Source organism: Sciurus vulgaris (assembly GCF_902686455.1).
Source record: "Sciurus vulgaris genome assembly, chromosome: 8".
In the NCBI taxonomy this organism is placed as follows: Eukaryota; Metazoa; Chordata; class Mammalia; order Rodentia; family Sciuridae; genus Sciurus; species Sciurus vulgaris.
In genome coordinates this window covers 51,504,333-51,576,421 of record NC_136468.1, presented here as the reverse complement: position 1 = coordinate 51,576,421, position 72,089 = coordinate 51,504,333, and the positions used below count along the sequence as shown (strand labels likewise).

The 72,089-nt window shown below is 38.0% G+C and overlaps 1 pseudogene across 1 annotated transcript; it reads left to right on the top strand.

Annotated features, from left to right (window-relative positions):
• Positions 1 to 34,662: 34,662 nt before the first annotated feature.
• On the top strand, positions 34,663 to 42,668 carry LOC306667638 (ferritin light chain-like; annotated as a pseudogene). Its single transcript has 2 exons — positions 34,663 to 34,704; positions 42,022 to 42,668. The product of its transcript is annotated as a ferritin light chain-like (transcript).
• The last annotated feature ends 29,421 nt before the right edge of the window (positions 42,669 to 72,089 follow it).

Here is a 72,089-nt window from a genome sequence, read left to right as displayed (position 1 = left end):
TCCAACATAGAATAAGTTTACACAATCTCTTCAATAGCTTCAGGAAAATGTTGCACTTTTTTTTTATTTTATATAAAAAATAATATGGGCATCAAAGGATTCCAGGAGGATGGTAGAGTAGAAAGTACCAGGATTCTATTTCTTCACCTAGACAACAATTCAATGGCAGAATCTGTCTAATGTAATTCTTTTGGAACCATAGAGTCTATTGAAGACTTAAAATTTCCAAGAGAGGGTATGGAAAGTAAATTGCAGTTAATTTCAGTCAATTTTGCTGCCTACCCAGCTCCCATCAAGCTCCATAACAGTTACATGTGCTCCTATTAATGTAACGTCTTGCATGCAACTTGTGGTAGCCAGGGTGCCCAGAAAAGCAGAATATCCTTCAAATGTTGAGGATATCTGACCACTGATTGCTGCTGCTGATCACACAAACGCAGACAAAGAGACTGGAAGTCATTGTTGAACATTCTCACGTTACTGCAAGCCCCTCTTCTGACCCCACCCCCATGCCCCACAGCTTAAGTAACTGCTGTGGAGATTTGGAATGAGTGACCTTTTAGAGATGAAGCATTAAGACTAGGACATTAAAAAGCAATTGCTTGTATAGGGAAATTAGAAAGACCATACATACTCAGGGAAGGGCACAGGCCCACAAAAAAAAAAAAAAAAATTGATAAGACCTTAAGTTTATGGCTCAGAATGATTCTTGCCACAGAGACAGCCTACAACAAAAAATTAAAATAAAATAAAATAAAAGCAATAAGCTAAAATAATAACCAAAAAATAGCAAACTCTGGTGAAGAAGGAAAATCTAATTTTTGGAGTTGCCACATTATTAGATTCAAATGTCTAGCTTTCATCGAAAAACAAAATATTCAAAGAAAAATGAGAATATAAGCCATTTAAAGGGATAAAAATGAATCAACAGAAGCTAACCCTGAAAAAGACCTGAAGGCAAATCTACTAAACAAAAACTTTAAACAAACTGTCTTAAAAATGGTCAAAGAACTAAAAGAGGGTATAGAGAAAATTTAAAAAAAAACTATATATTAATACAATGGAAATATTAATAAAGAGAAAACCTAAAAAGAAGCTGAAACAAAATTTGGTTGATAACTTCACATATTGTTTTCTATGCAATTTAACAGAACAATGCATTTAAAATAATAATCAGTTTATATTTATGGGCAAAAATGTATAAAGATTTAATTTTGTGTTTTCAACAACTGAAAGGGTAAGGGTTCAGTTGTAAAGAAGTTTTGTATTTATCAAAGATAAGCTAGGATAAATTCAAATAAAAGTGTTATATTTAGGTTGTGTAATAGACCAGTTTTTGTCACTATAATAAAACACCTGACACAAACTACTTATGAAGAACAGAGTTTATGCAGCTAACAGTTTGGAGGTTCACGGACATGGCACTTACCTTGACTCAGTTGTAGTGAGAGCCCTCTTAGCAGCATCACATTGAATGACAATGGCAGAAACACATGTGAGAGTGAGCAATCACATCCCCAAACAGGACGTTAGAGAGCTAAATGGAATCAGCTCCGGTTTTTATAACAACCTCCTCATGAGAACACAGCTATCTTAATCTTTTAGAGGGCATGCCCCCAATTGACACAGGAACTCCCACTTGACCCCTCTTAAAAGTTCACATCTCTCCCGACACAGTCACCCTAAGAACCTTTGCAGGGACTTCCAACATGCAAACCTTTGCAGGATGTTAAATGTAATCTCCAAGATAACCACAAGGAAAATGGTTATAAGAATATGCACTAAAGAAACTTTCACTAAAAACAACAACAAAAAAAATCAACAAACACAAAAGAAGACAGGGATGCAGGAATGAGTGACAAAACATCTATAGGGCACATTGAAAATAAAAGGCAAAATGAAAGAAGTTCCTTTTTGTCAGAAACAACTTTAAATGTACATGGATTAAACTATTCAATCTAAAGGGATTGGTAGAATGGATCAAAACACATGATCCATGATGGAACTCTTTTGTACAAAGAGTAACCAAATGGAAACAGGGGTGGCAATACTAAAATCATGAAAATAGACTTATATTCCTAGAATCCAAAGAGCTAGAAGAGAGAATGGACATGATAAATGTTTAAAAGTTGAATAAAGCAAGAAGATAAAACAATCACAAACATTTATGTATCTAATAATGAGCCATCAAAATATATCAAGCAAAGATTGCGAGAATTGAAGGAAACTATAGACAGTTCTATAACAATAGGTGGACACTTCGATAACTTCCTCTCGATAATGGAGTTAACAACCCAAAAGAAGACAAGTCCAATGGTGTGAATGTATGTCCCCTCCAAAACTCATGGTGAAATTTAATTGCAATTTTAACAGTATTAAGAGGTGGGAGCTTTAAAAGATAATTAGGCCAAGGGGGCTCTGTGCTCCTGGGTCAGATTAATGCCATTAGAAAAGGGCAAATTCATCCTGTTTTTGTCTTTTTGACTTTTCATCTTGCACTGTGTGGTAACACAGCAATAAGACCCTCCTCAGTGCAGCACTTTGAATCTGAAATTCTAAGCTCCTAGAATTGTGAGAAAATAAGCCTCTGTTCTTTATAAATTTCCCATTCTTGGATATTCTGTTAGAGCAGCACAAACAAAGGTAGTAAGGAAATAAAAGATCTAAATCATATAATAAACCAACTAGATCTAAAAGACATATACAGAGCACTCTACCTTACATGCACATTCTCCTCAACTGTACTTGGGACATTTTCCAAGATAGATTATGTCATACCACAAACTAAGTCTTAATAGAGTTTAAAAGATAGAGATCTTACAATAGGATGAATTTAGAAATCAATAACAGAAGCCTGGAAAATTCACAAAATTATGAAAATTAAATGACACAGTCTTAAACAACCAATGGATCAGAGAAGAAATCACAATGTAAATTAGAAAACTATGAGAGATAAATGAAAAATAAAACAAAACAAAAGTTATGGGATGCAGTGAAAAAAGTGCTCAGGGAAAACTTTATAGTTATAAATGTTTCCATAAAAAGAATAAAACCACAAATTAAGCCTCTAGAACTGAAAGAAAATAAATTTCTGTTTTTTATAAATTAACTAGTCTTGGATATTCCATTATAGCAGCATGAACAAAGGCAGTAAGGAAATAAAAGACTTAAACTACATAATAAACCAAATATATATATATATAAAATGAAACCAAAAGTTGGTTCTCTGAAAATATCAACAAAATTGATAAGAATATAGCTAGATGAACTAGAGAAAAAATGGAAGAAAACTCGAATTAATAAAATCAGAAGTGGGTTGGAGAGAGGGCGTTTCAAGATGGCGGCCTAGAGGGTGGCTGCATTTCATGTTGCTCCAGGACTCAGGATTCAAAAGAGGAGATATTGAGAGACTTGGGACCAACTCAAAGCAGCCAGGTGAGTCTCTCCTGTTGGGGAGGCGTCCCGGATGGGGCGGTAGTCCCGGAATGCAGGGAACTTTGTGAAGTAGAGCTGCCGGCGAGACACCCCTCCCCCCGCTGGAGCAGTGAACTCAGACAACTGGGAGCGTCGTAGAGGAGGCCATTCAGCACAGTGCTGGGACTCGGAGCAACCACTGGGGTTCCGGTGGCTGCCCAGGGGAGGAGCGGCGAGGAGAGCTGTGTGGACTCAGAACACCGGGGCCTGCCCTGAGGAGGAGGAGGAGGAGCATGGCCGCTTGGATTCGGAGTGACTATACCAGAGCTACAGGCGGTTGCCAGAGGAGGAGCTGCGCGGCGAGCTGTTTGGACTTAGACCACTTCTGAACACCGGGGCCTGCCCTGAGGAGGAGGAGGAGGAGCGTGGCCACTTCGATTCGGAGTGGCTACACCAGAGCTACAGGCAGTTGCCAGAGGAGGAGCTGCATGGCGAGCTGTTTGGACTCAGACCACTTCTGAACACCGGGCCTGCCCGGAGGAGTAGGAGGAGGAGGAGGAGGAGCGCGGCGGGTCATTTGGACTCGCAGTGACCGCATTAGAGCTCCAGGCGGCTGCTCACAGGAGGAGGCGATTGGTGAGTTGTTTGGACTTAAAGTGACCGCTCCTGAACACAGGGGGGCTGCCTAAAGGAGAAGCGTGGTGGGTCGCTTGCTCTCGAGTGGCCGCATCAGAGCTCCAGGCGGTTGCCCAGAGGACGCATGCAGAGGGTCACTTGGATTCAGAGCTACTCAGAGCGACAGCTCCTGAACACCTGGGGGGTTACCTGGAGGAGGAGGAGAAACGGGGAGGGTGATTGATTGCCCAGGGCTAAGGGTGGTTGGTGGGAGGAGGAGGCACACAGTGAGTTTTTTGGGCTTCTAGTGACCACACCAGAATCCTGGGCGGCTGTCTGGAGGAAGAGGCATGTGGCGGGTCTCTGGGACTCAGAGCGATTGTACGGGGCCCCAGGTGGCTGCTCAGAGGAGGGGTCGCATAGCCAGGCGATTAGGTGCAGAGCAGGGTCCTAGGATCTAGGAGGCTTCTTGGTGGAAGAGCCACACAGAGACACGCATAGGGGCGGAGTGAAGGTTCCAGGACTGCGGGCAGATTCTCTGAGGAGGGGCAGCCTAGGGAGATTCATCTGCGAAGGGTGAGGCTCCCAGGCCCAGGAGGTAGGGCCAGGCCCCTGGGAACTTTGCAGAGGAAGGCAGCCCAGCCCAGGCGGTAGCTGTAAATTGAGGGGAAACTCTAGGAGGGAACTCACCAGTGAGACCTCCCCACCAAGTGAGTCTTCCCTGCCGGGTGAGGTTTCCCCACAAGGACGGTAAAACCAGAGACACAGGCCCAAACAGGCCTTGCCTCAGCCCGCAGCCTAGGTCCCCTTTGGATGACCATTGGTCAACAAGTGGAGACACCTCTGCCCACTAGCAGGGAATATACCCCACCTGAAGGCCACCACCCCTAGAGAGGCAGCTTCCTTGTGGAGCACCGCAGTATCAACTTCCTCCAAGACTTCAGCCTACTGAAGACTAAGAGGGGATATATATAGAAATCTTCAGGGACACTGTAAGTCAATAGAGGAAATCTGCAATATCTCAGCGGTCCACTGATACCTGAACAATATGAGAAAACAAGGAAAGAAAATGCTGCAAACAAATCTAGATATTACATCAATAAAACCCAATGACAGCATGGCAGAAGAAATGACAGAAAAGGAGTTCAGAATGTACATAATTAAAATGATCAGGGAAGCAAACAATGAGATGAAAGAGCAAATGCATGCACTGAATGATGAGATGAAAGAGCAAATGCAGGCATTGAATGATCGCACCAATCGACAGTTAAAAGAGCAAATACAGGAAGCAAAAGATCATTTCAATAAAGAGTTAGAGATATTGAAAAAAAAACCAAACAGAAATCCTTGACATGAAGTAAACAATAAACCAAATTAAGAACTCCATAGAAAGCATATCCAGTAGGACAGAACACCTGGAAGACAGAACCTCAGACATTGAAGACAAAATATTTAACCTTGAAAACAAAGTTGAACAAACAGAGAAGATGGTAAGAAATCATGAACAGATTCTACAAGAACTATGGGATATCATGAAAAGGCCAAATTTAAGAATTATTGGGATTGAGGAAGGCCTAGAGAAACAAACCAAAGGAATGAACAATCTATTCAATGAAATAATATCAGAAAATTTCCCAAATCTGAAGAATGAAATGGAAAATCAAGTTCAAAAGGCTTATAGGACTCCAAATACACAAAATTACAACAGACCCACACCAAGGCACATTATAATGAAAATACCTAACATACAAAATAAAGACAGAATTTTAAAGGCTGTGAGAGAAAAGAACCAAATTACATTCAGGGGGAAACCAATACGGATATCAGCAGATTTTTCAATCCAGACCCTAAAAGCTAGAAGGGACTGAAACAACATTTTTCAAGCCCTGAAAGAAAATGGATGCCAACCAAGAATCTTATACCCAGCAAAACTTACCTTCAAATTTGACGATGAAATAAAATGCTTCCATGATAAACAAAAGCTAAAAGAATTTACAAAAAGGAAGCCAGCATTACAGAACATTCTCAGCAAAATATTCCATGAGGAAGAGGTGAAAAACAAAGAAGCAAATCAGCAAAGGGAGGAATTATCCTAAAGGAATTGTCAAATAAAGGAGGAAACAAGTTGTGTCAAATAAATAAATAAATAAAATAAAAAGATGAACCAAATGACCGGGAAACCAAATCATATCTCAATAATAACCCTGAATGTTAATGGCCTGAATTCATCAATCAAAAGACATAGACTGGCAGATTGGATTAAAAAGAAAGATCCAACAATATGTTGCCTACAAGAGACTCACCTCATAGAAAATGATACCCATAGACTAAAGGTGAAAGGATGGGGAAAAACATACCATGCACATGGACTCAGCAAAAAAGCTGGAGTATCCATCCTCATTTCAGATAATGTGGACTTCAAGCCAAAGTTAGTCAGAAGGGATAAAGAAGGTCATTTCATACTGCTTAAGGGAAGCATAAATCAGCAAGATATAACAATCATAAACATCTATGCCCCAAACAGTGGCTCATCCATGTATGTCAAACGAATCCTTCTCAATTTCAGAAACCAAATAGACCACAACACAATAATACTAGGTGATTTTAACACGCCTCTCTCACCACTGGACAGATCTTCCAGACAAAAATTGAACAAAGAAACCATAGATCTCAATAACACAATCAATAATTTAGACTTAATGGACATTTATAGAATATACCATCCAACCAAGAGCGAATACACTTTCTTCTCAGCAGCACATAGATCCTTCTAAAATAGACCATATATTAGGCCACAAAGCTAATGTTAGCAAATACAAAAAGATAGAGACACTAACATGTATTCTATCAGATCATAATGGATTGAAGTTAGAAATAAATAAAAGAATAAAACACAGAAACTATTTCAACATCTGGAGATTAAACAATATGCTATTATATGATGAATGGATAACAGAAGATATTAGGAAGGAAATTAAAAAATTCTTAGAGGTAAATGAGAATAAAGAAACATCATATCAAAATCTCTGGGACACTATGAAAGCAGTACTTAGAGGGAAATTTATTTCATGGAGCGCATTTAATAAAAGAAGTAAAACTCAACAAATAAACGACCTAACACTACAGCTCAAAGCCCTAGAAAAAGAAGAACAGAACAGCACCAAAAGTAATAGAAGACAGGAAATAGTTAAATTCAGAGCTGAAATCAATGAAATTGAAACAAAAGAAACAATACAAAACATTGACAAAATAAATAGTTGGTTCTTCGAAAAAATAAACAAAATTGATAAACCTTTAGGCACACTAACAAAGAGAAGACGAGAGAAAACCCAAATCACTAAAATTCGGAATGAACAAGGAAATATCACAACAGACAGGATTGAAATACAAAACATAATTAGAAGCTATTTTGAAAATCTATACTCCAACAAAATAGAAAATTTCGAAGACATCAACAGGTTTCTAGAGACATATGAATTGCCTAAACTGAACGAGGAGGACATACACAATTTAAATAGGCCAATTTCAAGTACTGAAATAGAAGAAGTCATCAAAAGTCTACCAACAAAGAAAAGTCCGGGACCAGATGGGTTCTCAGCCGAGTTCTACAAAACCTTTAAAGAAGAGCTCATTCTAATACTTCTCAAAGTATTCCATAAAATAGAAGAGGAGGGAAGCCTCCCAAACTCATTCTATGAAGCCAATATCACACTGATACCTAAACCAGACAGAGACTCACCAAGGAAAGAAAATTTCAGACCAATATCCTTAATGAACATCGACGCAAAAATTCTCAACAAAATTTTAGCAAATCGCATACAAAAACATATCAAAAAGATAGTGCACCATGATCAAGTGGGTTTCATCCCAGGGATGCAAGGTTGGTTCAACATCAGGAAATCAATAAATGTCATTCACCATATCAATATACTTAAAGTCAAGAATCACATGATTATTTCAACAGATGCAGAAAAAGCATTTGATAAAATACAGCAACCCTTCATGCTCAAAACACTAGAAAAAATAGGGTAGTGGGAACATTCCTTAACATTGTAGAGGCCATCTATGCTAAGCCCATGGCTAATATCATTCTAAATGGTGAAGAACTGAAAGCATTCCCCCTAAAAACTGGAACAAGGCAGGGATGCCCTCTTTCACCACTTCTATTCAACATCGTTCTTGAGACTCTAGCCAGAGCATTAGACAAACCAAAGAAATTAAAGGGATAGAAATTGGAAAAGAAGAACTCAAACTATCCCTGTTCGCTGATGACATGATTATATATTTAGAGGAACCTGGAAATTCCACCAGAAAACTCTTAGAACTCATAAGTGAATTCAGTAAAGTAGCAGGTTACAAGATCAATGCTCATAAATCCAATGCATTTTTATACATAAGTGATGAATCTTCAGAAAGAGAAATTAGGAAAACTACCCCATTCACAATAGTCTCAAAAAAATAAAATACTTGGGAATCAATCTCACAAAAGAGGTGAAAGACCTCTACAATGAGAACTACAGTACACTAAAGAAAGAAATTAAAGAACACCTTGGAAGATTGAAAGATCTCCCATGTTGTTGGATAGGAAGAATTAATATTGTCAAAATGACCATACTACCTAAAGTGCTATACAAATTCAATGCAATTCCAATTAAAATCCCAATAACGTACGTTGCAGAAATAGAGCAAGCAATTATGAAATTCATCTGGAAGAATAAGAGACCCAGAATAGCTAAAGCAGTCCTTAGCAGGAAGAGTGAAACAGGGGGTATTGCAATACCAGATCTTCAACTCTACTACAAAGCAATAGTAACAAAAACGGCATGGTATTGGTACCAAAATAGAAAGGTAGATCAATGGTACAGAATAGAGGACACGGACACAAACCCAAATAAATACAATTTTCTCATACTAGACAAAGAGGCCAAAAATTTGCAATGGAGAAAAGATAGCCTCTTCAACAAATGGTGCTGGGAGAATTGGAAAACCATATGCAACAGAATGAAACTAAACCCATATCTCTCACCATACAGGAAACTAAACTCAAAATGGATTAAGGACCTCGGAATCAGACTAGAGACCCTGCAGATTATAGAAGAAAAAGTAGGTCCAGATCTTCAACATGTCGGCTTAGGACCAGACTTCCTTAACAGGACTCCCATAGCACAAGAAATAAAAGCAAGAATCAATAACTGGGATAGATTCAAACTAAAAAGCTTTCTCTCAGCAAAGGAAACAATCAGCAATGCGAAGAAAGAGCCTACAGAGTGGGAGAATATCTTTGCCAATCATACTTCAGATAGAGCACTAATCTCCAGAATCTATAAAGAACTCAAAAAACTCTACTCCAAAAATTCAAATAATCCAGTTGACAAATGGGCTAAGGAAATGAATAGACACTTCACAGAAGAAGATCTACAAGCAATCAACAAACATATGGAAAAATGTTCAACATCTCTAGTAATAAGAGAAATGCAAATCAAAACTACCCTAAGATTCCATCTCACCCCAATTAGAATGGCGATTATCAAAACACAAGCAACAACAGGTGTTGGCGAGGATGTGGGGAGAAAGGTACACTCATACATTGCTGGTGGGGCTGCAAATTAGTGCAGCCACTCTGGAAAGCAGTGTGGAGATTCCTTAGAAAACTTGGAATGGACCCTCCATTTGACCCAGCTATCCCACTCCTTGGCCTATACCCAAAGGACTTAAAATCAGCATACTACAGAGATACAGCCACATCAATGTTCATTGCTGCTCAATGCACAATAGCCAGACTGTGGAACCAACCTAGATGTCCTTCAATTGATGAGTGGATAAAGAAACTGTGGTATATATATATATATACAATGGAATATTTCTCAGCCATAAAGAATGATAAAATTATGGCATTTGCAGGCAAATGGATGAAACTGGAGAATATCATGCTAAGTGAGATAAGCCAATCTCAAAAAGCCAAAGGACGAATGATATCGCTAATAAGTGGAGGATGACACATAATGCGGGGGAGGGAAGGGTTAGTGTTAGGGTTAGAGTTAGGGTTAGGGAGGGGGGCAAGTATGGAGGAAGGAAGCACTGTATAGAGGGAAAAGAGGGGTGGCAGGGGTGGGAGGAAGGGAAAAATAACAGAATGAATCAAACAACATTACTCTATGTAAATTTATGATTACACAAATGGTATGCCTTTACGCCATGTACAAACTGAGAAACAACATGTATCCCATTTGTTTACAATAAAATAAAATAATAATAATAATAATAATAATAATAATAATAAAATAAAATAAAATAAAATCAGAAGTGGAAGTGCTGACATCTATCCCACTCCTTGGCCTATACCCAAAGGACTTAAAAGCATTTTACTATAGAGATGCAGCCACATCAATGTTCATAGCTGCTCAATTCACAATAGCCAGATTGTGGAACCAACCTAGATGCCCTTCAATTGGATAAAGAAACTGGTGTATATACACAATGGAATATCACTCAGCCATAAGGAAGAATAAAATTATGGTATTTGCAGGCAAATGGATAAAGTGAAAAATATCATGCTAAGTGAGATAAGCCAATCCCCAAAAACCAAAGGATGAATGATCTCTCTGATAAGTGGATGATGATACATAATGGGGGGTGGGAGGGAGGCCAGAATAGAGGAAGGATGGATTGTATAGAGGAAAAAGAGGGGTGGGAGGGGTGGGGGGAAGGAAAAATAACAGAATAAGACAAACATCATTACCCTATGTACATGTATGATTACACAAATGGTATGACTACTTCATGTACAACCAGAGAAACAAGTTGCACCCCATTTTTTTACAATGAATCAAAATAAATAATTTTTTAAAAAAGAAGTAAAAGAAAAAAAAGAAAAAAAATAAAAAGAATTAGAAGACAGCTACAAAGAATTACATGCTGAAAAATTAGATAAACTAGATGAAATCCACAAATTCCTAGAAATAAGACGAAACAAAATCCTACCACCATGAAATTCCAAAGAAATAGAAAATTCAAATGGATCCATAACTAGCAAGGAAATTGAGTTAGTAATAAAAAAAATTCCTAACAGCAGAGCACACCTGAAATCCAAGCTGCTCAGGAGGCTAAGGCAGGAAGTTCTCAAGTTCAAGGCCAGTCTCTGCAACTAAGTGAGGCCCTAAGCAACTTAGTGAGACCCTGTCTTAAAAGTTGAAAAGGGCTGGGGATGTAGCTTGGTGGTAAAGTGCCTCTGAGTTCAATCCCCAGGACAAAAAAAAAATATATATATATATATATTTATATACATATTTTTATATATGTATATATATTTTTTTCCCAAAACAAAAACTTGTAGACCTGATGGTTTCACTGGTGAACCCTACCAAATATTTAAAGAAATAATATCCACCCTTTTCTACATTCCAAAAAGTGAAGGAGGAAGTGCTATGATTTGAATATTTATGTTACCCCAAAATTGGTGTGGTGAAATCCTAATCCTCAAGGTGATAATACAGGTGGGGCCTTTGGAAGGCAATTGGATCACGAAGGCAAAACCTCATGATGGAAATCAGTGCCCTTATTAAAAGGACAAAAGAAAGCTTTTTAGTCCCTTCCACCATGTGAGGACAGGGTAAAAAGGTGCCCCTTTAAAACGCTGGAAATGGGCCCCCACCAAACACCTCCATCTTGGATTTCACAGACTTCAGAACTATCAGAAATCGATGACTGTTCTTTATAAGCCACCCAACTTGTAGTATTTTATTACAGAAGCCCAAATGGACCAGAAGAGGAAGAGGAAGAAACATTTTCTAACTCATTCTATGAAACCAGCATTACCCTGATACCCAAAGCCAAAGACACTAAAAAAATAAAATAAATAAAATCTACAGGTCAACATTCCTTAGGAATATCCTTAAAGAAGGATACTCAACAAAAAGTAAACAAACTGACCTCAAAAGTATATTTAAAGGATTACACACTAAGGAGTATGCATTCCTAGAATGCAAGGACAGTTCAACAAAAGAAAAATCAATCATTGTAATATATCACATTAACAGAATGGAGGTGGGGGACACAGAATCTCAACTAATGCAGAAAAATCATTGGACAAAATTTAGAACTCTTTCATTTCAATATCACTCAACAATCTAGGAATAGAAAGGAAACATACTATTTTAACATAATAAAAGCCATCCATAAAAATCCCAAATAAATGTCATACTCAATGGTAAAAGACTAAAAGTTTACTCATATCTAAGCTTAGCCTCTAATAGCCAGAGCAATTATGGAGGAAGGGAGAGAGAGACAAACAGAGAATGGAAAAATTTTTTAAGCAGGGATAGATATATAGAACAATGGATAGATCAAAAAAAACAGAAATAAACCTTTTGCATATATGATCAAATGATTTTTTTACAAGAAAGTCAAGACCATTCATACAGACAATCTTTTCATCAAGTGGAGAGGGAAAACTCAATTTTTGCTTGTAAAAGAATGAAGTTGGACCCTTAACTAACACCCTACACAAAAATCAACTCAAATGGATCAAAAACATAAATGTAAGATCTAATTACAGTAAAACTCTTAGGAGAGAACACAGAGCAAAAGCCTCATGACACTAGACTTGGCAAAGATTTCGGGGTATATACTGAAGATGCAGGCAACAAAAGAATGAATAAATTGAATATTGTGAAATGAAAGTCAAAGGCATGTTCATTAACAGACATTATCAACAAAGTAAAAAGGAAACTCACAGAATGAGAGAAAATATTTGCAAATCATACATCTGATAAAGGATTAATATCTGAACTCTTAAAACTCAATAGCAATCAAAAAAAAAAAAAAAACACTGATTCAAAAATGGGCAAAGGACTGGGGTTATGGCTTAGTGGTAGAGCACTTGCCTAGCATATGTGAGGTACTGGGTTTGTTTGATCCTCATCGCCACATATAAACAAATAAAATAAAGGTCCATCAACAACTAAAAAAAGTTTTTAAAATATGGGCAAACAACTTGAATAGCTACATTTCCTAGACGACATGGCCAGCAGTGCATGAAAAGATGATCAACATCACTAACCACTGGAGAAATACAAATCAAAACTACAAGATAACACCTTATACCTACTTGGATAGTTATAGTTTAAAAATATAAAAAAGAAAGGAAAGTAGTTTTGGCAAAGATGTGGGGAAATTGGAACTTTTATGTGCCTACTGATGGGCACATAAAATGAAACAGTGTCTTCAGAAAACTAAAAATAGAATTACTATGTGATTCAGGCATTTCACTTCTGGGTTTATACCCAAAAGGACTGAAAGCAGATTCTCAAAGAGATATTTGTATGCCCATGTTCACAGCAGCTTTATTCATAATATCTAAAATTAGAAGCAACTCAAGTGTGCATTGCTGCATAAATTTTGCCCCAAAATTTAAAAACTGGAAAGAAAATGTGCACACTGGAGAAAGTTTGGGAAATAAAGAAATACATCATCTATTGCCCCACCATTTAGACATGCTCACTATTAACAATTTAATGACTTTTCTATAGTCTTATTTTATACATATGTATTTTATATAATTTCTCTCATACTGTATGTTCAATGGTTTTGGTTTTTCTTAAATGAGCAATTTGAATATAATGAAAAATTCCCCCAAGTACATTTTAAATTACTACATAGTACTCTATCATTGTTTTCAACAACATCTTTAAGTCAATCATTTTCCTGTTGCTGGTCATTTAGGTTTATTCAATGAACAAATTGAAAACCTAGGATATATCAGAAATTGTATTAGGTACTAATACTATAAAAGTGAGAAAATCAAACATAGTCACTACCCTCATGTAACTTGTAATCTAACTTATCATTATTATAAATAATGATTTAAATCCTTAAAAATAAACCTATATTCTCATCTTACAATATTTCATTATGACAGAATCTTAGAATTAGTAGGTCAAAGAACATTAATATTTTTAAGGCTTAAGAAATATTGCTGAGGAAATTGGCAAGATAGCAAAATAGGAAGTCCCCTGCTTATATATTCCCACAACAACAATAATTTGACAGTGATCCAGAGATAAAAGTATTTTGATGGGAGCTTTGGGATCCAAGGAAATCCTGGAGCCCAAGACCAAGGGCCATTTTGAGAAGGCAGGGCTGTACCCAGGTGGTACACTCACCAAACATAATCCCAGCTGCAGCACTGGACCCCGCCTCATCCCTCAGTGACAACTCCATTTGACCTTTGTTCTGCTACCAGCATCAGCGTTCCAAGGGACCCAGTCGGAGCCATGCCTATCCATGCCTCTGATAACAGGCCCACCGACCTTGGTCCCTGCAAAGGACCTTGAAGTAACCCTGACTCAGCTCTAGTTCCTTCCAGCTGTGGTGTGGGAGAAGTTCAGCCCATCCATGCCTACTGATCCCAGTGTACTAGAGGATCCTGAAGCAGCCTGTGACTTGGTTCTAGCCCCTTCCAGCCACTGTCTGGGCATAGTTTTACCCACCCAGGGTACTGCCAGGACATACAGCCATCTTTGCCTCTGGAGATAAGCCCACTGATCTTATTCCAACCATGGATCCTAATGTGACCCTGTGATGTGGCTCCAGCTTGTCCATTTCAGCCCAGGGACACACTCAGTGACCCAATAATAGCACCTGACAGGAGCCACACCTATCTACTACTGAAAGTGGTTACTGAGGAAGCTTAAAAGTGTCAACCTGATATAGAACAGAGATTGGGAAGGAGATGGGGTAGGGATGTTGATATTTCCACATATGCATACAGCATGCACTGAGCCCTATTAATATGTAAAGTCAATACCTGTTAATAAATAAATATAAGTAATCAAAAATAAAGACAATAAAAAACTGAAGATGACACCAAAAAATGAAAAGGCATTATGGGTTCCTTGATTGAAAGAATTAAATTTTATTTTATTTTTACATGACAGTAGAATGTATTTTGACATATTAAACATACACGGAATACAACTTCCAATTTTGTGGTTGTACATGATGTGGAGTTACACTAGTTGTGTATTCACATATGAACATAGGAAAATTATATCTGATTCATGCTACTGTCTTTCCTATTCCCATTCCCCCCCTTCAAAAGAATTAAAATTGATAAGATATTCATACTAACCAAAGTGATCTAGAGATTCTATCCAAAGTCCAATACATTTTTCACAAAAGTAGAAAAAAATTCTAAAATTTTTTATGAAACTGAAAAAGATCCCAAATAGCCCAAGCAATCTTGAGTAAAAAGATAACAAAGCTGGGGGCATCACATTTCCTGATTTAAAACTAAATTACAAATCTATAGTAATCAAAACCGCATGATATTGGCATAAAAATAGACATACTATCTGATGTGTCTCTTCTATTAAACAGAATAGAGAGTCCAGAGATAAATCCACACATTATGGACAACTAAATTTGACAAGGTCACTAAATATACAAAGAGGAAAGATAATTCTCCAATAAATTATACCAGGAAAACTGACATGAAATGTAAGATGTTAATATTCTCATCATACACAAAAATGGTAACTTTGAGAGGTGATGGATGAGGTAATTAGCTTGATTGTGGTAACATTGTTAGGTAATATCTCTGACCACTCCCCCTCATTCTTAGAGAAAAGGAGGGTAGCAAAATACCATGTCCTTAGTGTGCCTTTTCCTGTTCCCAAAAATCTAGCCAAGTTAAGGGAACAATAAGAGCAAATCTGAGCCAGAATGTCCCCATACATATTATCTTGAAAGACGCTGGATTCCTCACATATGCTGAGAATTTGGGCAAGTTAGTGTTAAAAACTAACACTAACTTTTGTAGAAAGTTGCTTTCTTGCATGCATGCCAAGCTCCTTGGGATGCTGTTCACACAGGGGCAGGGAAGCTAAGCTAGTGATGTCACTGCTTCTGTTCCCTGTGGTCACTGGCATGGATCAGAGCACAGTGGAGAGGGAAGTGCTTTTCCAGTCAGCCACCACAGGACAAAATGTCACTGGAGAATGGAGGCCCTCTTTTCTGTTAAAAGCACTGGGGGCACCCTGGGAAACAGAGATGTACCAGTCCAGCCTGTCACTGCTGGATATTCCCTGTAAGCACTTCTCAATAAACCCTCTGTCTCACATCTCATGTCTGGTGTTTTCTTTGGTCTCCTGGCAATCTGTCCCACTGCTCTAGAACAACTGAGCTATACATTTTTTTCTCTCTTTCTCTCAGTATATGTTTACCAAATAATCATGTTGTATACCATAAAGATACACATTATTTTGTTGATGATGCCTCAATACAACTGGAGAAAAAAGAAATATTGCCAAATAGATTCTCAAAAAAGCCATACGAGTCTGCATTCCTCTTGGCAGCGTATGACAGTAGCCATCTCACCATTTCTTTATCAGTGCTGCATTTTTAAAAAAGTTTCCAGCTTCCAGCAACTTCAAAACCTTTTTGGAAATGGACAAGGATATTTCCATTTTAATAAAAATCAACTCTCCTATCTTCCATTTTCAAATTTCTATTTATTCTTTCAATGCAGTCATGTTCATACACTAAAGCTGATTTAGATTGGGGTGCGAAAGTTTTGAAGACTAACAAATCTTCTATCATCTTAAGTATTGTCCCAGATGCCAGTTTATGTAGCAATTTATTTTCTTAATAAAAATCTTTTCCCTTTGTTGATACCACTTATATTTGATACCTCTAGCATGCTAAATAATTTAATTTTCAAAATCTGTTGGTAGTTAGGATTGGAACATTTGGGGGATGCTTTCTTCTCTAGGATTGAATTCGAGAGGCAAGCTCTAGACAATTATCCATATAACTGGGAGAGCATTTTGAATGATTTTATAAGCTATCATATTGGTTCAGATATGACAATTTACAAAACAGCCTAAGGCAATTTTTGTCTTCAGCTACATAGGGGTTTCTCTAATACCCTGATTGAGCTTTCTTTCAATACATCAAAACTGTCTAGAGTTTCAATTCACAGCTCCACAGATGTCCAGAATGCTTTACAAAATAACAATCAATATACAGGGAGGAAGGAGACAAATTATTAGGTATCTCCTAAATCAAATTTAAATCAAATGGATTTGCAGGCCAAAGAAACAACTACAGGATAACATGACTCATCCTACATCAACATTTTTTCAAAAGAATAGTTTATTCTGTTAAATGGTTATGGAATCCCAGGTTCAAACTGAAAGAAAACTCACACATCTCTACCCCAATCCTTTGCAAATAAAATCCATCAAAAGGAAATGATATGACCTGTCTGTGTACCACGGCAATATGTGGAAGAGATTAAACTCCAACCAAGGATTCTTGCTCCAGAGTCAGCTCTACTCACAATGCATCAATTTTGACTTAACAAGCTCTTAAAATGATATCTTATCTATAAAGGTAATTTGTCAAAAAAAAACTAGCTATCATTTACTTTATATTCAATGGACCAGGCTTTTTGCATATATTTTCTCACTTAATGATTAAAGTCTCCCTGTGACGTGTAGCAACTGAGGAAAATGAACTACAGAGCAATTAATAAGTAACTATAAAGGGGACACAGGAAGTAACAAGCACAAGGACTGGGAAATAGATAAGATTTCTCACAGTGTGATTCAGATGAACTGATTAGAAAGGCATAATTTCAAGCCCCATCTCAGACCGACTGGTCACCATCTGTCCTTTAGAACACTCCCAGTGGAACCCATACACAATTAGAGGGTGAGCAGCTCTGGGAAAACACAGACTGTTTTCTTAGCTTTCTCACTATACTGTCTCAAACCTCTGGAAAAGTCAAGGAGATTATTTAAAATAATTCTGTAATACCACAAAACCAAGAATCAAATATAGCCCATTGTCTTAAGAACTTTAAAAGACCAGCATTTGAATCTTAGAGTAAAACTACAGATGGCCAATATCCCAAAACTGCAGAATAGATGATGCTCAGTGACTTTGAAGTATATTATTTCCATCAATTCCAACAAGAATACAACGTTCATCCTCAAGAACATTGAGATTCTGATATTGTTATTAGTGGGAATCTCACCAACATGTGAAAACCTGGTGCGTTTATGGGAGAAGTTTCCATTCTCAATTCTGTTTCCTCCTCCCAAATCAGAGGAAATAAAAGAGTACTCACATTTAGAAAAGAATTTGAAAACCACAGCATTGCTTCTGAGAAAAATTATCATAAATATGGTAAATTGAGATATTCTCATTAGGAAACAAAGACTAACACAAAAACATTTAAAAACTGACAGCAAATTAGATATAAAAGTGCCAACTATTGCCCACAGAAACATACCGTAGTCCATCTTCTCACCATAATTCCTCCAAAATACCACTTGACATTTTTGAATCCATGAACAAGACATGGGACCTATAAAATATAGCACAAATAATAAGTAAAAATTATTTACCAGAACATACAGTGAAGAAACTACTAAGAGGGGGGAAATGCACTTAACTGTGCAATTAATGTTACAAAGTAACATTAGCACATAAATAATTTCAGTGGCAGGTCATAGGATTCACATGCATATTTTATCACACTGTAAGAAATAATTTTTCAATCTGACCCTGATCCTTCTGTGTACTTTGATGTCTGCAAATCAGCAGTATAGCCTATAAGTTTAAAGAAATTTAGAAAGAATTGTGAAGTTAAAAGGTACTTTTGATGTTTGTTCTTTTTCTCCCATCACAAGGGCATTCGACACAACTGAAGAAAAGTGGGAAATGTTAATGCCCAAGAAATTTCCATAGCAGGCATATTCATTTAACCCTTTATGACCACCACCTACCACAGGTCGAAGGTTAACACAAGTTCTCAGCATTCTAATAAGTTCCCAGGCTCTGTAGCACTTCTCCCCTTTTAAATAACTCCATTATTGTCACGGAGCCTCCTTCCCATAGTCACCACCAGCCCCTAACTTCTGCCTTGTCTCCCTTCATTTTATGGGGTTTCAGTCGGAAACTTCTGCAGCTAACTCAGATCATAGTGCTCCCCTAGTCAAACACTGTCAATGGCTCCCCTTTATCTGCCAAAAGAAATTCATACTCATATTCTGACTCTCCGAGCCTTTTATTATTTGCACCCCCAGTTGCCTTTCCAATTTATTTCCCACAGTTTCTCCACACTGACTTTTATCTCAAGTTAAACTGAACTCCTTACTATTTGCCACCTCACTGCTTTTCCCTCTCTTGACTTTGTTTACAGACAGGTTGATATAGAGCATAGATTCAGGAGCTGAGCAGCCTAGGTTTTAATCCCAGATTGATCCCTTCCTAGCTGTGTGGCTTTAGGCAAGTCACTTCACCTCTCTGTGCTTCAATCTCCTCACATGTAAAGTGGCAACAGTATACCTCATACAGGAATGTTATTAAGAATACTTGAGTTGGGCTGGGTTAAGGCTCAGTGGTAGAACACTTGCTTAGCATGTGTGAGGCACTGGGTTCAATTCTCTGCACCACATAAAATATTATGTCCACCTACAGCTAAAAAAATTTAAAAGAAAAGAATATTTGATTTAATTTTTTTAAAACATGCTAAACATTTAGAAAAGTGCCTGGCACACAGTAAATATTATTTCATGATATTTATTTAATATTTATTGTTATTATTGTTTCCCTCCTAAAATCACCCTCCCCTCACTCTCAGGAGTCTATGCTCTTCTCTCCTCATCCTGTGTTGAAGCTTGCCCTTCAAAACCCAGCTCAAATGAGACCTTCCCTGTGAATTCATCTTAAAGGGTCTTAAGACATGCTTGGCATTTTAGTAGGCAGTGAAAACTATTTGTTGACAAATGTGATTTAGCACAGACCATTCTGCATATAAATAACTAAAGACAGGTTATACACTGAACTTCAAGCTCAGTGAGGGCCACCACATCTGTATCCTCAGCACTGGCCCAATGCCTAGTCCATAGCATCCCTGAACAAAGATCCATTACAAGAATAAAAAATTAAAGTTGAACTCCTCCAAATCACATATGGACCTATCTTATGTCCAATTTTCCTTATTACCATATTAATCAGAGCATAATCAGTGTTTTGGTCAGCTTTTTTGCTGCTGTGATTGAAGGATCCAACCAGAACAACTGTAGGGGAGGAAACATTTGTTTGAGGGCTCACAGTTTCAGAGGTCTCCATCCATAAAAGGCTGACTCCACTCCTCAGGGCTCAAGATGAGGCAGGACATCATGGTGGAAGAGTGTGGCAGAGGGAAGCAGCTCTATGATGATCAGGAAGCAGAGAGAGACTCCACTCTCCAGACACAGATACATACCCCATAGCTACACCCCTAGTAAACCACTTCCTTCAGTCATACCCCACCTGCCTCCAGTTATCACTCAGTTAATCCAATTAGGGATTAGTCCCCTGATTAGGTTAAGGCTGTACACAATTGTTTTTCCTCCAAACCTTCTTGCATTGTCTTGCACCTGAGCTTTTAGGGGACACCTCACATCCAAACCATAACAATCAGAGAGAGATTATTAACATATTGTGAGACCCCTATCTGACTTATCTGTATAAGCTGACTTAACAGAACAGACTCATATATCCTAGGTGCTTACTTTAAAAGAAAGGGGAAAGGGAGGAAGAAAGGAAAGAAAGGAGGAGAGGAGGGCATATGTGCTAATGCATTGCACGAAGAATTCCCCATTTGCAGATTTCCACTGTCAGAACGCTTCCATCCAGACCAAGAGCAAATTGACTAGGCTATAAAAATTAACTTTTGTTATGCAATATTTCTCCAGATTTCAAAGCATATGTCAATTACATTGCTAAGGATTTTTCATTTTTACAGAGCACCATCCCAATTTATACCTCCTGAAAAAAAAGGGAAATAAAGGTGGGGAGTAGGTCTCCACCCAGTGGGAGAACTGCCAAAGTGGTTTTTAATCTGTTGTTTTTCCTTATGGGCAATCTTTATGGTTTGTGTCAGTCCATGGCTCAAGGTTACAGAGGGATTTCTCCCTTTCCCCCGACCCTACTGTGAAATCTTAGCATCCTACTCACTTCCTCATTGGAATGCTCCAGGAGTTAGCAAAGCAAGATTGTTCTGGGGTCTTCAAAGATCAGAGAAGACATTGCCAGCCAGCAAGGGAAAAGGTATGAGACAGAAGGTTCCAGATCCTCTACACAGTATGGATGACCCTGTGATGTTGCCATGCCCTTCATCAGACACTAGCACTAAGTCAGAAGGCAGACATGAGAACACACCCCAGAGCTTCTCAGGTCCTGGCCTCCTCAGGACGCAGAGAACTAACAGATGGTCCTATCAGACACAGCAAAGAGAATGTTCAAGGAAGGAAAGTAGGAAAGGTGTTGCCTATTTCAACATTAGTACCTGACCTATAGCATTGTAATGAAAAGTAGTAGAAATTTTCAAGAAAATGTTTGCAATAAAAATTGATAGATGGAGAGTACTATGGTGATAATGAGTACAGAATATGGAGCCAGGTAGACTAGAGTCCTGGACACCACCCAGCTCTGCCTCATTACTACATACCCTCTGGCATTTTACCCAAATCCTGTGAACTTCTGTGAGTTACAGTGATTCTATAAAGGAATGTTTATAGTAAGCCTAGCACATAGTAAACACTCAATAAATGCTAGAAGATCAATGTAAAACAATGATTCTTGAAAGACAGCTGTCTACAAGCCTTACAATTCTATCCTTGTCAATGATAATTCGTTGTTCTTGTTCATTCTACCCAATCATTAAGTAGAATATTTTGATGCAATGATCAAGCACTTAATCAAACAAATTAATCAAATATAAAAGTTTTTAAACAAGAAAATATAGTACATGCATTCAAAATAAAATCTGACAAACGAGTTAATTTAACTAATTTCCCACTGTTGTCTATTATAAATGACAGGTGGTAAGCAAAATTATATGCCAGTCTGAAATTGTTTTGTCTAAGACCATTAAAAGGCTGGTTATTAAAATTAAAGAAGTGAACACCAACTGAAGATTATAATTCACAGTTCCATGTAGCAGCATCCAGAGCAATCTTTCTCTGCTATTAGCTACCTCATTTTCCTTCTATCCTTCCTGAACCATGGAATTTTCCATAGTCCCAAATTTTACACCCATCACTTCTATCTGTGTGACTGCCCTGTTCCACTGCTTAATAAGGCTGTACAATAATACCTTTAAGTTTAATTTTGAGGATGGAGAATACATAAAATGAGATATTTCTCTACTTTTAGAGGCTGAGATGATTATATACTGTGTTTAACAGAGGACTACCATATTATATATAATATCCAAAAATGTATGAAGGTCTTATTAAAACCATAAAGCTAGTCTTAATCAACCAAATCATCATAAAATGTATTTGTGAAGTACAAATGAAACAATATTCCCTATGTCTGATTGGTGGCATTAACTAATTTCAACCAGGCTTTAGAAAAATAATTTTCTGCTTTAAAAAAAAAAACCAAGAAGAATAAATCTTCCTCATTAGCCCATATTCTTTGTTCACCAGCAAGGAATGCTACCAAAATGACAAGTTAAGACTCCTGGATTTTTCAGTCTTTACATTTTGGAGAATGTGTCAATAGATAGCTATATTAGAGGGTTATTTCATTAGTTATTCTGAGTTCCAAAAAATTAAGAAAAGAATGATGAAGATTCAATTGCTTTTATATACTTGCCAAAACAGAAGGAAAGAACCATGCTAAAGTTTCTCCCTTAAGGGAAGCAATACAGTGCTGTCCATCAAGTAATAAAACTAATTAGAGAAATTTGAAATGATCTAAAGAGATTCTCCAAGGTCATTCAGAAAAGAGACACTACTTAATTTGAAGTTACTCTGTAGTGTTTTACTTCAAAAGTTACATCATAGGTTCTATATATGAAATGCACAGGAATCCCTTAAATACCCAATAAAACAAAAGCAACTCAACTTCTGCTGCTACTATTATAATTGGCACTTCAGTCTTTCTATCCATTTAACACAATTTCCCATGAAAGATATTGAACCTACTTGAAGTTGTCAAAAATCCTTTAGAACATACCCGTTTCGGTGGAAGCAACCTGCCAATAATATTGAACAAGCTAAATAAAGAAAAAGGGCTAAACAGGGCTGGCCCACATCCCAGCTCTGAACATACTGTGGATGTGGCAAGGCATCAGTTCAAAAGATCATCTCCTTGGTAGCAGAAAAGCTGAGTTGAAAGTGAACGTTCCAAGGAAGCTAATTTCATATTTGTGTTTAATCTCCATATTAAAGAAACATCACACAAGTGTATTTAGAGACTTTCTAAGGCTAAATCCAAATTCTGGGACTCAAACTACATTTGCCTTTTGAGAGAATGCCATTTGGAAGAATGAACAATAAAGACAGAAATATTTTTGCAAAATACATTACAAATATATTTCTTTATGCTTTGCTTTCCCAGAAGAAGAAAATGAGAGTATTCTGTTTTCTGATGCACTGTACTAACCATATGCATTAGTCACTGGAGATGATTCTATTCGATATATCTTTCTTTAAGGGCTGCCTGGTTTGCTTTCCTTTCTGAAATTCCAAATATGCCAGGCTGCCACATCTTCTCATCAAAGTATAAAATATTTCTGGAAAGGTAAAAATAGTCTCTGCCACATGCCTTTTACCTTGGATATTTGTATTTCCTATGTAATGTTAATGTATCTATAAATCAAAAGCATCTACTAGAAGCAAAAAGTGGACCTAGGGTTGCTGATATTTTGTGGTGGGTTTGGAAGCTGTTATTGCATGTCTAAGAATTTTACAACTTCAGTTGACTCATATGACATATGAATCTTACTAAACTGCCAATGGCCACTGTGGTTAGATTTTTATGCAAAAACCATTTTGATAATGACAACAAAATGCTTTTATTAAAGGAGAATGTCAAATTGAGATAAAGAAGATAATGCTAAGAAAAACTCTAGAGTAAAATTTTCTGGTACATACAATTAATTGAGTCAATGAAGCCCACCCAATATCCTGCTGTCTAGTCTCTAAGTTCATCCACTGACCAGGTCTAGTCAATTTCAAATGCCTGAAAGCTGTTCCAATGCCCCTCCTCTGGTTGCAAGCCAAGTGTTGGCCTCCTGGACAAGCTCAGTAGGAAGCCATTACTGTAGCAGCACATAGTATATTCACATCTGAGCAGGAGAAGAGAGAACAGATTTGTGTAATGATTTTTTCACAAATCTTTAGGAAGATGGTAAAAGTAAATAGACTATTTGTTCAGAGGAGAGGAAAGGGAAACAATCACTCTAAAATCAAAGAAAGAAAAATACAGGGTGAAACAAAGTTCCTTATGTCTTAAACTTTTTCACAAAGAATTGAGACATTTTACAGATAAGAGTGGAGGAGGAAATTTTAGATGAAGTGATAAATTATGACCAGGAAGAAAGGTTATAACTCAACCCACATAGCCATTCTGGCAGAGCTCCATGTTTCTTCCCATGGTAGGGGAGGATAATGGAGTAATTCTCACTATCAGAGAATGGGAAACATACTAGCACTTCAGTGAAAGCAAATGTTCTCCCACCACTAAGTTTTAAGAAAATTCTCTCTGATACCTCTTGTGGGTAGTCTAACTGATGTGATAGTGAAGGAGTGTCAGCTGACATTCTCAAAGCAAATATGGTAGTAGGTTTCTTAAGAGTATCAATAATGGTTTTCCAGGGAAATAGATTCAGCAGGAGATCTATTACGAGGAATTGGCTTAGGCCATTTTGGAGATTTGGCAGTCCAAAATCTATAGTGCAAGACTGCAGGCTCAAGACTCAGGTAAGAGCTGATGTCACAGTTGTGAGTCTGAAATTTGTAGCGCAGGCTAAGGGACTGGAAACTCAGGTAGGATTTCTATGTTACAGTTGTGGGTACAGTTCCCTCTTCTCTGTTTTTTTTCTTGTAAGGTCTTCAACCAATTGGAGGAGGCCCACCCACATTATCCACAATCATCTCCTTTACTTAGTGTCAACTGATCATAAATACTAATCACATTTACAAAATACCTCACAGCAACATCAAGACCAGTGTTTGACCAAACAGCTGGCACCATTGCCAAGCTAAATGGACACATAAAATTAACTGTCACAATAAGCCTGTTTTTTTTTTAATGGCATCTTATAAAATTTGAGGGCACAACAGCAAAAGACAATTCCATGAGAAACCAAGGCAATTTCAGTCATTACTATAAAAGTTCATTTAAGTAAATTATAATACCTCCATGCAATGTAGCACTATCCAACCCATAAATGATATAATTCCAAATAATGTTTAATAATGTAAGAAAACATTTCTGGTTTAATAATAAGAATTAGAATTTTAAAACATATGGGGTTGGGGTTGTGGCTCAGTGATAGATCACACTTTCCTGGCACATGTGAGGCACTGGGTTCCATCCTCAACACCACATAGAAAAATAAAATAAAGTTAAAAAAAATATTTAGCATCATACCTTCATAATAAAATAAGGTACTAATACATAGTTTTAAGAATGGGAGGAAGTGTTCTAAAATTTTAATAGCCACTTTCTCTGTATCACAAAACTGTGATTTTTATTTTCTTATTGTTAGGACTAATGACACGTTAACGAACTCAGGCTGACTCCTTACTTCCTGGCGGGTGAGCAAGATCAAGGCCTCAAAGGCAGTTTCAAAAGTTAATGACAATATATCAGACCACCATCAGGGATTGGTTAACAACAGTTCCGGGAAACGTGATCAGCTGGTGCTTGCCATATAGTCCTATGGGACTCTCACCTGCGAGAACGCCCCATGCCTTACTGACCTTTAAGCTGATTGGTTCCCGCCTAGCCCCCATCCTACATAAAAGCTGTGTGACTTCCTCAATAAATGAGATTCCTGCTGTGCCCTGTGCGCCAACAGACCTCCTGGCTCTGGTGTGCTTCCTTTGCCGCTGACACTCATCATCCTGCTCGGCCCCGTATTCTCCTCAGGCGGGCCCTGAGGAGGTACATTGGACCTTGTTGCCCGACAGGGAGCAACATCTTATATTTTATATAATTTTCTTTTTATAATTATAAAATATTCTTTTTTAAAATAACAGGTTCAAAATTATGAAATTTAAGATACCAGTCCCAACTCTTGCCAAATCAATAACTCAGCCATTGAGAGAGGCCATGAAGCATCTGCAGGTAGAGCCAAGGTTTTTCCACAAAGTGAATCTAGATCTGTACCAGTCACAAAAAAAGACTAAAGCTTTAATGGTCTTCACCATATATCATCTTCCAAATTATTCAGTTTAAGTTGTTTTCAAAACAGGAGTCCCTACCATAAGAAAAGACCTTGCTTCAAAGAAATGTCTAATTTTGAGCAGACTTCTAGGTATCACCTGGATAATTTTAGCTGTTAAGATTCAGCAAGGCCACTCAGCCAGGGTGTGGCAGACCTAGGTCAAGGATAAATGAGCCCCTTTTTCTTTACTCTTCCAAGAGGATGGCCTTCTCCCTTTTCACAAATCTGCTATCCTCCCTCCCATGTAATACATCATGGGATAAAGTTCTCATTTGGTCTGGGTTCCTCTTTCTGAAAGGACAGAATTCCCAGAAGGTGTGGTACTCAAGGATTGGGGTTTAGACCCTGTACATGTGGAGGTGAGGTCTTTGGCTGGATTCTTTTTTATTATTGTTGAAAATAAATTTATATTTATTTTCACACAAGTTTGTGGATATAAACTAATATCAGGTACACATGTACAGTTCACATAATTGAAATCATATCTTTGGACTAGATAATACATTCACATGCAATGGTAGTATTTCATGCTTATTGTTCTGCACTTTGATTTTTTTTTCACTTAATATTACTGCTAATTATTCCACACCAGTACATAGAGTCCTCTTGTTTTTTAACAACTCCATTTCAGCCTATCGTATACCATAACTGATTCTTTCTGATTCACAGAATTCTATGGAATCCACAGTAGAGGGGCTCCCAGAAGTAACTTTGGCAATTGATATCACATCACAAATTATAACTACCCATCCATTTAGATTGATGTGAAAATTTCTGCAAAGTGCAATTACCCCCAAAATTTCTTCCTCACTGGTCTTCCACAGTGACTGAAATTCCCATTATAAGATTTATCCCTTTGGGTTAGGATACTTATCCTTGTTAAGGTACAAATACATGCCTCCAAGAGGCTACACATTAATTTATCAACATCTTTTATACTTTGGAGAATGAAAGAAGGAATTAGAATGCTCACCACAAATGCCCGAGACTTCAGGATTCCAGTTGGGTGCATCTCTAGCAAATCCATTCAAGCCAGATCCATGCTGATGATATAGTTTTAACTAGTTTTCCTGTAACCAAGATTGAGAGAAGGATAAATATTTCATTCCTCCCCTAGAAGCTCCAGAAACTCTGAAGACATCACCCGGATACACAATTCCATCCCTGCCAGAAGCAAGTTTCATCTAGATTTCACCCCTGGAAATATTCCACCTGGTCTATTTGAACATATAAGCTAGAGTTTTCTTTTTCAAGGAAAGAGATGCATGCCCCTTTCTTTCATACAATGCTTTCCATACTGATTATCAGGAATCAAGTGAACAGAGGAAGAACACCCTTGAGGAGCACTGCTCCTTCGTCCTCAGTAAGTGACATTTAGGCTACCCTGGGTTACATTTTGCAGGCTCATTGGCTTTCCATTACATTTCAAAATGTTTTGGATATAAATAGTTTCTACCACACGCCTTTCAGATTTCACTGTTTTGATTCTGTGGAAAAGACCTGATTTTGCCATGAATTGAAACCATCTTCATAAAATTTCAAGTGAACTGGGTTTCTTAACAAGAGACTGTGTTAGGAAGGGGAACAGTTACTGCCTATCTAAAAGGAGCACAAGTTCTTCAAGACTCCAAGGGCACCAAGTCAATCTTGCTAAAGACTGAGCTGCTGGAGTCCCAAGGAGAACCAAAGTAGATCTCTATGTACCCACTGGTACAAGATCATGACACCCACAAGGATGGCTGGAGGCAAAGAAGGACATTCTAATCCTGCCTTTTATCCAATGAGAGAGTACAGAATTTACATAGGAACTGGTTAGAAAATGGGCACTAAAATTGTCTAAGAGTTTTAAACTTAGTGTGGGCTGGGGTTGTGGCTCAGCGGTAGAGTTCTCACCCAGCATGTGTGAGGCACTGGGTTCAATCCTCATCACCGCATAAAAATAAATAAATAAAATAAAGGTATTGTGTCCATCTACAACTAAAAAAAATTATTTAGAAAAGCACACTCTCTGAACAGCAAATATGGCTAATGTGGAACTTTTTATCAAGGCAAATGAGGGAAGGATTTTGTCATTATCTTTAACAGAGTTGCCTTGGGGGTAGTCCTTGGGCCTACTACCTCTCCCTAGTGGTGTCATCATTGGATATATTTCAATTTGGGAAATATAGTGAGAAAAGTCAAATAGAGAGAATTCAAGCAAAAGTCACAATGAGATTACATCTTTTCAAAATAGTTTTAGGAGACCAAGCCAAATGCAGGTGCTCAACCGGGATATGTTAACCTCTGATGAGGCAGATCGCCTCCTCAATGAGTGAAGAGAGGAGACCTGAGTCACAATCTGTGACTTAATAAAAAGTACACATACATAAGTCCCATTCTAGTTTCTTGGCTTGCAGTTTCTAAAACCCTTGGAATCTCTGCAGTGATAAGAGAATTTTTAAAATTTGTTCTCATTAGTTATACATGATAGCAGAATGCATTTCAATTAATTGTACTCAAATGGAGTACAATTTCTCATTTCTCTGGTGGTACATGATGTAGAGTCACACCATTCATGCAATCATACGCATACATGATATGAGATTTTTTTTTTTTTTTTTTTTTTTTTTTTGCAAGCTAATGAGATGTCTGGCAGTAGGAGGCTCCTGGATATGCTCAGGATGGACACTGGTTGCCAGGAGAACCAACCTTGTGATTAGAGTCTTGGAGTTTTTTGTCCCACCTGAGGGCAGGGGAGAGGAGCGATGGGTTGAGTTCATCACTAATGGTTGATGATTTCATGCCTATGCAGTGAAACCTGTATCAAAACTCAAAGAGACAAGAGTTTGGAGAGCTTCTGAGTGGCTAAACCCATGGAATGAACCTGGAGAAGCCCTGTGCCCCTCCCCCCATCCTTGCCCTATGCATCTCTTCCATAAGGCTGTTCCTGAGGTGTATCCATTTGTTAAAAATTAAAAATAGTATGTAAATCATTTTGTTGAGTTCTGTGGACAACTCTAACAAGTATTCAAATACTTTGAGGAGTTTATGGGAATCTCTTACTGAAGCGTAATTTAACAACTTGGATTTTTGATGGGTATCTGAAGTAGGGGACAGTCTTGTGGCACTGGGCCCTAACCTGTGGGGTGTGTGCTAACTGCACTGTGTCAGAACTGAACTGATGGGAAGATATCCAGCTGTTACTGAAAAATTGTGTGGTGTGAGAAGAAACCACCAATCTTGTCTCAGAAGTATAGTATCAAGAGTGATGAGAGTACAGAAAGAAAAAAAAAACAGTTTCTTCCTATTTTAACAGAGTTCAGACAAAGTGATTTGGAGCAAATTATGCACATATACCACATCCTAACTTCCTCATTCTAAACAAATTTTGCTTTCCTAACCAATTTGGTTTTTGTAAAGACTAATGTGAATTCTAAATAAAATTAGAGTTGCTTAGAGATAAGCACTATATAAATAAAAGGCATAGAACACCTGACATTTTAAAGTATATTTTGGAACCTTATGTATTTTCCCATATCAGTTCTGGAACGTCCGTGAATTTGCACACATTGTGAGTTTGTTATGTGTTGTGAGTGCTACCTCCTCCAACCTGTAACCTCTACCAACCCTTCCTTCTTGTCCTTTAACTCTCCATTATCTTATCTTTTCTAAAATTGCCCTGTGCAGCCTCCTTCCAGAGACATACTTCATCAAGGTTTCCCTTATAGCCAAGTTTAAACACCCTCAGTTATCTTTAAATAATGTAGATACATAATTTTAAACAGATTAGAATTCTGCCCCAGAATAAAATAAGCTTTATATATCTTTATTACCAAATAAGAACACCCCCCACAAAAAAAAAAAAAAAAAAAAAGATTTTTTGAGGCTTGCTGTTTATTTCTGTTCCACAAAACAACACTTTGGCATCGGTCCCCTGGACATTCCCTGCAGAGTCACATTTGGTGGGCAGCCCCTACATGACAGACAGTGAAAGGGCATGTTCTTTCCTGCCAAGCATGGGATTATCCTGCCTAACTGGCTGCGTTGCATAGACTTCATTAGAACTGGCCAGTGCTATACATGGTAAAGAATGCACCTCTGATTAACACTTCAGTTAGGTTTGGACCAAGGCCAAGAGTCTCTCTGGCAGACTAAAACCACTTTACCAACACTTTTAGTGATAAGATTCATGATAAGAAAACATAAACAAGACATCTTGGGCCACACGGTCACAGGTTCCCACTTCCTGGCTCACCTTTCCATCTCTTTTCAAGGGTGAGGAGCCATTCCCTGCAAATACTCACAACCTCTTTTCTACCTCAATTCCTCTCCTGATAGTTTTTACAAAGAAAGTTTGCTTCAAGGGCTTTGGAAATTTGGGATCAATTTTTGGAACAGTTTTTTCTTTTTTAAGATTTGAATACCAGCAAAACTTCAACTGATTTAATGCAATTCCTCCCCCTAACATAAGATACTTTACTAAGGAAATTTTTATGTTTAAACTCATACTTTATTATCAGGAAGAGAAGTAAAATTCTTAAGATTAAAGGAGAAAAATATGTAAACCAGTAAAAATGCTATTGGTAAAAAGGACAAGCCAGTAATTCCCAGCTACTCTGGAGGCTGAGGCAGAAGGAATACAAGTTCAAAGTCAGTCTAGGCAACTTAGTGAGACCCTGTCTCAAAATTTTAAAAAGGGTGGGGATATAGTTCAGTGGTAGAGTGCTTGCCTCACCTGTGTGAGGCCCTGGGTTCAACCCCCAGTATATCACACACACACACACACACACACACACACACACACACACACACACACACAAACCCTATTGGAAAGTCCTGGCTGTGTCCCTCTGCAGCTAGACAGGGGACAGTTGGGCCCTCACTTGGCATCAGTGACCCCAGTGTCACCAGCCCTGATCTGAGACCATGCCTAGAATAGCCTCTTCAACCTAGGGGTCAGTGTTTGTGAGAAGACATATCTTGACACACTATAGATGATCATATCAATCACGTGAAACCAACAATCATAAAAAGTGTGAGCATAAACAATGTATAGTTTCACATACATTCACAATGTACTTTTGCTGTCTTCTAGACAGTTCAGTTTGCAGAATATTACAACACAGTTGAAAATAATGTTCTGTAACATCACTTTCAATTATGTGTAAAGTAATAAATAAAATGCTCAAAAATACTTCACTAATGAAAGAAAAGCCTGCATAATGTAAATAACAATGCTAGATTTAAAACAGTTCCAGTAAAAGGGATGAAAATTAAGTTTTCTATTTATTATTTTTGTTTTGCTTTGTAACATATTCAAGATTTGTGATTTGCCAAAACCAAGGAACAACAGAGGCATCCATTTTTATCCTGATTTGAAATTCCACATTGTCCAGAAGTAAACAAGGAACCCTGACTCATATGAATAATAGACTCTAAGAATTAGAGCTGGACAATATATTAGAAGACATCTTAACAACTCTGCTACCTGAGGGATAGAGAAATCCAGATCCACAAAGCATCCTTACTAAGGATCTACTAAGCAACCTTAGAAGGACTCCTGCAAGGGGCAAACAGGCTCTGGTTTCAGATGCTGCTCCTTGGGATGCTCACTAGACATATGATCAAGGGCAAAATATAAGTCTTAACCTCCTCATCAGTAAGATAGAGCTAATAGCCATGCATACCTCCTATGAGTCATGAGGGATGACAAGTTAATAGACATAAAACACAGTGTGGTATAAAGGAGGAACTGAATAAATATTAGATACCACTGTTATTGTAAGAGGAGGGTTGAAGGAAGAGCCAGGATAAGAGAGCTAAGCAATCGGTTTTATTTTGATTATCTTCCTCCAACAGTTGACCATCAGTGGAGTAATGGGAACATTATTCAAAACATACAGTCCAGAAAAAATCTTTAATATCAAAATACTGATGTAAATGGGAGCTTCACTACATATTAGAAAACAGTAGGCCCAGATAGTTAAAAGCATAAATTCTTGAATTAGACAGACTGGTTCAAATCTGATCCCTCCCATTTTCTAGCTATAAAACCTTAAGTGAGTTACTTAACAACTTTCTGCCTCATTTTCCTCATCTACAAAAAGGGGATTCTAATAGTACCTATTTCACTGGGTGGTTGTGAAAGGTAATTCAGTTAATATTTCTAAAGCACTTAGTACAGGGTCTGTACCAGTGGTGTAAAGTATTAGCTATTATTATTATATTATAGGACCATTTTGCACACCAAGATATTTTTGTGGAAGCACCTGAATAAACTTGTATTAATTTTACTTTTAGTACCTTTCAGTATCAGGCACGCTTCTGAACAGATTACACTGAATCACCAACATATATATCCGCTGCTCAAATCCTATTCTCAAGAATAATTAAAAGTAGACATTTTTGTACACTGGATTTTTTTAAAAGCCTGATTCTGGAAAGAACAAGATGACTGGAATAAAACAGTGTGTGGAAATAGAAACGATTCACCCCTGCCCTTGGAGTTCGTGCTTATCAATTTCTGGCCCTGAGGCAACCCTGATATACTGTTGGGAGGACTTTCTATGTAGTAGAACTTCTAATCACCATTTTTGTTTTGTTGTTGTGAAGTCACAGCATTTGTGGAGCTTGGAGGGAGTGATAAACTAGTGTGATCATTTTTTACATGAGGAAACAGATCTAGAAAGGTAAAGTGACTGGCCATGCAGTTAGTGAATAATGAAGACCATGGAGGATAATATTTTCAGAACATTAACCTTCCATCTCCAGTCATCAGAGAGTGTTCCGGCTTCATAGTATAAATCTGATTAACTAGATCCATATTTTATAAATAAGTAGCTTAAATAGTAGGAGTATTTCACCCAGCTGAACTTCAAATTACTTTAGATCAAAGTAATATATCTTTTTGGATATCAGACTCTTGCTTAAAAATTTATGTACTCTAAAATTCCTGTTACAGAGAACATAAACAGTACATTGAGTTTGATCAGTCAGTGAAAAATTAATCTCAGGGGGTAAATGTTTCATCTTCCAGGGCATCAGATACCTAAATAACAAGCAATTTACTAAATTCCATCCTCGTCCTGAACTCATCTGTTTATGTCATACGGATGGGTAGCTTACTCACAGAGACTGGCCATTTCCTGCAGGGCCACCCTCATAAGGTGGAGGCACTTCTGAAAGTAATCATCACAACCATGTGCATTTACCATGATTCAGATGTGCAAACAGTAGCTTTCTTCTGTTTGTTTTTAACCTACAATTCAGAGTTAATTATATCTCTCTGCTCACAGTACACTATCATCTAGCACATCATCTTTTATTAATTTAACTTCTCATCCTAATCCCTGATCCCTTCCCTGTGAGAGCCATCTACTCTAATGTTTATAAAACGTTTAAGTATATTTAGGCATGTGATAGGATCTCTTGAACAGGTTACAAGATCCCCAGATAGCTGGAAAAGCTTTATTTCTGGGTGTGCCTGGGAAGGTATTTCCAGAAGAGACTAGTAAATGAATCAGTGGACTAAGTAGGAAAGATCCACCCTCACTCACTGTGGACAGGTACCATCCAATTGGCTGAGGTTAGAACAAAGAGGCAGAGGAAGGTGAATTTGCCCTCTCTTCTGGAATAGGATACCCTTCTCCTCCTGACCTTGGACATTAGAACTCAAGTTTCTTCAGTATTTGGATCAAGAGATTTACACCTCCAATTTCTCAGGCCTTCAGTTTCAGGTGAAGAGTGACACCATTGGCTTCCCTAATTCTGAGGCCTTCAGACTTGGACTGAGACGTGCTACTGACTTCCCTGGTCTTCAGGTTGCAGTCAGCCTACAGTGGGACTTCTCAGCCTCCATAATAGTGTAAGATAATTCTCCTGTTAAGTTCCATCTCATACATCAATTTCTATGTCTGTATCTCTAACCTATTGGTCTGTCTCTCTGGAGAACACTAATACAGGTATGTTTGTACTTTGAGAAATACGTAATATCATTTGTGCTGCCATGTTTAACTAATATGTGTAATTGTACTGCAGAAAATTGTTTTTTATTTCCTTTACACACAACATAATGTTTTTGGCAGCTGGAGCTCCACTACCAGGGTGCCTGCAGGTTTGGTTACATGTGGTCACCTCTATCTTTGGACACTGGCCAGGGCCTGGGGTCCAGGGTGCCTGCAGGTTTGCCACCACTGCTACTTCAGAGTGCAGCCACCTCTGTCTGGGCACACCAGCCAGGGCCTTAAGGTCCAGTGTTGGGGTGCCTGAGGATTTGGCTGCACCTGAGGTCTTCCAGCTGGGAGTGCTACTGGATGTCATCGTGCTGCTTCTTCACAGGGTTGCTCCTTTGTGTGAGCACATCCCTGGTGGTCTCTCTGCAAGCTGGGCCAGCATTGAGATCTGGGGACTGCAACATGGCCAAGTCTGGGATATATGAAGCCCAGATCCCTCAGAGAGTGACTAGGTCTTATAGGCCAGTCTGGTCCTGGCAATCCTGTGAAAAGTCAGAGAATGGGGGCATTTTGAACCAGGAAGAGCCAGGCTCTCCTCAACTCTGAGAGTCCTGAGTGCGCAGAGACAGATGGGGCTGTCTACACCAGGTTGGAAGGTTAGACGAGGGTGTGAGGCCATTTTGCTATCAGCTCGCCCAGCCAGTCACCCAGCCAGTCAATCCAGGCACCCATTGGACTGGAGGTACTATCAAACTCCAGACAATCCCCGCATCAGCAGAGAAGGGAAGCTGAGAAAATTCTAGAAACAATTGTTCAATTTTCCATTGAGATTTTTTTCCCTTTCTCACATCTCTACCATATTTGAAACCAACTATTTTTCATGCATAGTTTATTGAGGACTGGGATATATGAATAGTATTTTACAGTTTTATTGTGTATTCTTATATTGTTACTTTTTTTTTTTAATTTTTTTTTTAACTTTGTATATTTTCCTCTCACTTATCTGTTTCCCCGGATTCTCTTTCTCTCTTTTCTCCTGCTAACAGTCAACTTCTATTAATTCCTCTTTCATTCTTCCTATAAATTTTTACTTCTATCGTCTCTCCTCCTCCCTCATACACATCATAGCATACACCACTTCTATACTCTCTTTGCCCACCATTTGAAATCGTAAACTCTTTTAGCAAACTTACTGTTTACATTGTACACAATAATTGAACACATTTCTGTTTATTGAAACAAAACCATAGATGTCTTAATAGGAGTTATAAGGTTTAAGGCTATATATTGTCTACATTAGACACTGTTAATATTGGTCTCCCACTTAAGGTGAGGTACTAGGAACCTTCAGGGAAACTATAAGTTACAGGATAGAAACTGTACTGTCTCAGATCCACACTGCTAAATGGGAAAACACACAAACCACATGAAAAAAACAATGGAACAAAGTGCCCCAAACAAACCAAGATGCTCCAATAATAGAATCCATTGACAACACAGTAGAAGAAATATCAGAGAAGGAGTTTAGAATGTACATAGTTAAACTGATCTGTGACATAAAGGACAATGTAAGGGGTGAAATCAGAGATAAATTTCAGGAGATGAAATATCACTTCAATAAAGAGATAAAGATTCTGAAAAGAAATCAAGCAGAAATACTCAAAATAAAGGAATCAATAAGCCAAATTAAAAATTGAATGGAAAGCATTACCAATAGACTAGTCCACTTGGAAGACAGAACCTCAGGCAATGAAGACAAAATATATAATCTTGAAAATAAAGTTAGCCACAGAGAGAAGATGGTAAGAAACCATGAATTGAACTTCCAAGAATTATGAAATAACATGAAAACACCAAATTTAAGATTTATCCAGATAGGTGAAGACACAGAGATATAAACAAAAGGAATGTACAATCTTTTCAATAAAATAATATCAGAAAATTCCCTCCATCTTAAGAATGAAATGGAAAATCAAATACAAAAGGGGTACAGGGACACAAATGTACAAAATTACAGCAGACCCACACCAAAGCACATTATAATGAAAATGACTAACATAGAATAAAGATAGCATCTTACATGTCATGAGAGAAAAATATCAAATTACATATAGGAGGGAACCAATTCAGATCTGAGCTGATTCCTCAACCCAGACCCTCAAACCTAGGAGGTCTTGGAATTCTGTATTTCAAGCTCTAAAAGAAAATGGATGCCCATTTGGCCAGATATCTCACTCCTAAGTTTATACCCAAAAGACTTAAAATCAGCATACTACAGTGACACAGTCACATCAATGTTTATAGCAGCTCAATTCGCAGTACCTAAACTATGGAACCAACCTAGATGCTCTTCAACAGACGAATGGAAAAATAAAATGTGGTTTATGTACACAATGGAATATTACTCAGCCTGAAAGAATAATGAAATTATGGCATTTACAGATAAATGGATGGAGTTGGAGAATATCATGCTAAGCAAGATTAGCCAATTCCCAAAAAAACCAAAGGTCAAACGTTTTCTCTGATATGAGGATGCTGATCCATAATCCTGGAGGTGGGGGCAGTGACTAGGGCAGAATGGAGGAACTTTGAATTGGGCAGAAAGGGGTGAGGGGAGGGGGGGGGTGTGGGTGGGAAGGATGGTGGAATAAGATGGACATTATTACCCTATGATTACATGTATGATTGCACAAATGGTGTGTCTCTGCATTATATACAGTCAGAAAAATGAGAATTTGTGCTCCATTTGTGTACAATAAGTTGAAATGCATTCTACTGTCATGTATAACTAATTAGAGCAAATTTTTTAAAAAAGAAAAAAACAAAGAAAATGTATGCCAACCAAGAAGTTTATATATAGAAAATTAAACTTCAGATTTGAAGATGAAATAACAACCTTCCATGATAAACAAAACTTAAAAGAATTCACAACTAGAAAGCCAGCACTACAGAATATTATCAACAAAATATTCCAAGAGGATGAAATGAAAAATAAAAAGTGAAAACCAGCAAAGATAGAAAGCACACTAAAGAAAAAACTAAGTCAAAAGTCAAACTTAAACCAGAAATAAACCAAAATGGGAATACATATCACATCTCAATAATAATCGTGAATGTTAATGGCCTAAACTCATTAATCAAAAGTCATAGTCTATCAGATTAGATTTTAAAAAGACCCAAAAATATGCTGTCTCCAACAGACTCACCTCATAGGCAAAGACATCCACAGACTGAAGGTGAAAGATGGAGAAAAAACATATCACTCATATGAATCATGTAAACAAGCAGGGGTTTCCATCCTCATATCAGATAAAGTGGACTTCAAGTCAAAGTGAACCAGAAGGGACATACTGCGTAAGGGAATTATACATTAGCAATACATAACAATCACAAATATTTATGCCCAAAACAATGGAGCATCTATATATATCATACCAACCCTTCTCAATTTCAAGAATCAAATAGACCACAACACAATAATACTTGGTGACTTTAACACATCTTTCTCACTTCTGAACAGATGATCCAAATAAAAACTGAATAAAGAGACTAAAGAATTAAATAATAAGATCAATAATTTAGACTTAACAGACATATAGAATATTTCATCCATCAACAAGTGAATGTACTTTCTTCTCAGTAGCAGACAGATCCTTCTCTAAAATAGACCATATCTTATGCCACAAAGCAACTCTTAGCAAATACAAAAAATAGAGATGATATACTGCATTCTAGCAGATCATAATGGACTGAAATTAGGAATCAATGATGCAATAAAAAATAGAAGCTACTCCAACACCTGGAGACTAAATAATCCTCTTCTGAATGATGAGTGAATAGCAGAAGAAATCAAGGATGAAATTTTTAAAAAGTACTTACAGGTAAATGAGAACACTGATACAACACATCAAAATCTTTGGGACACTATGAAGGCAGTTCTAAGAGGAAAGCTCGTAGCTTTGAGCTCCTTCATTAAAAGAATAAAAAGTCAACAAATAAGTGACCTAACATTACATCTCAAAGCCTTAGAAAAAGAAAAAAAATTAACACCAATAGCAGTAGAAGCCAGGAAATAATTAAAATCAGAGCTGAAATCAATGAAAATGAAAACAAAAGAAACAATTGAAAAAACTGACAAAACAAAAAGAGAGAAAACTCAAATTAGTAAAATATGTGATGAAAAAGGAAATATCATGACAGATGGTGAAATACAGAAGATACTTAGAAACTATTTTGAAAATTTATGCTCCAATAAAATAGAAAATCTCAAAGACATCAACAAATTTCTAGAGACACATGATCTACCCAAACTGAACCAGGAGGACATACAAAATTTAAATAAATAAATTGCAAGCAATGAAATAGAAGACACCAACAAATGACTGCCAATCAAGAAAAGCCCAGGACCAGATGGATTCTCAAGTGAGTTTTACAAGACCTTCAAAGAAGTATTAATACCAATACTTCTCAAAGTATTCCATGAAATAGAAAAAGGAGGGAACACTTCCAAACTCATTCTATAAAGCTAGTATCACCCTGATACCAAAACTAGACAAAGACACATCAAGGAAAGAAAACTTCAGACCAATATCCCTGATGAAAATAGATGTAAAAATTCTTAACAAAATTCTGGCAAATCACATACAAAAATTATTAAAAAGATAGTGCATCACAATCAAGTGGGTTTCATCCCAGGGATGCAAAATTGGTTCAACATATGGAAATCAATAAATGTAAATCATCACATCAATAGACTTAAAGACAAGAATCACATGATCATCTCCATAGGTGCAGATAAAGCATTTGAAAAAATACAGCAACCCTTCATATTCAAAACACTAGGAATAGTAGAAACATACCTCAGCATTGTAAATGCCATATATGCTAAACCCAAGGCCAACATAATTCTAAATGGAGAAAAATTGAAAGCATTCCCTCTGAGAACTATAACGAGACAGGGATGCCCTCTTTCACCACTTCTACTCAACTTCATCCTTGAAACTCCAGCCAAAGCAATCAGAAGAAAGAAATTAAAGAGATACGAATAGGAAAAGAAGAACTCAAACTATCACTATTTGCCTATGACATGATTCTATAAGTAGAATATTCTAAAAATTCCACCAGAAAACTTCTAGAACTAATAAATGAATTCAGCAAAGTAGAAGGATATATAATCAACACCCAAAAATCAAATGCATTCCTATACGTCAGTGATGAATCCACTGAAGAGAAATTAGGAAAACTACCCCATTCATAATAGCCTCAAAAAAATATTTGGAATCAATCTAACAAAAGAGGTGAAAAATCTCTACAATGAAAACTACAGAAGACTAAAAAGAAGAAATTGAAGAAGACCTTAAAAAAAGGAAAGACCTCCCATTCTCCTGAATAGGCAGAATGAAAATTGTCAAAATGGCTAGAATACCAAAAGCATTATACAGATTTAATGCAATTCTCATTGAAATTCCAATGACATTTTTCAAATAACTAGCAGAAGAATCATTAAATTCGTTTGAAAAAATAAGAGCCCCAGAATAGACATAGCAATCCTTAGGAAGAAAAGAGAAGTAGGAAACATCACAATACTATACTACAGAGCCATAGTAACAAAAACAGCGTGGTATTGGCACCAAAACAGACACATAGACCAATGGTACAGAACAGAAGATGCAGAGACAAACCCACATAAAGTCAGGTATCTCATACTAGACAAAGGCACCAAAAACATTCACTGGAGAAAAGAGAGCCTATTCAACAAATGATGCTGGGAAAACTGGAAATCCATATGTAACAAAATGAAATTAAACCCCTATCTCTCACCCTGCACAAAACTCAACTCAAAATGGATCAAAGACTTAGGCATTAGGACAGAAACCCTGTGCCTAACAGAGGAAAAAGTAGACCCAAATCTCCATCATGTTAGCTTAGGATCTGACATCCTTAACAAGATTCCTAAAACACAAGAAGTAAAATCAAGAATCAATAAATGGGATGGATTCAAACTAAAAAGCTGCTTCTCAGCAAAGGAAACAATAACATGAAGAGAGAGCCTAGAGAATGGGAGAAAATCTTTACCACCTGCACCTCAGATACAGCATTAATCTCCAGGATAGTTAAAGAACTCAGAAAACTTTACCAAAAAAAAAAAAAAAAAAAAAAAAAAAAAAAGCAAAAAACACTCAATACATGGGGCTAAGGAACTGAATAGAATCTTCACAGAAGAAGAAATACAATCGAACAACAAATATATGAAAAAATGTTCAACATCTCTAGCAATTAGAGAAATGCAAATGAAAACTACTCTAAGATTTCATCTCACTCCAGTCAGAATGGCAAATATCAAGAATACAAGCAACAATAATGTTGGTGAGGATATGGGGGGAAAAGGTACACTCATACATTGCTGGTGGGACTGCAAATTGGTACAACCATTATGGAAAGCAGGATGGGATTGCTCAGAAAACTTGGAATGGAGCTACAATTTGACCCTGTTATACCACTCCTCAATTTATACCCAAAAGATTTAAAATCAGCATACTACAGTGACACAGCAACATCAATGTTTATAGCAGCTCAATTCACAATAGCTAAGCTATGGAACCAACCTAGGTGTCCCTCAACAGATGAATGGATAAAGAAAATGTGATACATACACAATGGAATATTACTCAGCCTTAAAGAAGATTGAAATGATGGCATTTGTTGATAAATGGATGGAGCTGGAGAATTTCATGCTAACTAATGCCATATGGGGATGCTAATTCACAATAAGGTGGATAGCTACTGAAGAATAGAATTACTCTGGATTGGGCAGAGGGGAGTGAAGTAAGGGAAGGGGTAGAAAGATAGTAGAATGAATTGGACATTATTACCCTATATATGCAGTATATATGACTGAATAACCAGTGTGATTATACATATATATGACCAGAAGAATGAGAAGTTATACTTCATTTATGTATGATGTGTCAAAAAGCATTCTTCTGTCATATATACCTAATTAGAACAAATAAAATACATAATGTTTTTAAGATCTAGCCATATTGCTCTATTTTCTGCTAGGTAATTAAACCTGAGCAGTACCTAGATTCTATTACAAGTGTATAATCCACAACTGATTAATCCATTCTCCTAATGTTGGACACCTCAACTGCCTTCAACTTTCTACCTTTCCAAATAAAGCATCAAGGAACATACTCCTACATGTTCCCTTAGAGTTTTGTGTGAGAGTGGCTCTAAGGTATATAGGAGAGAGGGAATACTGTTCATATATTGGCCATGACCTGATTTCTCTAAGAACAACCAGATAATAACCTTAGAATACCTGTAACCAGGCTAGATTTCCGCTAACAGTGCAAAAGGTTTCCCAGCTCCCTTACCAACAGTAGATATTAACTGATTTTCTGATCCTCAGTAATGGGTGGCTTAGTGGGCCTATTCTAGACCACCAGTTCTTTTCAAATGCTCAAAACTCTTTCCTGAAGTTATTAAAAATTTCTAGATCCTATGGCAAGGTTATGTCAGGACGTAGATTATTCCCTCACACGCAAGCTCCACTATTTGTGCATCATGTAGCTCCATGCTGATCTCAAAACTCCTCTTACGAACCATTGCGCCTGGAGGTCCTACGATCTGTCTCTTGCTTCTAGGTGTTGGGACAGAACAGACCCGGGGACTCCCTTTTCTTCCAGCTTCAAATCGCCTTCCAATCTGATCTCCGTTTGCGATCCCCGGGCCCATCTTCTCGCCCACCTCCTGCTTCCCGATCCCTCCGTTTTTTTGTGGTCAGCTCCTTTTTGACGACCAACCACGGCCTTCCAGAATCATTCTACGGAGGTGGAGGCTGCCGTCAACCGCTTGGTCAATTTACATCTGCGGGCCTCCTACACCTACCTCTCTCGGGGCTACTATTTCCACCGTGAAGTTGTGGCTCTGGAGGGCGTGGGCCATTTCTTCCGTTTGTTGGCCGGGGAACAGCACAAGGCCTCCGAGTGCCTGCTGAAGATGCAAAACCATCGCGGCGGCCGCGCCCTCTTCTAGGAGGTGCAGAAACCTTCTCCAGATGAGTGGAGCAACTCTCAGGATGCCTTGGAAGCTGCCTTGGCCCTGGAGAAGAACCTGAACCAAGCCATTTTGGATCTTCATGCCTTGGGTTCTACCTACACAGACCCACATCTCTGTGTTTTCTGGAGAACCACTTCCTTGATGAGGAGGTGAAGCTCATGAAGAAGATGGGAGACCACTTGACTCAACTCTGCCATCTGCCAGGCCCCCAGGCTGGCCTGGGCGAGTATCTCTTCGAAAGACTCACCCTCAAGCACGACTAGGAGACCCTGGAGCACAGTGGCCTTAGATGGGGCTCCCTTGCATCTCCTGGCATCAGGGCTTTGGCCTGAGCCTCTCCCTCTAACCCCTAGGCAGCTTTTTAACCACCATGGAGCCCTTCCCAAACCTTGGATCAAATGAAAATAAAACTTTTTCCAGGAAAAAAATGAAAACAGAAAACCCTCCTCTTACAGGATTTCATTCTCCTCTCAGGAGAGAGGGGAATATTGGGTTTTCCTAAAACCTTCCCAAATGTTTCTAACCCCACTGCCCATGGGAATTTTCACCACAATGCATGGAACCAGTACACTAAATATGATTTCTTGCCTTCTCCCTCCCCATTCCTTCCTGTCTGCCTGCTGCCTCTGTCTTCCTCCCTTTTTCTCCTTCCACTTTGCCACCTATAATCTATAGTGTTTTCAAAATCTCCCTTATGACTGACAAAACCTGGCTTTCTTTCTTAAGCTCCGCTGTCACCCCTAGAAAGCATTCTCCCTGTTCTTCCCTGGAACAATAATAAGGTGAGGAGAGGGGAACTAGATTAAAAGGGGAAAACAAATGTTGGAAAACGACACCTGCATGCACTTACCATTCCATATGGATAACACTTTAGCCACTCCAAAGCACTTTTACATATCAGCTGACCCTCTCAAAAACCCAAAGAACTTGTTACCATTTGTAGATTAAAAATAGAAGCTAAGGCTGAGAAAATGCAAGAGTTTTGTGGAGTAATAAGACAGAGAGTCCACCAAAAAATATTTTTTAAATCTTTTATAGAAGAATTTATATTTCTTTTACAACTCCACCCCCAATACATCAGGAAAACCTTTTACAGTAACAAACTCTCCCCATTTTCTCTTTAGTAGATCAGGTCATCTGAGCTAAAAGGAGATTCTGGCACAAAAATGAAGGCTACTTTGTCTGCTTTGTAGCAATAACTCGTGGTTACTCTTAAGTTTTTGCAAGAATCTCTGAGTTCTCATTTCATTATTGGCAATTTTCTTAAAACTAAAAAATATTGCAACTACTGTAATACTGGTAACCAAATAGATAGCTGTTCAATTTTCAGTTTAAATTGTGTTTATCAAAAACGTATCTCACTTTGACAGATTGTGAATTTAAGTACTTATGTGGAATAGTGATTTTACACAATTCACTTTACTCATGCACTTGTACCCACTTTTCAGGAATTTAAGCTTTACATTTTTGTTTTTTAAAGTCTGAAAAGCGACGTACATTTCTCACCTAGATCTATTATCAAAAAAAAAAAAAAAAAGCTAAATCTGTTTGGAGAACATTTTTCTAGATCCCACCTGAGCTTTTCTGCTACATGGACAGGAAAAACAATCTCTGATTGAAGGCAGGCAGTTTGGGTTACTGAAAAGAGACAGAGTGGGTTATGAATCCTGTCTCTCTACAACCTACCAGCTGTGTGACGGTAGGCAAGTAATTTAAATTCCAAACCTCAGTTTTCTTTTCTGTAATATGGAAATAATAATATCTATGCTTAAGGCTCAATGTGAGGATTAAGTGAAACCACATCCATACAATGCCTGGCAGGCATTAAGCACTGAAATGCTAGTTTTCCTCTTTCTTCATCCCTTAGAAAAATAAACAGAGTCATCATGAGCACCACTGGTCGTATTCCAAAATATCCGCAACAAATATGCTGCAGAAATGGGAATATTTCACCTTTGAAATGAACAGTGGAAACAGGCATTTGTTTGCCTTGTTGTCCCAATATATGGCTTGGCTTTGCCCTTTGCACACAATAGGAAACTCGCATGCTGGATAAAGAGGCATCATCACCAAACAAGTGTAAACTCTGCATGAGCCTAGAGCGCAAGCGCTTAACACAACAGCGAGTGTCATTCAGATGAATCGTTTCAATCAAATAAAAATATATTTGGGGCACAGTGTCTTTCCCCTCTACACTCTGGGTATTTCTGCATATACAAAGTAACCTTTGAAGTCAAGGAGAGCATCTCATATGGATGAGATACCTAGGGAGTGAAGAAATATGAGGGAAAACTCTAGGTCTGTGTATTTTTTATTTTTTTAAGGAATAGCAGGTATTTAAAGCAAATATCATTTTTAACAGGGTCAAAAACTTGTTTTGTTTTGTTTTGGTTTGCTATGCTTTGTTTTGTTTTTCTAGAATCATTCAAAAGAGTAAAACCAGAAGACCTCATACAAATCTTATACTTTTCTCCTTATCTGAGGTGGTCTCCTTCAATAGGGCCTTTCATGATGCAAGCATGTTAAACTGTCTCAGAACCTTTTTGGTCTGTAACTCTTACACACTACATCCTCTTTAGAAAAAAAAAATCCTACATTGAGTAGACCAAAAATAGAATTTCATTTTTATCCCAAAAAAATAGGAATAAACACACCCAGGTTAGTAATTAACCAAAGTAAATGCTTCCATCAACAACTGTCCACACCCTGCTCTGCTCCTGAGAGCACAGGCAGAACAGCCCCAAGAGGAAAGATAACAAAGCTTAAGATGGATTTAAAATAGTCTGTAGCAACATTTAACACTTTTTCTCCCCTGTCCCAGAAAGCACTGGCAGGAAAGGAAGCATATACATAGCCAAATATAGAGGATTTATTAAAGGTCCTTAGAACACAGAACATTCTGCCCTGGGAAACCCTATTAGAGGATGATGAGCCCTAAAGCCTATGTTTAGAACACAGCCAATTTTCCCCCATTGGGGACTATCCCTTCAATTTCTCAGCTTTAGATAGGTGAGACAGCAGCTTACCACAAACCTGTCTTGAACAACCTATAGAATTCCAGCCACATGGGGCTGGGATGCACCATAGCTACATGACATCGCATCAGGTTACACTCAATGAACTGGGCTCCCCTCTTGTGTACCAGCCAAGTGTTTCTCAATTTAGATCCAGGAGATCACTAGTTTATAACAAAATGTAGTGGGTGGGAAAAGATTAAAGGCCAAGATCCAAAACGGAAATTAGAACTGGGTGATTGAGGTGGCTGAAGATAGAGATCAGTAGACTGAAGGGATTATAATGGATGAGAAAAAGAGCAAGAGATGAAAGGATATTGTCACAGTGATTATGCCTGAGGAAAGGAATCTCCCTTTAAATACAAGTTTTCAAATGTTATGTTACCTTCAAGAAACTCATCACAATAGCAATCATTTATTATTCACCAGCATGTGCCAGACGCTGTCCTAAAATACATGACATACATGAATGTATTCATTCCCTCAACCCCTATGACAAAGACATCATTATTATCATGCCCCTTGCACACATGTGGAAACTAAAATACACAGAGGTGAATGTCACACAGCTAGTAAATGGCAGAACCAGGGTAAAGACCCAGATAGTTGAGCTCAGAGCCCACTAGCTTCACTACTCCATATATTGCCTTTCCATAGAGAGAGCTAGGAGTCTAATTCTTGGTTTAGCTCGTGTGTTAATGGCACATGCCTGTGTCTATGTCTCCTGGTTACCACTAGGAAGCAAGGACCTCAGGGTAGCATGGTGGTCCTCTCTAACCTCTCAGCCTCTGAATATCACCCCATTGCCACACGCAAGAGGAAACAAGCTCTTTCAGGCTGGGACGGGTATAAGGTATGGCTTATGAAAGGTTCTATTTGGTCCTTTCTCTTTGACCCACTATTAAACCTCCATAAAGCTTCCTGGTGAAAGAAAAGCTTCCTTAATGAGAAATTCCCCATTAGGGCAAACTTGTCACTCTCTCAGGCCAGATTGTCATGGAAACTTTTATGAAGAGGAGCCCAATACTCAAGTCTTTGGGAAGCAAAAGAATCCACGCAGTTGTTCTTTTGTAAAATTATACAGATTTATTCATTGCAACAAGTGAGGCAATGACACAAGTTCCTTTTACAGATGAACGAAATTAGAATGTAATGAGAAGAACACAGTCAGAGTTTAATTTATCAGACCTCATGCCACTCTGCTAGCCCCATATTGCAGTCCTCAAAGAGCCCGATCAGTGCATTTTTTAAAAAAATCATCGGGCCAGAATTATAAAATAATTATGAGTTGAAAAAAAAGCTTTGATCCTCCAAATAACACACAGACATATTAGTGTAAGCGAAAATAGAGTCTCATACCATAAAGCAAGGTTGGCACACTGTAGCCCTCTAGCCAAACCTGGCTGGCTGCCCGATTTTACACAACCCAGAATGAAACAGGTTTTTAAAAGGTTGAGAAAACAATCAGAGGAAGAATGATATATTAAGACAGGTTAACATTTTATGAAATATAATACAAAATACATGAAATACATAAAGTTTTATTAGACCATAGACATGCTTATTTGTTTACTTATTGTCGATGACTGTTTTCATCCTAGAAAGGCTCAAAGTCAAAAATATTTGCTATCTGACTCATTATAGAAAAAAAGTTTGCAGACCCCATTCTAAAGTGATAAATGATAAATATATGGCTCTGACAAATTTCTCACCGTCTAATTGCCAAATTGTAGTTTTCAATCATTACAAAACAGTGAAGCATTCTGTGACCTATCCCAGTAATTAATTTCTAAAAACCTATCCTAAATTGACATTGCAGCCTATTACTCATTCTAATGATAAGTTGCAAGTCCTTAATTGTTTCAAGGGGTGTGTTTTCTCTTACACCAAAATGATGTATGACTGATACAAACCAGGGCATTTCTTCAAACGCCTGAGTGAAACAAAGCAGAAAACATCCCATGCACATGTACACTCATTTGGCAGGAACATTTTGCTGCTAAGCTTGAAACCAGACAATTAAAGTCAATAAAGACAGCACGTGGACTTTTATTCCTGCTTCTTGCTTACTCCAGAATCCTCAAATCCACAGAATATTTTTTGTGTGTGCAGCTTTTCATTAAGCATTTCAAAAGGAAAACAGGTTACCAATCTTCTTTTGAAAATATATAGGTTGTTGTTTATGACTATTCTTTGACAGTGGCTGAGTATTATATTTCTCTTAGAAAAAGTGATCTCTCGCAGGATTTGACTGTCTCACTGCCATTTATGTAATTCATGTGCTCGGTGCATATTTGTAGTGTCCTGCAGTCTGCAGATCCAATCCGATTCTCATCCGCACTGCTCCCCAAACATATGCCTCTAGAACACTTCCAAATCTGGCCTCATCACTAACTTCAAAAGTTGCTCCCTGAGCAAAGGCTTTGGAAAAGACACAAAACAGACTCTCCAATTATTATAATTCAGGCATCTCCTAGGACTTCATAAATGTGCTGTAATAAATTAAGTATGTTATCTCCCTGAGTTACATAAAAGTTTTATTTGTATTCAAATGCCAAAGTAAGCAGCAGCTTCTTCATGGGAGGTACTGGCCAGAAAGCAGTCTTCGATTGAAGGCTCAGGAATCTGTGGTCCAGGCCCAGCCCTCAGTGTACCTACTCTATGAACTTGAACTCTGGAGAAAATGTTCTACTCTTATGACAAATTCACATTGTTCAGTTGTGCTTTAAAGTTTTGCAGAATTCTGTGCAGACATCTTTCTTGTGATCTTAATCAAAAAATTATTCATGACTCATAGGTCCCAAAGACTTCTTTAAACAAGTTTGGGAAACTGCTGAAGCTCAATCAACAGCTTTAAAAGCTATTCTAAAACAGTTACAATCAAATGCAATATTTTTCCCAAACAAAATGAATAATTTTGTCTCTGACTCACACTCAACCACTTCAAGTCATACTATTTACTTTAGTCTAGAAATACATTTGTTAGTTTTTATAAGAAGCTTTTAAAAGAAATAGGCCTGCAAGAAAATCTATTTAGCCAACAAAAATTTTCACTGGTTCTACTGAGTTACTAATGTCACTATTCGCCTTTGTCAGTCATTTACCAACTCTATTGGAGACAAAGAAGAGAAATATCTCTGTACCACAAAAACAGATTTTTTTTTCTTAAAAATCAAGCCAAAGGGGATAAGAGAAGTGGTGGAGCACATTTAATTAGCCTAGGCTTGTTGCCTGATTTTCATTAGACCCCTGCCTGATTCTGATTTGGCCCATTCTAAGTCCTTTTAGGCCACTGGGTATGAAGGCCAGTGCTTATTTTCATGGCTGTTTCAATTCATCAAGAAAGCCCTTTGAAAGATGAAAGACACTTCACATTTTTTCACCTGTTGTTCTTTCTTGTGTGCCTGTCACTTCACTAGCCAAACTTGCTTCAAGCCAAACCAAATGCTTTCCAAACCTCTACAGTATGCCTTTGAAGATCTTAAGTATTTTCTTATGCTGACCAATATAGCTTCCAAATAAGGAATAAAAACATAACGTAGTTCTTAAGTTATTTTTTAAAAAATACCAGAAATGCAAAAACACATTCCAGAATGTGCATAAAAGCAAAATTCTTCTTCCCCAAGTTTAGAAGAGTCTTGAGCCAAATACACCTGATGTTCATTACCACACCCACAGCACATTGCTTATGTATGACAAAGTTCCTGCAAAGACCATATGCTGTTTTTATTATTGCCACTTCACAAGTTTTCCCAGGCTCACTCAAAAAAAAGTATTCTATAACACTAGCCCACTAAGTAGGCCCATCTCACTACCCTGATGAAATTTGGTTTGCTATTTATGTGAATAGCAATAAACATTTCTCTCTTTATTTCCAACAACACAGCAATTAGGATCCTAATCTGTCACCACCAGCTTCAAGTTTTGGCTTTCATCAAAAGAAAAGGAATTTTCCAAAGAGAAAAAACACAGCACTACCTTCAAGCTAAAAATAGTTCCGTCTTCTACACAATATGCACTTACACAGGCTCCAGCAAACTTTGCTTCAAGCAGTTTCCAAAGGAGACACTAGGAGAAGTGCACAAGACACTCGTTTTAGGTACTGGTTTAGCTTAGAGAGATGCAAATAAGTAATAGCTGATAGAACAGCAGAAAAGACAACCCAGTTGACATAAGTGTAAGTGAGGCCTCTGATATGTTGATATTTCTTGAGGAGGTCAAAATTAGATACAACAAAATAACTGGACATAGTAAATATACCTAATCAGAAACTTCTATGAAAGTCTACACCAAATAGCTCATTTGTAAAAGGTTGAGTCATGAGGATTACATGAAATTTTTTTTATTAGGCAGAAAACCAACTAAAAAAGAGTGAAGTAGGGCTGGGGTTGTGGCTCAGTGGTAGAGTGTTTGCCTAGCATGTGTGAGGCACTAAGTTCAATCCCCACCACACATAAAACTAAATAAAATAAAGGTCCATCGACAACTAAAAAATATTTTTAAAAAATAAAGAATAAAAACAATAAAGAAAAGGTAATTCCCCAGATGGAATTTTATTTAGTATAGTTGTAGATTACCTAAAAGGTGATAAAAATGATAATTAGTAGCATGATTATAACTACTTGTTAAATGCTTTCCATGTCCCAGACACCATACTAAGCAAGTGCAGTGCACATTATCTTCTTTAATATCCTCAATAGCATCATTAGGTGCATATTATCTTAATTTCACAGTAGAATCCCAAATGCATAGGTGTTATGAAATTTGCTCAAAGACTCACTATTAGAAAAAGCTACTAAACTGACAGTAATTGGTTAAAGTAGTATTCACGAGTAAATTAGTTTCTCTGAAGTTTTCACAGTGACAATGTCATTTAGATATCTATTGTGTACTTTTCATCACATCAATGTATTTGTGTAAGACATAGCAAATAAGAAAGAAAGAAGTAAAAGCTTCCTCACCACAAGACTAGGAATTTGTCTTGGATCAGTTTCTCCACTTCTTGCTCACTCTTGATATTTATCAAATGTGAGAAAAGTAGCTGGGTGCCATGGTGCTCACCTGTAATCCCAGCAGCTCAGGAGGCTGAGGCAGGAAGATCATGAGTTCAAAGCCAGCTCAGCAACTTAGCAATGCTCTAAGCAACTTAGCCTGACCCTGCTTCTAAATATAATATTAAAAGTGCTGGGGACGTTCAGTGGTTAGGCACCTCGGGTTCAATTTCCAGTAACCACTCTCCCTGCAAAAAAGGGAAGAATAGTTCATTTATTCAATGAATAGTTAATAAGCACCTACTATGGACTAGGTAGTCATGTATATCCTAAACTTGACTATGGAAAGAAACCAAAGAATTTTTTCCATCTGCAGCTAGAGTTTGCCCAGTTCTCACTCATGCAATAAATAAGGTTGCATGAACCAACTAACCTGGATTTCATGGCTTTCCCCCTCAGCTCATCAGGACAGAGCCATCAATCAAGCACTGCCAAAAGTAGCTCAGAAATTCCTGGAGGCATCTCACCTGTGCTAATGAACAAGACTTGTCAGATATCTGTGGCTTCCAAATTCTCCTGCCCTTGTCCAGTCCCCTCCATGGATAGCACTGGAACTAGAAGAGAGGCCCTCTCTCTTCTGGTTTAATTGCATTCTACCAGAGGGATCTCCAAGTAATCTTGCTTCTACCTCCAGAGTTTCAACAAAACAACTTTCTTAGCACTCATTTGTAGCTTTTCCCTCAAGTCTTTCTGTAAAGGATTAAAACACAGACTCAAGGGAGGCCAGGACTAGAGACACATCTGAATCATAGACAGCACACCATTCTCAGAATGGCCACTGTCCTCTGATGATTAATACTTGTTACTAGATCAAGCTGCCACCCCTGGATACCTCTTCTTCTATAATAAGCATCTCCCAGGATGATCCTCAGTCCTTTTGCAAAAAGACTTCTGATGGATCCTTCCAACCAGGAATTTCAACATGCCCAGCATGTGGTTGACCCTCAATAGATGACACTGCATGAGTGTATGGCCATGTTCAACACTCCACCTACCCTACTCAGCCCTTACTAGCTCTTACCTTAGAGCTAGGGATAAGGTACTAAAGATGGAATTAAATTATCCCTGCATTCTGATATGGTTTATTTGGAAGACTCAGAAGACAGACATAATAGAGCAAGGTATACCTTCTGCGTAATTAAACCACCAGAAGACACTGATCAAGGTCAGTGCCAAAAACAGAACTGTAAAACTACAAGAATAGATTGAGTTCAGGAAGGATGATTCTAAAAGGGGTTTTCAAGGATAAGCATAAATCAGCTACAAAAAGCCCAAAGCAGTATAAATCTATTCTTATGATCCCTAACAGAACAGGTTATAACTTGAGAGAACACAAGTCCAGTTTCCTCATTTTTGACAACTGGTCTTCTGATACAGTTGATGCCCCACCCAAATTCCCTTGATCCACTCTTGTCACTTTGGTTTCCTGTATCTTTGGCAGATAGCTCCCTTCAAAAGGCAATGGGTTCCTACCTCAAACATCTGTGTCTTTGCCTGCAGGTTTCCTATACCTATAAGGCATGATCTGCCCACTCCTAGGGTAGGCCAGAAATAGTGAGAAGTTAGTTCCTTCACAAATAACCTTTAATTCCTGAGGGCAGGGAAATAGATGCCCCAGGTTCTTTGCCCCTTGTTGAGAGTCTCTTATAGGGTCCTGGCAGGATGGAGTCCCAGGTGCCTCCAGTGGTAGCCACTCCCAAATGCACCTTGACTGACTTTCATCCATCCCTGTCCCATATTCCTACTCACTCATGGTGTTCCTGGGACCATTTCAAAAATAAACCACTTAACTCCCAAAGAACAAGCTTCATCACCGAGGAAGTGACTTCAGACCAAAGCTAAAGGAGAAAGAAAGCTTCCAGTCAAGTTCTCATGGCCATGCACAAAGTTTGGGCTTATCAGGGCAGGTAAAAGGAGAGAAAGAGGAATCACTCTTTCCTCACAATTTTATCCTCTTTCAGAGAGGTGTCATCTAGAATCTTTCAACAGAGGAAAGAAGAAGAGCAAACTGGAAAACTCATCCCAGAGAGGTTTCAGTAATCCTGGATAGTACACGCAGCCTCTGCTAGTTTACTAGGGCTGCTACAACAAAATATAACAAACTGAGTGACCTTAGACAATTGACTTTTTTCTTCTCACAATTCTGGAAGTTGGTGTTGTTGCACCTCAGATAAAGTATTAATCTCCAGGATATTTAAAGAACTCAAAAAACTTAACACCAAAAAAAAAAAAAAAAAAAAAAACCCAATCAATAAGTGACCTAAGGAACTGAACAGACACTTCACAGAAGATATACAATTGATCAACAAATATATGAAAAAATGTTCAACATCTCTAGCAATTAGAGAAATGCAAATCAAAACTACACTGAGATTCCATCTCGCTCCAGTCAGAATGGCAATTATCAAGAATACAAGCAACAATTAATGTTGGCAAGGAGGTGGGGGAAAAGGTACACTCATACATTGCTGGTGTGAATACAAATTGGTGCAAACACTCTGAAAAGCAGTATGGAGATTCCTCAGAAAGCTTGGAATGGAACCAACATTTGACCCCGTCATCCCACTTCTCAGTTTATACCCAAAGGACTTAAAAACCATGTTACAGCAACACAGTCACATCAGTGTTTATTGCAGCTTAATTGAAAATAGCTAAACTATGGAACCAACCTAGATGCCCTTCAACATATGAATGTATAAAGAAATTGTGGTATATATACATAATAGAATATTAGTCATAAATAACAATGAAATTATAGCATTTGCCAGTAAATGGATGGAACCAGAGAATATCATACTAAACAAACTAAGCCAATCTCAAAGAATCAAAGGCTGAACGTTTTCTCTGATATGCAGATACTAATACACAATAAGAGTGGGGGAGCTAGGGAAAATAGAGGTACTTTGGATTAACAGAGGGGAGCGATGGGAGGTGAGGAGGTATGGGGGTAGGAATGATACTAGAATGAACTGGACATTATTACCTTATGTGCATATATGATTACACAACCTGTGTAACTCTATATCATATACAACCAGAAAAATGAGAAGTTATACTCCATTTACATATGATGTATTAAAATGCATTCTACTGTCATATATAGCTAATTAGAACAAATTAAAAATTAAATAAGTAAAATAAAATCAGGCATTGGCAGGTTTGACTTCTCCTGAGGCCTTGCACCTTGACTTGCACGTTGCCTTCTTGCCATATATACACATGTGGTCTTTCCTTTATGCATGTACATCATGTTATCTCTTTGTGTGTCCAGATTTCCTCTTCTTATAAGGACACCAGTTAGATTGGATTAGGGTTTTACCCTAATGGCCTCATTTTAATTTAGTTGCCTCTTTAAAGACTCTATTTCCAAATACAGTCACCTTCTCACGTCAGAGCTTAAATATATGGATATGATAAGGAACATAATTCAGACTATAACAGGGATCCAGGTCTGGGATTAGACTCTTCCTACATCATGCCCATAAAAATAATTACATAGAAAACCCTTCCAAGGGTTTTTTCAAGATGGCAGACTAGAGGGTGGCTGCATTTCATGTTGCTCCAGGACTCGGGATTCAAAAGAAGAGATATTGAGAGACTTGGGACAAACTCAAAGCAGCTGGGTGAGTCTCTCCCAATGGGGAGGCATCCCGGATGGGGCAGTAGTCCCAGAACGCAGGGAACTTTGTGAAGTAGAGCTGCCTGGTGAGACACCCCTCCCCCTGCTGGAGCAGTGAACTCGGACAACTGGGAGGCCGCTCAGCACAGCGCTTGGACTTGGAGCAACCACTGGGGCTCCGGGTGGCGGCCCAGAGGAGGGGCTGCGAGGAGAGCTGTTTGGACTCAGAGTGACCACTCCTGAACACCGGGGCCTACCCAGAGGAGGAGGAAGAGGAGGAGTGTGGCCGCTTGGACTCAGAGCGACTGCACCAGAGCTACAGGCGGTACCAAAGGAGGAGCTGTGTGGTGAACTGTTTGGATTCAGAGCGACTGCTTCTGAACACGGGGGGGGGGGGGGCTGCCTGGAGGAGGAGGAGGAGGAGGAGCGCAGCGGGTCGCTTGGACTCGCAGTGACTGCATTAGAGCTCCAGGTGGCTGTGAGGAGGTGAGTGGTGAGTTATTTGGACTCAAAGCGACCGCTCCTGAACACCGGGGGGCTGCCTGGAGGAGGAGCACGGTGGGTCGCTTGGTCTCGAGTGGCTGCACCAGAGCTCCGGGTGGCTGCCCGGAGGAGGCGTGCAGAAGGTCACATGGACTCAGAGTGACTCAGAGCAACTGCTCCTGAACACCCGGGGAGCTACCTGGAAGAGGAGGAGGAACGGGGTGGATCACTTGGACTCGGAGTGAATTCCCAGGGCTACAGGCAGTTGGCAGAAGGAGGAGGCATGCAGTGAGTTGCTTAGACTCCTAGTGACCACACCAGAACACCAGGCAACTCTCTGGAGGAAGAGGCGAACGGCGGGTCTCTGGGACTCGGAGTGATTGTTCGGGGCTCCAGGTGCTGCTCAGAGGAGGGGCTGCATAGCCAGGTGATTAGGTGCAGAGCAGGGTCCCAGGACCTAGGAGACTTCTTGGTGGAAGAACTGCACAGAGACAAGTGTATGGGCGGAGCGAAGGTTCCAGGACTGCGGGCAGAATCTCTGAGGAGAGACAGCCTAAGGAGACTCGTCTGCGAAGGGTGAGGCTCCCAGGCCCAGGAAGTTGGGCCGGTCCCCTGGGAAAGCTGCAGAGGAAGGCAGCCCAGCCCAGGCAGTAGCTGTAGATTGAGAGGAACCTCTAGGAGGGGAACTGACCAGCGAGACCTCCCTACCAGGTGAGTTTTCCCTGCCGGGTGAGGTTTTCCCACAAGGAGAGTAAAATCAGAGACACAGGCCCAAACAGGCCTTGCCTCAGCCCACAGCCTAATTCCACGGTGGATGACCATAGGTCAACAAGTGGAGGAACCTTTGACCACTAGCAGGGAATATACAAAAACTGAAGGCCACCACCCCTAGAGAGGCAGCTTCCTTGTGGAGCACCGCATTATCAACTTCTTCCAAGATTTCAGCCTACTGAAGGCTAAGAGGGGATATATAGAAATCTTCAGGGACATTATAAGTCAATAGAGGAAATCTTCAATATCTCAGCGGACCACTGATACCAGAACAATATGAGAAAACAAGGGAAGAAAATGCCCCAAACAAATCTAGATGTTACATCAATAAAACCCAATGACAGCATGGAGAAGAAATGACAGAAAAGGAGTTCAGAATGTACATAATTAAAATGATCAGGGAAGCAAACGATCAGCTAAAACAGCAAATGCAGGCACTGAATGATGAGATGAAAGAGCAAATGCAGGCATTAAATGATCGCACCAATCGACAGTTAAAAGAGCAAATACAGGAAGCAAAAGATCATTTCAATAAAGAGTTAGAGATATTGAAAAAATACAAACAGAAATCCTTGAAATGAAGGAAACAATAAACCAAATTAAGAACTCCATAGAAAGCATATCCAATAGGATAGAACACCTGGAGGACAGAACCTCAGACATTGAAGACAAAATATTTAACCTTGAAAACAAAGTTGAACAAACAGAGAAGGTGGTAAGAAATCATGAACAGAATCTACAAGAACTATGGGATATCATGAAAAGGCCATATTTAAGAATTGTTGGGATTGAAGAAGGCTTAGAGAAACAAACCAAAGGAATGAACAATCTATTCAATGAAATAATATCAGAATATTTCCCAAATCTGAAGAATGAAATTGAAAATCAAGTTCAAGAGGCTTATAGGACTCCAAATACACAAAATTACAACAGACCCACACCAAGGCACATTATAATGAAAATACGTAACATACAAAATAAACACAGAATTTTAAAGGCTGTGAGAGAAATGAACCAAATTACATTCAGGGGGACCAATATGGATATCAGCAGATTTTTCAATCCAGACCCTAAAAGCTAGAAGGGACTGAAACAACATTTTTCAAGCACTGAAAGAAAATGGATGCCAACCAAGAATCTTATACCCAGCAAAACTTATCTTCAAATTTGACAATGAAATAAGATCCTTCCATGATAAACAAAAGCTAAAGGAATTTACAAAAAGAAAGCCAGCATTACAGAACATTCTCAGCAAAATATTTCATGTGGAAGAGATGAAAAACAAAGAAGCAAATCAGCAAAGGGAGGAATTATCCTAAAGGAATTGTCAAATAAAGGAGGTACAAAGTCGTGTCAAATAAATAAATAAATAAATAAAATTTAAAAAATGAACCAAATGACCATGAAACCAAATCATATCTCAATAATAACCCTGAATGTTAATGGCCTGAATTCATCAATCAAAAGACATAGACTAGCAGACTGGATTAAAAAGAAAGATCCAACAATATGTTGCCTACAAGAGACTCACCTCATAGAAAAAGATACCCATAGACTACAGGTGAAAGGATGGGGAAAAACATACCATGCACATGGACTCAGCAAAAAAGCTGGAGTCTCCATCCTCATTTCCGATAATGTGGACTTCAAGCCAAAGTTAGTCAGAAAGGATAAAGGACATTTCACACTGCTTAAGGGAACCATAAATCAGCAAGATATAACAATCATAAACATCTATGCCCCAAACAGTGGCTCATCCATGTATGTCAAATAAATTCTTCTCGATTTCAGAAACTAAATAGACCATAACACAATAATACTAGGTGATTTTAACACGCCTCTCTCACCATTGGACAGATCTTCCAAACAAAAATTGAACAAAGAAAACATAGATCTCACTTACACAATCAATAATTTAGACTTAAAGGACATTTATAGAATATACCATCCAACCAAGAGCGAATACACTTTCTTCTCAGCAGCACATGGATCCTTCTCTAAAATAGACCATATATTATGCCACAAAGCTAATGTTAGCAAATACAAGAAGATAGAGACACCACCTTGTATTCTATCAAATCATAATGGATTGAAATTAGAAATAAATGAAAGAGTAAAATCAGAAACTATTCCAACACCTAGAGTTTAAACAATATGCTATTATATGATGAATGGATAACAGAAGATATTAGGAAGGAAATTAAAAAATTCTTAGAGGTAAATGAGAACAAAGAAACATCATATCAAAATCTCTGGGACACGATGAAAGCAGTACTTAGAGGAAAATTTATTTCATGGAGCGCATTTAATAAGAGAAGTAAAATTCAACAAATAAACGACCTAACACTACAGCTCAAAGCCCTAGAAAAAGAAGAACAGAACAGCACCAAAAGTAGTAGAAGACAGGAAAGAGTTAAACTCAGAGCTGAAATCAATGAAATTGAAACAAAAGAAACAATACAAAAAATTGACAAAATAAATAGTTGGTTCTTCGAAAAAATAAACAAAATTGATAAACCCTTAGCCACACTAACAAAGAAAAGATGAGAGAAAACCCAAATCACTAAAAGTCGGAATGAACAAGGAAATATCACAACAGACAGGATTGAAATACAAAACATAATTAGAAGCTATTTTGAAAATCTATACTCCATCAAAATAGAAAATTTCAAAGACATCAACAGGTTTCTGGAGACATATGAATTGCCTAAACTGAATGAGGAGGACATACACAATTTAAATAGACCAATTTCAAGTACTGAAAGAGAAGATGTCATCAAAAGCCTACCAACAAAGAAAAGTCCGAGACCAGATGGGTTCTCAGCCGAGTTCTACAAAACCTTTAAAGAAGAGCTCATTCCAATACTTCTCAAAGTATTCCATAAAATAGAAGAGGAGGGAACCCTCCCAAACTCATTCTATGAAGCCAATATCACACTGATACCTAAACCAGACAGAGACACATCAAGGAAAGAAAATTTCAGAGCAATATCCTTAATGAACATCGACGCAAAAATTCTCAACAAAATTTTAGCAAATCGCATACAAAAACATATTAAAAAGATAGTGCACCATGATCAAGTGGGTTTTATCCCAGGGATGCAAGGTTGGTTCAATATCAGGAAATCAATAAACGTAATTCACCATATCAATAGACTTAAAGTTAAGAATCACATGATTATTTCAATAGATGCAGAAAAAGCATTTGATAAAATACAGCACCCCTTCATGCTCAAAACACTAGAAAAAATAGGGATAGTGGGAACATTCTTTAACATTGTAAAGGCCATTTATGCTAAGCCCATGGCTAATATCATTCTAAATGGTGAAAAACTGAAAGCATTCCCCCTAAAAACTGGAACAAGGCAGGGATGCCCTCTTTCACCACTTCTATTCAATATTGTCCTTGAAACTCTAGCCAGAACAATTAGACAGACCAAAGAAATTAAAGGGATACGAATTGGAAAAGAAGAACTCAAACTATCCCTATTTGCTGATGACATGATTATATACTTAGAGGAACCTGGAAATTCCACCAGAAAACTTTTAGAACTCATAGGTGAATTCAGTAAAGCAGCAGGATATAAGATCAATGCACATAAATCTAATGCATTTTTATACATACGTGATGAATTTTTGGAAAGAATAATCAGGAAAACTACCCCATTCACAATAGCCTTGAAAAAAATAAAATACTTGGGAATCAATCTCACAAAAGAGGTGAAAGACCTCTACAATGAGAACTACAGTACACTAAAGAAAGAAATTAAAGAACACCTTAGAAGATGGAAAGATCTCCCATGTTCTTGGATAGGAAGAATTAATATTGTCACAATGGCCATACTATCTAAAGTGCTATACAGATTCAATGCAATTCCAATTAAAATCCCAATGACGTACCTTACACAAATAGAGCAAGCAATTATGAAATTCATCTGGAAGAATAAGAAACCCAGAATAGCTAAAGCAATCCTTAGCAGAAAGAGTGAAACAGGGGGGTATCGCAACACCAGATCTTCAACTCTGCTACAAAGCAATAGTAACAAAAATGGCATGGTATTGGTACCAAAATAGAAAGGTAGATCAATGATACAGAATAGAGAACATGGACACAAATCCAAATAAATACAATTTTCTCATACTAGACAAAGGGGCCAAAAATATGCAATGGAGAAAAGATAGCCTCTTCAACAAATGGTGCTGGGAGAATTGGAAATCCATATGCAACAGAATGAAACTAAACCCATATCTCTCACCATACACAAAACTAAACTCAAAATGGATTAAGGACCTCGGAATCAGACCAGAGACCCTGCAGATTATAGAAGAAAAAGTAGGTCCAGATCTTCAACATGTCGGCTTTGGACCAGACTTCCTTAATAGGACTCCCATAGCACAAGAAATAAAAGCAAGAATCAATAACTGGGATAGATTCAAACTAAAAAGCTTTCTCTCAGCAAAGGAAACTATCAGCAATGCGAAGAAAGAGCCTACAGAGTGGGAGAAAATCTTTGCCAATCATACTTCAGATAGAGCACTAATCTCCAGAATCTATAAAGAACAAAAAACTCTACACCAAGAATGCAAATAATCCAATCAACAAATGGGCTAAGGAAATGAATAGACACTTCACAGAAGAAGATCTACAAGCAATCAGCAAACATATGGAAAAATGTTCAATATCTGTAGTAATAAGAGAAATGCAAATCAAAACCACCCTAAGATTCCATCTCACCCCAATTAGAATGGTGATTATCAAGAATACAAGCAACAACAGGTGTTGGTGAGGATGTGGGGAGAAAGTACACTCATACATTGCTGGTGGGGCTGCAAATTAGTGCAGCCACTCTGGAAAGCAGTGTGGAGATTCCTTAGAAAACTTGGAATGGAACCACCATTTGACCCAGCTATCCCACTCCTTGGCCTATACCCAAAGGACTTAAAATCAGCATGCTACAGAGATACAGCCACATCAATGTTCATAGCTGCTCAATTCACAATCGCCAGACTCTGGAACCAACCTCGATGTCCTTCAATTGATGAATGTATAAAGAAACTGTGGTATATATATATACAATGGAATATTACTCGGCCATAAAGAATGATAAAATTATGGCATTTGCAGGCAAATGGATGAAATTGGAGAATATCATGCTAAGTGAGATAAGCCAATGTCAAAAAACCAAAGGACGAATGATATCGCTAATAAGTGGATGATGGCACATAATGGGGTGTGGGAGGGGTTAGTGTTAGGGTTAGAGTTAGGGTTAGGGAGGGGGGCAAGAATGGAGGAAGGAAGGACTGTATAGAGGGAAAAGAGGGGTGGGAGGGGTGGGGGAAGGGAAAAAATAACAGAATGAATCAAACAACATTACCCTATGTAAATTTATGATTACACAAATGGTATGCCTTTACACCATGTACAAACAGAGAAACAACATGTATCCCATTTGTTTACAATAAAAAAAAGAAAAAAAAATAAAACCTTTCCAAGTATTTTAAATTGTATGGTAGATGTGGTTAAATAAATATCTAATTAAGCAAATATTTATTAAGCATTTGAGCATGGCCTCTATTGTGTTAGGTGCCACTAGATCTACAAAAGATGTACATGATGCAATTCCTACAATCAGGTGAGGAAACAGGCCATTGGGAAAAATTAGACAAGACTAAATAAAGCAAGTGCTAAATTGTATAATAACAATTTTATACAAGAGCTAAAGAACTGATTAAAAAAACTTACAGAGGAAGTGGGGCCTTTGAGGATGAAAACAATTCAGGAGGATAGTAATCAGGAAGGAAAATAACTCTGTCATATCTGGAAACATTGAGAAGGCCAACCCAAGCTTGGAAAGTTTATAGGACAAAGGTTATCTAGGTAAGACAGGTCCTAAGCCTAGGGGATCCTAAATGTGCAAAGGAGTGAGTAAACTAAAAAGAGCAGATGAACTTGAGAATGTGTGAGTGAAAGAAAAAAAGAAGAGGTTGCCCAGGAAATGAATTTTGGAGTCATCTCATACTATTAGATGAAGACATCATTCAATGCTACTACAAACAAAAGGTTCACAAAACAATGGGCTTATCTAAGAAAAGCATTATAAACAAATCTAAGAACATGATTTTTCTTTCAAAAATCAAACTAGTGAAATTTTTATATTCATTAAATATAGTAATCATATCTTTAAAAAAAAAAAAGGCATTGCTATTCAACAGTGAATATATGTGGAACAAGGATTCCAGAGGTGGAACGTGGGAAAAATATATTACCAAAATTAAAAAATGAATAATTTGTACGTTCTGACTTCAAAGAAGTTAAAGTCTGTAAAGGAAAAAGCAATAACAATAAATAATTATAATGTATGAAATATTGTTACTAAGTGCTATTGCCATGAAGAAAAAACAACTCAATTTTCAGTAAATATTCATTCAACAAATGAATGAACTATGTCAGTGGAAAGTATATTGTTAAAATTTTTAAAGTTGAGCAGGTGTTTACTAGAAGAAAAGATGAAGTTCATATAACAAGAAAAGATTCAGAGCATATGAGTGGTCTAGTCAATCACTGGTTCTCAAATTGGATGCACACTGAAATTAAAACACTTGGACACTTAAAAAAAAGTGATGTCTTGGTCACACCCACATATATTTTGGCTTAATTGGTATGGAGCAAGGCATGAGTACTTGGATATTTAAGACTCCTCTGGGTACTTCTGGAATGCAGTGAGGTTTAAGAACACTAATGGAACATTCTGCAAACTCCCTTAATCTGACCTTGTTTAGTCTCCTCCCAATAATGCTCACTAGAAATCTTCCAGTGAGTCACAAAGAGAGAGCATGACGAATTTCAACAAATTCCCTAGAGCTCTTTCTATCCTGTATTCTCCATCATCTCCTCGATAGAAATCAGATGGTCTTAAATTAGACCCATGATAATGAATGGCAGCCATAAAGGTTAAACCAAAGGGGTGGTTGTGTCTTCTCAAGCAGTCTCAGAATCCACTTCATGTCCAACCTCTTTCTGAAGACCTTGCAGAGGTATAAAGGCACAGGTCCCATCTTCTTTTCAGTCTTTGCCACTCAGCTCCTGAATTTCTGAGGATTTTATTGTAACACGATGTTGTAAATTATGGGAAGGGACAAGCTCATTTGCCAGAGTGATTAAATGATTCCCCTGGAGACCAAAACAAAGTAAATATGATCTGCAACTGAATAAGAACTAGATTGCCAAATAATACAGAAATTATGAACCACACTCTTCACATGGAGATCAGAATACCACTCTGACACCACTTCTCCTTTGTGCCTTTATGGAGAGGTTAAAAGGAAGGATGGTATACACCTGGTGGGATCTATTATGGCAGAAAACACACAAAAAGAAAGAATTCTTCTAAGGGAGATTTAAATAAGTGTTTTTTACACTTAGCATTCATTTATTTTTTAAAGATGTTATCTTTTATTTTATGTCACTCTGACATTCTAATACAAGACAAGAGAGAAGGAGTATTATTCCATATGACTTTCAAAAATGTAACTTTTAACAGTTTACAAAGATCATTCCTGCCATCACTGGGAGTTAGCTCTGCAAGGCTGGGAGCCCTGGCACATTGAGCATGCAGTAAAATTAGGAGCTGGGACTGCCTTCATGGCATCCTTTTATGGCTCCTTTTCTTTTCTTTTCTTTTCTTTTCTTTCTTCTTTTTCCTTAGTGCTCATTCTCTCTCTCTCTCTCTCTCTCTCTCTCTCTCTCTCTCTCTCTCTCTCTCTCTCTCTCTCTCTCTCTCTCTCTCTCTCCTATGTAACCTGCATTTTACTGGGATGTCATAGACCAATGTTTTCAGAGCTGCACAACAGTAAAATCTCCCAGGACTCATTTAAAATATTTTCTGGTTTAAAATACCAGTACAGCCTCCCTTGTTATAAGATAAATGGAGTCAGGCAAATATAATCCCAGTGACTCCAGAGACTAAAGCAAGAGGATCCCAAGTTCAAAGCCAGTCTCAGCAGTTTAGCAAGGTCCTAAGCAACTTAATGGGACATGTCTCAAAATAAAAAATAAAAAGGGCTGGGGATGTGGCTCAGTAGTTAAGCACCACTAGATTTAATTCCTGTTTTGTTGTTGTTGTTGTTGTTGTTGTTGTTGTTGTTTTTAAGAAAAATGGAGACATGTTAGTAGAGCATTCAGCAATTTATACATCAGACAGCTTCAGACCACATAAGCTGTTTGGGGATCTTGCCAAGGGGGCAGGAGGGGAAAATGTTTTAGGATGAGCACTTTAGAATAAGACAAAGAAACTACTTGATTGTTGGAGTGGAGCAATAGCCTTCCTTGAACCATTCCAGTGAAAACCCCCTAGAGGTTATTGAGGTTTTCTGATTGGTTAAGCAGTTTTACTATTTACACTGAGTTGAGTTTGGGGTACTTACATAGAAGCCCAATGCACTGCAGCCACCTCAGCTTAATGGCTTCCCACTTATTTTAAGACCCTGAATTAGAGGGCCATGGGAATCTGTATCTTTAACACACAGCTACATAATTCTTTTATTGATAGTTGGAATGATTGGTCCCTGCCCTTAATGAACTCTCACGCTTTATTGTTCTGTGAATCTAGTTCACACAGGTCCTTTCGAGTGATATTCCTGTCTGAAATGTTTTCTTTATGAACAATTTTCAGATCTCTGTGTTTCTGTTTGTCTGAAATGCCAAGCCCACCCACAATTGCTTAAAAAGTCAGTTAGTAACAATGCATATTTTGCCATTTAAGTCACCACCTTTCTTTCTTACACTATTTCCCTTTTTCCATAACCAAATGGTTCAATGCTGACAGAGAGGCCAGCCATCTCATTAAATGTAAGTACCATTACAGGTTTTTCCGATGTAACCTTGTCTTTTAACAAAATACAACTTTCAACAGCAATTATATGGGTGAGGTCAGCTGAAGTTCTGAAGCTAGATGGAATTCTAAAAGGGTTCTGAAGTTTTTAAAATATTGAAAATCTCTGTTCCATGCATTAGCTGTCCCTGGCTTCAGGGAAACCCCAGCAGAGTTCTTCTTTTTCAGACCAACAGCCCTTTTAGTCATGTTTGATGTGTTTACTCCCAGCCATGGCAAATTTGGAATGCAAACAATTTGTGTCACTTGTCTTGGGTGGCAACAAATTATGACTTCCCTCAGAAAGGAGACATTTCTGTTGCTGTCTCTCAGAGGCTGCCTGCAATGAGTCATGATCAAGGGCTAGCATCACACAGGCAGGAAGGTAACTAAAGGAAAGTGCTAGGAGAGATTAGAGCGCATCTCCTGTGTCTATTTTCTTTCTCAGAAGCTGCAAGTACTGTCATTTGTTGTCCCCCATGCCCCCACCCCTGCCAAAGGTTGTTTTGTCTTATCTGATGTTGAAATGTTTCCACATGGCTTTGAACACCAAAACCTAAGAACGATAAATCAGTTGGAAATGTGTTCTTCTCTCTTCCTATGCTTGACATTTTCACACTGATAAGGTACAGCTAAATATTGACTTTTGGGTTAAGTTTGGATTAGATGTCTGGTCCATCAGCATTAATCGTGAACCATTATCTTTCTTCTTCTTTAGAGGACTGAGTCCTCTTATAAAAATAGAAAGGACACAAGGGAAAAAATTTTCTGGTGCACTATTGTCATTAACTACCTAAAGTTCTTTCCTGAGCTCTGACTAAAATTGTCATTGACTTTTAAGATATGGGCATTTCTGTTGAAGATGGTATTGGTGAACATTAGGACATATTAAAAATGAGATTTTTATGCTTGCAGATTATTCACATCTTCAAATTCTTCCATCAAGGAAAATGACACCTTAATAACAATACAAATGCACAAAATAGACAGCTGGCTAAATTCTATTATTTGCCAGCTAAATGTGTACCACTGCCATAGTAAAATCAAATGGTGAAGATCTCTGCACTCAATTTAGCCAGCACACACCAGTCTGGCTGATTAAGCGTCCTTGGACCATTTTGCTATGAGTAGGAAGCTAAATAAAATACAAAACACAGGTGATTTTGCCTTCCCAAGCCTTTCCTGAGTTCCCACATTGTCTTCCAGTGGAGACTGTAAGTTCCCAGAAAGCAGGGTGATCCTTGATTGATTTTCCAAGATGCAACACCCCTTCTCCTCTGAAAGTATTTCCTTTTTACTCCACCAGTTTAAATAATAAAATTCTGTTCAGAATGCTCTTCATAGCACATGCTGAAACAAATCAACAGATCTTGTATGGCCACAGAGGGTCAATGTATGTATAGTCCCTGTTCCCAAAGAATTAATAATTTATTTAAGAAGAAAGTAATACAGGGCTGAGGTTGTAGCTCAGTGGTAGAGCACTTGCCTCTCACATGTGAGGCACTGAGTTGGATCCTCAGCACCACATAAAAAAAAAAGGTATTGTGTCCATCTACAACTAAAAAAATAGTTTAAAAAAGAAGAAAGTAATATAGAATAACTTGCTAAAATAATGGTAACAAAGGAAAAACCACTGAGTTTGGTGGAAAGAACCCTTACTGTGGACTAAAATAGTGATGACAGCCTTCATGGATGGATTTGCCCTGGGTCTTGAAAGAATTTTCAGGTTTTCTGTGAGAAAGGATTCCTATTACGGTGTTTTGCCCACAACCTCTCAAGATTAAAATATTTTACGTAAAGAAATTTTTGTTGGGCTGGGGATGTGACCCAGTGGTAGTGGTAGAAAGATTGCCTAGTATGCATGAGGTCTTGGGTTCAATCCCCAACACCCACAAAACAAAATTAAGACCAGCTTGATTATTTTTTAAGAAAACTAGACACTATCTTTGTTATTGCTTTGGGGAGGCAGCTAAAATATGAAATGTATATAAATACATATATGTCTGGTTTTGACCTCTGGAAAAACTGCAATTTCACAGTTCAACTACTATATATATATATATATATATACACACACACATACATACATACACACACACACACACACACAGTCAAGGTAAAACATCTCCCTTTATTGGAGCAAAATTTCGCCACTGTGCTAATTTTCATTTGCACAGGGAAGTTATAAATTCTCAAGAAAGTAATTTTTGGCGATCCAAGATGGCAGACTAGAGGGTGACTGCATCTCCAGTCACTCCACAACCCAGGATTCAAGAAGGGGAGGCATTTAGAGACACGGACTAAAAGAGAGCCATGGGGTGAGTCTCCCCCACCAGGTGAAGCTTGGCCTGGGCGGCAGGCCAGGATACGGGTGGCTTATCAGAGAAGGGCAGGGCAGCTAGAGTCTCCCCCAGGTAGCCCTGCTAACTCCGTCGGTGGGCTCCTCTCACACGGGCAGCTTCTCGGAACAGGCCACCTAGTGAGAGCCTTTCTGCACAGAACCAGCTCCAAGCCCTGGAACCAGTAGCAGGCTAGGGGCAGCTCTCTTCAGAAGCACTACATTATCAAGTTCCTCCAAGACTTCAGGCTACTGAAGGCTGGGAGGTGACACACTGGAAATCTACAGGGACACTATAAGCCAATAGAGGAAATCTGCAATATGTCAGAGTCCCACTGACATCTGACCAATATGAGAAAACAAGGGAAGAAAATGTCTCAAACAAATCTAGATACTGTATCAATAAAACCCAAAGACAGCACAGCAGAAGAAATGTCAGAAAGGGAGTTCAGAATGTACATAATTAAAACAATCAGGGAAGCAAACGATGAGATGAAAGAGCAAATGCAGGCATTGAAGGAGGAGATGAAAGAGCAAATGCAGGCATTAAATGATCGCATCAATAAACAGTTAAAAGAGCAAATACGGGAAGCAGGAATCATTTAAATAAAGAGTTACAGATACTGAAAAAAAAATAGAAATCCTTGAAATGAAGGAAACAATAAACCAAGTTAAAAACTCCATAGAAAGCATATCCAATAGGATAGAACACCTGGAAGACAGAACCTCAGACATTGAAGAAAAAATATTTAATCTTGAAAACAAAGTAGACCAAACAGAGAAGATGGTAAGAAATCATGAACAGAATCTACAAGAATTATGGGATATCATGAAGAGGCCAAATGTAAAAATTATTGGGATTGAGGAAGGCTTAGAGAAACAAACCAAAGGAATGAACAATCTATTCAATGAAATAATATCAGAATATTTCCCAAATCTGAAGAATGAAATGGAAAACCAACCACCCTAAGATTCCGTCTCACCCCAATTAGAATGGCGATTATCAAGAATACGAGCAACAACAGGTGTTGGCGAGGATGTGGGGAGAAAGGTACACTCATACACTGCTGGTGGGGCTGCAAATTAGTGCAGCCACTCTGGAAAGCAGTGTGGAGATTCCTTAGAAAACTTGGAATGGACCCTCCATTTGACCCAGCTATCCCAATCCTTGGCCTATACCCAAAGGACTTAAAATCTGCATACTACAGAGATACAGCCACATCAATGTTCATAGCTGCTCAATGCACAATAGCCAGACTGTGGAACCAACCTAGATGCCCTTCAATTGATGAGTGGATAAAGAAACTGTGGTATATATATACAATGGAATATTACTCAGCCATAAAGAATGATAAAATTATGGCATTTGCAGGCAAATGGATGAAATTGGAGAATATCATGCTAAGTGAGATAAGCCAATCTCAAAAAGCCAAAGGACGAATGATATCACTAATAAGTGGAGGATGACACATAATGGGGGGAGGGAAGGGTTAGTGTTAGGGTTAGAGTTAGGGTTAGGGAGGGGGGCAAGTATGGAGGAAGGAAGCACTGTATAGAGGGTAAAGAGGGGTGGGAGGGGTGGGGGGAAGGGAAAAAATAACAGAATGAATCAAACAACATTACTCTATGTAAATTTATGATTACACAAATGGTATGCCTTTACGCCATGTACAAACAGAGAAACAACATGTATCCCATTTGTTTACAATAAAAAAAAAAAAAAAAAAGAAATGGAAAACCAAGTACAAGAGGCTTAAAGGACTCCAAATACACAAAATTACAACAGACCCACACCAAGGCACATTATAATGAAAATACCTAACATACAAAATAAACACAGAATTTTAAAGGCTGTGAGAGAAAAGAACCAAATTACATTCAGGGGGAAACCAATAAGAATATCAGCAGATTTTTCAATCCAGACCCTAAAAGCTAGAAGGGCCTGGAACAACATTTTTCAAGCCCTGAAAGAAAATGGATGCCAACCAAGAATCTTATACCCAGCAAAACTTACTTTCAGAATTGACGATGAAATAAGATCCTTCCATGATAAACAAAAGCTAAAGGAATTTACAAAAAGAAAGCCAGCATTACAGAACATTCTCAGCAAAATACTACATGAGGAAGAGATGAAAAACAATGATACAAATCAGCAACGAGAGGAACTAGCCTGAAGGAATAGCCAAATAAAGGAGAAACCAAATCATGTCAAAAAACAAAAAAGAGTCAAATGACTGGGAATACAAATCATATCACAATAATAACCCTGAATGTTAATGGCCTGAACTCATCAATCAAAAGACATAGACTGGCAGATTGGATTAAAAAGAAAAATCCAACAATATGCTGCCTGCAAGAGACTCATCTCATAGAAAGAGATACCCATAGACTAAAGGTGAAAGGATGGGAACAAACATACCATGCACATGGACACAGCAAAAAGGCTGGAGTATCCATACTCATTTCAGATAACATGGACATCAAGCCAAAACTAGTCAGAAGGGATAAAGAAGGACATTTCATACTGCTTAAGTGAAGCATAAATCAGCAAGACATAACAATCATAAATATCTATGCCCTGAACATTGGCTCATCCGTGTACGTCAAACAAATCCTTCTCACCCAGAAATCAAATAGACCACAACACAATAATACTAGGCAATTTTAACACACCTCTCTCACCACTGGATAGATCTTCCAAACACAAATTCAATAAAGAAACCATTGATCTCAATAACACAATCAACAATTTAGACTTAACCGACATATATAGAATATACCATCCAACAAAGAACGAATACACTTTCTTCTCAGCAGAACATGGATCCTTGTCTAAAATAGACCATATTTTATGCCACAAAGCTGCTGTTAGCAAGTACAAGAAGATAGAGATACTACCTTGTACTCTATCAGATCATATTGGATTGAAATTAGAAAAAAATGACAGAATAAAAAAACAGAAACTTCTCCAATACCTGGAGATTAAATAATACACTATTATATGATGAATGGATAACAGAAGACATCAGGAGGGAAATTTAAAAATTCTTAGAGGTAAATGAGAACAAAGACACATCATATCAAAATCTCTGGGACACAATGAAAGCAGTACTTAGAGGAAGATTTATTTCATGGGGCACATTCAACAAAAGAAGCAGAAATCAACAAATAATTTACTTAACACTACAGCTCAAAGCACTAGAAAAAGAACAGCAGACCAACACAAAAAGTAGTAGAAGACAGGAAATAGTTAAAATCAGAGCTGAAATCAACGAAATTGAAACAAAAGAAACAATCGGAAAAATTAACAAAATAAATAGTTGGTTCTTTGAAAAAATAAACAAAATTGATAAACCCTTAGCCACACTAACAAAGAGAAAGAGAGAGAAAACTCAAATTACTAAAATTTGGAATGAACAAGGAAATATCATAACAGACACGAGTGAAATATAAAACATAATTAGAAACTATTTTGAAAATCTATACTCCAACAAAACAGAAAACCTCAAAGACATCAAGTTTCTAGAGACATGAATTACCTAAACTGAATGAGGAGGACATACACAACTTAAATAAATCAATTTCAAGCAATGAAATAGAACAGGTCATCAAAAGCCTACCAACAAAGAAAAGTCCGAGACCAGATGGGTTCTCAGTCGAGTTCTACAAAACCTTTAAAGAAGACCTCATTCCAATATTCCTCAAAGTATTCCATAAAATAGAAGAGGAGGGAACCCTCCCAAACTCATTCTATGAAGCCAGTATCACCCTGATACCTAAACCAGATAGAGACTCATCGAGGAAAGAAAATTTCAGACCAATATCCTTAATGAACATCGACGCAAAAATTCTCAACAAAATTTTAGCAAATCGCATACAAAAACATATTAAAAAGATAGCGCACCACGTTTAAGTGGGTTTTACCCCAGGGATGCAAGGTTGGTTCAACATCAGGAAATCAATAAATGTCATTCACCATATCAACAGACTAAAAGTTAAGAATCACATGATTATTTCAATAGATGCAGAAAAAGCATTCGATAAAATAGAGCATCCCTTCATGCTCAAAACACTAGGGAAAATTAGGGTAGTGGGAACATTCCTTAACATTGTAAAGGACATCTATGCTAAGCCCATGGCGAATATCATTCTAAATGGTGAAAAACTGAAAGCATTCCCCCTAAAAACTGGAATAAGGCAGGGATGCCCTCTTTCACCACTTCTATTCAATATCGTTCTTGAGACTCTAGCCAGAGCAATTAGACAAACCAAAGAAATTAAAGGGATAGGAATTGGAAAAGAAGAACTCAAACTATCCCTGTTCGCTGATGACATGATTATATACTTAAAGGAACCTGGAAATTCCACCAGAAAACTCTTAGAACTCATAAGTCATTTCAGGAAAGTAGCAGGTTACAAGATCAATGCTCATAAATCCAATGCATTTTTATACATAAGTGATGAATCTTCAGAAAGAGAAATTAGGAAAACTACCCCATTCACAATAGCTTCGAAAAAAATAAAATACTTGGGAATCAATCTCACAAAAGAGGTGAAAGACCTCTACAATGAGAACTACAGAACACTAAAGAAAGAAATGAAAGAATACCTTAGAAGATGGAAAGATCTTCCATGTTCTTGGATAGGAAGAATTAATATTGTCAAAATGGCCATACTACCTAAAGTGCTATGCAGATTCAATGCAATTCCAATTAAAATCCCAATGATGTACCTTGCAGAAATAGAGCAAGCAATTATGAAATTCATCTGGAAGAATAAGAAACCCAGAATACCTAAAGCAATCCTCAGTAGAAAGAGCGAAGCAGGGGGTATCGCAATACCAGATCTTCAACTCTATTACAAAGCAATAGTAACAAAAACAGCATGGTATTGGTACCAAAATAGAAAGGTAGATCAATGGTACAGAATAGAGAACATGGACACAAACCCAAATAAATACTATTTTCTCATACTAGACAAAGGTGCCAAAAATATGCAATGGAGAAAAGATAGCCTCTTCAACAAATGGTGCTGGGAAAACTGGAAATCCATATGCAACAGAATGAAATTAAACCCCTATCTCTCACCCCGCACAAAACTCAACTCAAAATGGATCAAGGACCTCAGAATCAGACCAGAGACCCTGAATCTTATAGAAGAAAAAGTAGGTCCAAATCTTCAACATGTCAGCTTAGGATCAGACTTCCTTAACAGGACTCCCATAGCACAAGAAATAAAAGCAAGAATCAACAACTGGGATAGATTCAAACTAAAAAGCTTTCTCTCAGCAAAGGAAACTATCAGCAATGCGAAGAAAGAGTCTACAGAGTGGGAGAATATTTTTGCCACTCATACTTCAGATAGAGCGCTAATTTCCAGAATCTATAAAGAACTCAAAAAACTCTTTACCAAGAATACAAATAATCCAATCAACAAATGGGCTAAGGAAATGAACAGACACTTCACAGAAGAAGATGTACAAGCAATCAACAGATATATGAAAAAATTTCAACATCTCTAGTAATAAGAGAAATGCTAATCAAAACTACCCTAAGATTCCATCTCACCCCAATTAGAATGGCAATTATCAAGAACACAAGCAACAATAGGTGTTGGCGAGGATGTGGGGAAAAAGGTACACTCATACATTGCTGGTGGGGTTGCAAATCAGTGCAGCCA